A 69,300-nucleotide genomic window follows, 5' to 3' on the forward strand; every position below is an offset into this window, starting at 1 on the left:
CATGAAAGACTGTAGACAGGTAGAGATCGCCACTGCAGGGCCAGACTGATTGTATTGTAAAGGGCAGGCAGGATTATGCGTTATATTTGAGTTATTATGTATTTTATTTTATTGTGATTGTATTATTACTTTTAACATATTATTTATTTATTTCCATCTCTCTACTTGAATAGTTTGTTAAGCTGACTGCCTTTTTACCATAAAGGCTTTTTGCTGTAGTCCTACCAACACCTGAACATATTTTAATATGTCAGACATGTGTTTATGTTCATAATTAATGTTGTGTATTGGAACAATGAAAATGCAATAATCCAGTATTTATTGTATGCCAACGAGTCCAAACTCCAGTATTACTTCCTCCCGGATTTTCCTTACCTGTCAGAGGCTCCCTGGCCTGTCACTCTGCTTATTCCCGCCTTCAATCAGAAGTAAATGACCAATCAGTGACGCGAAGTTAGGACAGCGCCGCTGCGGGGGAGGGGCATAACGTCTCTGATGCGGCTGATTGGTCACTTGCATGTAGGAGGCGGGACACGCATGACACGGAAGGCTCGCAATCGTTGAGATGGCGCCGTAAACTGTTTTACCATTTTCAACTGCGCTGTTCGCGGTGTTGGGTGATTTTATTTATATGGTCGGATGGGAAACGAACACATTCCCTCCAGCGGCCGGTCGACTCGTATTTACAACAAGTGAGAAACCCGGGACTCTGGGTGATAGAGAGTGACGTTAGTGTGTGACGTAGTAACTATGCGCCCTCTCGGGGTTTGTCTGATTTTTATTCGTGTCCTTTCTTGCTTTTTGACAGAAAACAAAACGGCCGTAAAACAGCAGCAACAGAATCATATTTTCTCTGTCTTCTGTCTATTGATTTGATTGATTCATTCACTGATTGGTCGATTGACGTCCATATTTCGCTCCAGTGTGCGCCGTGTCTGGCGGGCTGAAGTCGTGTAGGCCGCCGGGCCTGAGCGCCCCAGCGCGGCGTCGCTGTCTGTCGCGATGTGTGCACAGGGCTCAAACAGGGTGGACCCAGACTGCCTGTTTGTGTCAGCACTGCTCTTTGTTCTGAGTATGACGTATAACTTCCTGGTTTGTTATTGTCCATGACGTGCGGATATTTATATTTTGTATGTGCGTGCGTGTGCGCATGTGCGTGGTGGCGGTTAGGTATTGATGATGAAGATGATGATGATGACAGGGGTAGTAGTGAGGGTGGGGGGTTCGGGGGGCCTGTATCGTCCAACCACGGGTTTCTTCTCTGGAGTGAAGTGAACTGTTGCACACATGACCGTGGCCAATTCCTCTATCAAGTTTGAGCAAGGCCAGTTGATTAATACAATAAGATGGCCACCGTGAGCAAATCAAATTATTACTTTTTACCATGAATTTTAAATGATCATGAAATGAAAATCACTGAACTGAAACTCACCAAAATTGTCATGGTGGCAGATACCTATACAAATGGATGTCAAACCTCATATGGTGTGGTGACAATATTGGATAAAGTGACATTTATTGAGCCCTGAATATGTCAGCCCCGTTTAGGGTTTTTATCTTTGTTTAAACTAATATTACCATATTGTAGAAATTCTGAAGGAGCTGGTAAGAGATCAGGACCATGTAGTGTTGTGGTGAGGTTTCTGCACTGTGGTGTGAAAGACCTGGGTTCAAGTCATGCCATAGCTGAACCCCTGAAGTATATTCAATATGCTATATACCTGCACAGATGCTTGGCCACTTCCGATCTTGCTTGCAGCTATATTTATTGTTAATGTGGTGCCAGAGGATATGCATGGGTTTTGCAATAGCAACACGACTACAGCAAATTATTATTAATAATATTACTATTATATCTAAATTGGAAGTTGTGAAATGTATTATACTTTGCTTTGTATAATGTACATTTGAATTTGTAATTTTTGATGCCTTGTACTGAACTGTATTATTGCACTTTGTATTGCACTTATGTTCTAAGTCACCCTGGATAAGGGCGTCTGCCAAGAAATAAAATAAAATAAAAAAATAATAATAATATAAATGCTGATTAGTCAGGTCAAACCGTTACGGGGTTTCATGTCAGATGTCACCCTCTTATTAGCCTGTATATTTTTGGTAATGGAAAATCAAACCATTTAATCAAACCATCTACGTGCCCTTTGACCTTTCTCTTTGTGGAAACCCATGTATGCAAGTGGGAACAGTGAATGCTATTTGTGATGATGCATAACTGATGCTTTTCCACGACTCCGACACACTTTCACTGACAGCAATTAGACTGTGACTAAAATCAAGCAAATGCAAAGCACAGGAACACTTAATGACACCCCTAGCTTGATTCTAATCCACAAAGAGTTTCCAGTCTTTGTCAGAGGGATCAAGGATAACACAACACTGTCTATCGGGTCTTTGTGTTGGCAGGCTTTGCAGTGTGAGCAGCAGGGCTGTAGGGTGTCACTCCTGAAGCACAAAGCCAACCCCAACCTGATGGACGTCAGTGGGAACTCGCTCCACCATTTTGCTGCCCTCGTACCTTCTGTTTCGCTGGCTGCCCACCTGGGGCTGCAATCGATGCCAAGAATAAGGTACGGCTTTATCCCTCTGTGGCATGTGTGCCTTAATGGCGTGGAACTCCATGTTAATACACAGTAAAACATACACTACTGGTCAAAAGTTTTAGAACAGCCCATTTGTCCAGTTTGTATTGAAATGTAAGCAGTTCAAGTCCAGTGAATAACCTGAAATGGTACAAAGGTAAGCGCTAAACTGCCAGAGGTTAAAAACAAGTTCAGGTTCCCAAAAACTGAACATTAATGTCCATTTCAGAGTTACACACTGTGTTACTACACCCTGTTAAGCATTATTTGGCAGTGTTACACACAGCTTCTGTGCATAGAACTGACACTGTACTTGTAAATACTTCTGTGTTTTCAATAAATCGATCGTGCGTCACGAACAGGATTCGAACCTGTGCAGGGAAACCCCATTGGATTTCGAGGCCAACGCCTTAACCTCTCGGCCACCGTGACTGTTCCTGTTACTGTTCCTGTTCCTACACCCTCTTAAGCATTGTTTGTCAGTGTGACGCAGCTCCTGTGCATTGAAGTGACACTGTGTTCCTACAATGCGCACATCGTTTGAAAGCTCATTCTCTTGGCTACCAGCGCGTCTCATTCTCACTCGGTTTCAACCGGATTTATTTGCAAATAGTCTTGTTTTGTTCAGAACAGCCTAACTATTAATCCAGTGTATATTATTTGATGTTCTGGTTCAGATTCAGTGATGTAAACTCGTTGTGTATTAGTACACTGTTTTCCATCCTGACATGTTGAGCTGTGTTCCTCCGCATGTTGTTCCTCCGCTGTGAGACACAGGGCTGGCATCGATGCCAAGAATAAGGTACGGCTTTATCCCTCTGTGGCATGTGTGCCTTAATGGCGTGGAACTCCATGTTAATACACAGTAAAACATACACTACTGGTCAAAAGTTTTAGAACAGCCCATTTTTCCAGTTTGTATTGAAATGTAAGCAGTTCAAGTCCAGTGAATAACCTGAAATGCTACAAAGGTAAGCGCTAAACTGCCAGAGGTTAAAAACAAGTTCAGGTTCCCAAAAACGGAACAATAATGTCCATTTCAGAGTCATATACTAAGAAAGTGTCCAATGGAGAGCAGGTCATTCGACCCATCCTGCTCGCTTGGTTTTAAGGAGCACTGTGCAGTAGTGGTTAGGGCTCTGCACTCATCACTGGCAGGGTGTGGGTTCAAATCCTGGCTGGGTCAGTGCTGTTGTACTCTTGAGCAAGATATCTCACTGAGGTTACAGCTGTATAAATGCATATACATGTAAGTCACCCTGGATAAGAGCATCTACTAAATGAAAATTAATGTAGAATGTATCTGTTAATAACTAAGTGATCAAGCATCTGATTTGAAGGCTTGGATCAAGTCCCCACGTAGTCTCCTCTGTTCCAGGGTGAAAAGGTTCAGTTCCTCAGTCTCTCAGTAGGACATTCCCTTCAGACCTGGAATAAGTCTGGTTGCTCTCCTCTGAACTGCCTCTAGAGCAGCGATATCTTTCTTGAAGTGTGGAGCCCAGAACTGTCCACAGTATCCAGATGAGCTCTAGTGCATTGTACAGTCTGAACATCACTGCCCTTGTTCTCAATTCTACACTTTTGACAATATACCCTAGCATCGTGTTTGCCTTTTTTATTGCTTCCCCACACTGTTTGGCTGGAGAAAGTGAGGAGTCCACGTAGACTCCTAGGTCTTCTGCAACAGAATTCCTGCTAGTCCTTGACTAAATCTCCTCTCTACAACCTGCTTACTTTCACCACTGAACTGACTTCAACTGAGGCAAACTACAGACAATGCTAACTTCAATTACGGCAAACTTAAAACAACGTGAGCAATGCTAAGTGTTGGGGTAAAATTGCCCCCCATGTATTGTACATACACTTTCCAGTAAGTTACTAGTTCAAACTTGCTCTTATAAGGGTTTCCTTGTTCTTATTAGGATTTCTGTGCTCAGACTGATCTGTGTGGCAGATGGAGATAATTTCTACTGCTGTGGACATTGTTTAGTTAACGATCCAAAACTATATAACACGTTCTTATCAGTATAGTGTGTGCTTTGTCCTTGTTTCCAGTGCTTCCATGTCTGGATGAAATATTGTTTCCCTAATTATAAAGATACCTCATGAATTATTGCTTCCCGTGTCTCAGAACTGCCCCGGGACACGTCAAGAAAATATCATCCAGGTTCGGGACGGCCCCGAACCTCCTTTGAAATATTTCTTGTAGGTGTATAAAAGGCAGTGTGAAACTTTCAATAAACGAACAGACTTCATGTCAGTGACTTTACTTCATGAGCCTGTCTCCTGCTGAGAGTCTCCTCTGTTACTGGAAACGCTCACTGGGGTGCCTGATTCACTGGGATCCGAAGGGTTGCTTCAGCTGAAGCGTTGTACCTTAACACTAAGACTGGTCTGAAACTAGTCAAACAACAAGACAGCTGCCTCTCACCTGTGGCAACCTGTAAGTACTTCTGTGTTTTCAATAGAGTGACCAACCGTCACGAACAGGATTCGAACCTGTGCGGGGAAACCCCATTGGATTTCGAGTCCAACGCCTTAACCTCTCGGCCACCGTGACTGTGAAAACAATGAAAAATAATGTCAAATGTGTCCATTAATATCTAAGTGATCATGGATCCTATCCCGTCTGTTTTTGAATGTTCCCAAATTGCCTCTTCAGCCACATCGCTGGGGAGTTTGTTCAGATTGTGACGCCTCTCTGTGTGAAGAAGTGTCTCCTGTTTTCTGTCTTGAATTCCTTGAAGCCCAATTTCCATTTGTGTCCCCGGGTGCGAGTGTCCCTGCTGATCTGGAAAAGCTCCTCTGGTTTGATGTGGTCGATGCCTTTCATGATTTTGAAGACTTGGATCAAGTCCCCACGTAGTCTCCTCTGTTCCAGGGTGAAAAGGTTCAGGTCCTCAGTCTCTCAGTAGGACTTTCCCTTCAGACCTGGAATAAGTCTGGTTGCTCTCCTCTGAACTGCCTCTAGAGCAGCGATATCTTTCTTGAAGTGTGGAGCCCAGAACTGTGCACAGTATCCAGATGAGCTCTAACTAGTGCATTGTACAGTCTGAACATCACTGCCCTTGTTCTCAATTCTACACTTTTGACAATATACCCTAGCATCGTGTTTGCCTTTTTTATTGCTTCCCCACACTGTTTGGCTGGAGAAAGTGAGGAGTCCACGTAGACTCCTAGGTCTTCTGCAACAGAATTCCTGCTAGTCCTTGACTAAATCTCCTCTCTACAACCTGCTTACTTTCACCAACTCAGCAGCTGGACTGAACTGACTTCAACTGAGGCAAACTACAGACAATGCTAACTTCAATTACGGCAAACTTAAAACAACGTGAGCAATGCTAAGACTGGTCTGAAACTAGTCAGCTGCCTCTCACCTGTACCAAACTATAAATACTTCTGTTTTCTCAGTAGAGTGATCATCCGTCACGAACAGGATTCGAACCTGTGCAGGGAAACCCCATTGGATTTCGAGTCCAACGCCTTAACCTCTCGGCCACCGTGACTGTTCCTGTTCCTGTTCCTACACCCTCTTAAGCATTGTTTGTCAGTGTGACGCAGCTCCTGTGCATTGAAGTGACACTGTGTTCCTACAATGCGCACATCGTTTGAAAGCTCATTCTCTTGGCTACCAGCGCGTCTCATTCTCACTCGGTTTCAACCGGATTTATTTGCAAATAGTCTTGTTTTGTTCAGAACAGCCTAACGATTAATCCAGTGTATATTATTTGATGTTCTGGTTCAGATCCAGTGATGTAAACTCGTTTTCCATCCTGACATGTTGAGCTCTCTACGGGTGTGTGTTGCTTCTACCAAAACGTGGATGGTCTTGTTTTGATCAGTAGACTGTCTTGTTCCAGAATATGTCATAATTGTAAATATTTTCTGAGATTTTGTATTCCAAGTATCCCCCACCCCCCCATTTTAGAATCAGAGGACTGGATGGGGGGAGTTTTTTCTCTGCTGCTTAATAAATTGAATACCTCGGCCTGGACCAAAGTATGAATATGGAGCTCATGACGGTTCAATGTCTTGTCAGTGTCGCAGTGGTACAGAATGAACTGTATTTCTATAATGCATATTGAAGTTGAGTCTTTTCCTGTAATGAGACGATTGTGTTTTTCTCAGGACCCGTCTGATGATCGCAGCCAGCAGTGGACTCCGGCCCATGATCTGCGTTCTTTTAAATTACCGTGCAGACGTATCGATAAAGCACAGCGGGGGACGGGCCGCTGAGATCCACGCTCTGGCCAATGGACTGCATGGGTGAGACTGTTCTGGAAATAAACTCTCATCAAGTTTTTGAAACGTTCATTAGCGTTTGTGAGAAATCGTCCTAATGAGTCGGATGAGTGACGGGGGTCTCCTCTTCAGTGCTGCTGCTCTGTCCCTCTCACAGGAAGACAACGTGTCTGTTTAAGAAAGACCTTCCCCTTTTCTTTTGCTTTCCAGCTGCTCAAATCGAATTGGGACCGAGAGCAGACCTCCGCAGTGTCCGTCACACAGCGAGGGACAGGAGGCCGAGCCGCAGAGCGAGCCCTCGGCTCTGGAGGAGAGCCTGCCGGAGCGACTGGCCCAGCCCAGAGCGAGAAGCTGCTCCTGCGCCAGCAGCTGGAAGCAGCTCAGAACGAGGGCCCGGTCCAGGAGAAGGCCATGGCCGAGGAGCAGGAGCGCCTCAGAGACATCCTGACATCAGCAGCCGGGCCCTCCTGGCCAGGAACAGAAAGCTGCGGGAGATCGCCGAGCGGAAGAGCGAGCAGTCGGACAGAGAGGTGGGCGCCCAGAAGCTCCTCACAATAGAGCTCTTCATACCTGGGGACTGACTGCAAGTACCTGACACAGTTGTAGAGAGGCTTTATTTTCCAGGATCAGTTGTCCTAGACCAGTGGTTCTCAATCCAGCCGAGCTCTCAATTACTTAATTGAACCCTTAATTGAAGTAATCATGTCCTAAATCAGAGCCATTTCATTATTTTTATCAGTAGGAGTTTAAAGTTAAATATAAGATTGTAGAAGGAACTGATCTTATTACGGAACCAAATATTTATGGTTACACAATTTAAAGATTCAAATGTAATCAGATCTCTTCAATTAAGGGTTCAATTTAGTAATTGAGAGCTCATTTGGAACAGAAACCCGTTAGACATTGTTCCTCCGCTGTGAGACACAGGGCTGGCATCGATGCCAAGAATAAGGTACGGCTTTATCCCTCTGTGGCATGTGTGCCTTAATGGCGTGGAACTCCATGTTAATACACAGTAAAACATACACTACTGGTCAAAAGTTTTAGAACAGCCCATTTGTCCAGTTTGTATTGAAATGTAAGCAGTTCAAGTCCAGTGAATAACCTGAAATGGTACAAAGGTAAGCGCTAAACTGCCAGAGGTTAAAAACAAGTTCAGGTTCCCAAAAAACGGAACATTAATGTCCATTTCAGAGTTACACACTGTGTTACTACACCCTCTTAAGCATTATTTGGCAGTGTTACACACAGCTTCTGTGCATAGAACTGACACTGTACTTGTAAATACTTCTGTGTTTTCAATAAATTGATCATGCGTCACGAACAGGATTCGAACCTGTGCAGGGAAACCCCATTGGATTTCGAGTCCAACGCCTTAACCTCTCGGCCACCGTGACTGTTCCTGTTACTGTTCCTGTTCCTACACCCTCTTAAGCATTGTTTGTCAGTGTGACGCAGCTCCTGTGCATTGAAGTGACACTGTGTTCCTACAATGCGCACATCGTTTGAAAGCTCATTCTCTTGGCTACCAGCGCGTCTCATTCTCACTCGGTTTCAACCGGATTTATTTGCAAATAGTCTTGTTTTGTTCAGAACAGCCTAACTATTAATCCAGTGTATATTATTTGATGTTCTGGTTCAGATTCAGTGATGTAAACTCGTTGTGTATTAGTACACTGTTTTCCATCCTGACATGTTGAGCTGTGTTCCTCCGCATGTTGTTCCTCTGCTGTGAGACACAGGGCTGGCATCGATGTCAAGAATAAGGTACGGCTTTATCCCTCTGTGGCATGTGTGCCTTAATGGCGTGGAACTCCATGTTAATACACAGTAAAACATACACTACTGGTCAAAAGTTTTAGAACAGCCCATTTTTCCAGTTTGTATTGAAATGTAAGCAGTTCAAGTCCAGTGAATAACCTGAAATGCTACAAAGGTAAGCGCTAAACTGCCAGAGGTTAAAAACAAGTTCAGGTTCCCAAAAACGGAACAATAATGTCCATTTCAGAGTCATATACTAAGAAAGTGTCCAATGGAGAGCAGGTCATTCGACCCATCCTGCTCGCTTGGTTTTAAGGAGCACTGTGCAGTAGTGGTTAGGGCTCTGCACTCATCACTGGCAGGGTGTGGGTTCAAATCCTGGCTGGGGCAGTGCTGTTGTACTCTTGAGCAAGATATCTCACTGAGGTTACAGCTGTATAAATGCATATACATGTAAGTCACCCTGGATAAGAGCATCTACTAAATGAAAATTAATGTAGAATGTATCTGTTAATAACTAAGTGATCAAGCATCTGATTTGAAGGCTTGGATCAAGTCCCCACGTAGTCTCCTCTGTTCCAGGGTGAAAAGGTTCAGGTCCTCAGTCTCTCAGTAGGACATTCCCTTCAGACCTGGAATAAGTCTGGTTGCTCTCCTCTGAACTGCCTCTAGAGCAGCGATATCTTTCTTGAAGTGTGGAGCCCAGAACTGTCCACAGTATCCAGATGAGCTCTAGTGCATTGTACAGTCTGAACATCACTGCCCTTGTTCTCAATTCTACACTTTTGACAATATACCCTAGCATCGTGTTTGCCTTTTTTATTGCTTCCCCACACTGTTTGGCTGGAGAAAGTGAGGAGTCCACGTAGACTCCTAGGTCTTCTGCAACAGAATTCCTGCTAGTCCTTGACTAAATCTCCTCTCTACAACCTGCTTACTTTCACCACTGAACTGACTTCAACTGAGGCAAACTACAGACAATGCTAACTTCAATTACGGCAAACTTAAAACAACGTGAGCAATGCTAAGTGTTGGGGTAAAATTGCCCCCCATGTATTGTACATACACTTTCCAGTAAGTTACTAGTTCAAACTTGCTCTTATAAGGGTTTCCTTGTTCTTATTAGGATTTCTGTGCTCAGACTGATCTGTGTGGCAGATGGAGATAATTTCTACTGCTGTGGACATTGTTTAGTTAACGATCCAAAACTATATAACACGTTCTTATCAGTATAGTGTGTGCTTTGTCCTTGTTTCCAGTGCTTCCATGTCTGGATGAAATATTGTTTCCCTAATTATAAAGATACCTCATGAATTATTGCTTCCCGTGTCTCAGAACTGCCCCGGGACACGTCAAGAAAATATCATCCAGGTTCGGGACGGCCCCGAACCTCCTTTGAAATATTTCTTGTAGGTGTATAAAAGGCAGTGTGAAACTTTCAATAAACGAACAGACTTCATGTCAGTGACTTTACTTCATGAGCCTGTCTCCTGCTGAGAGTCTCCTCTGTTACTGGAAACGCTCACTGGGGTGCCTGATTCACTGGGATCCGAAGGGTTGCTTCAGCTGAAGCGTTGTACCTTAACACTAAGACTGGTCTGAAACTAGTCAAACAACAAGACAGCTGCCTCTCACCTGTGGCAACCTGTAAGTACTTCTGTGTTTTCAATAGAGTGACCAACCGTCACGAACAGGATTCGAACCTGTGCGGGGAAACCCCATTGGATTTCGAGTCCAACGCCTTAACCTCTCGGCCACCGTGACTGTGAAAACAATGAAAAATAATGTCAAATGTGTCCATTAATATCTAAGTGATCATGGATCCTATCCCGTCTGTTTTTGAATGTTCCCAAATTGCCTCTTCAGCCACATCGCTGGGGAGTTTGTTCAGATTGTGACGCCTCTCTGTGTGAAGAAGTGTCTCCTGTTTTCTGTCTTGAATTCCTTGAAGCCCAATTTCCATTTGTGTCCCCGGGTGCGAGTGTCCCTGCTGATCTGGAAAAGCTCCTCTGGTTTGATGTGGTCGATGCCTTTCATGATTTTGAAGACTTGGATCAAGTCCCCACGTAGTCTCCTCTGTTCCAGGGTGAAAAGGTTCAGGTCCTCAGTCTCTCAGTAGGACTTTCCCTTCAGACCTGGAATAAGTCTGGTCGCTCTCCTCTGAACTGCCTCTAGAGCAGCGATATCTTTCTTGAAGTGTGGAGCCCAGAACTGTACACAGTATCCAGATGAGCTCTAACTAGTGCATTGTACAGTCTGAACATCACTGCCCTTGTTCTCAATTCTACACTTTTGACAATATACCCTAGCATCGTGTTTGCCTTTTTTATTGCTTCCCCACACTGTTTGGCTGGAGAAAGTGAGGAGTCCACGTAGACTCCTAGGTCTTCTGCAACAGAATTCCTGCTAGTCCTTGACTAAATCTCCTTTCTACAACCTGCTTACTTTCACCAACTCAGCAGCTGGACTGAACTGACTTCAACTGAGGCAAACTACAGACAATGCTAACTTCAATTACGGCAAACTTAAAACAACGTGAGCAATGCTAAGACTGGTCTGAAACTAGTCAGCTGCCTCTCACCTGTACCAAACTATAAATACTTCTGTTTTCTCAGTAGAGTGATCATCCGTCACGAACAGGATTCGAACCTGTGCGGGGAAACCCCATTGGATTTCGAGTCCAACGCCTTAACCTCTCGGCCACCGTGACTGTTCCTGTTCCTGTTCCTACACCCTCTTAAGCATTGTTTGTCAGTGTGACGCAGCTCCTGTGCATTGAAGTGACACTGTGTTCCTACAATGCGCACATCGTTTGAAAGCTCATTCTCTTGGCTACCAGCGCGTCTCATTCTCACTCGGTTTCAACCGGATTGATTTGCAAATAGTCTTGTTTTGTTCAGAACAGCCTAACGATTAATCCAGTGTATATTATTTGATGTTCTGGTTCAGATCCAGTGATGTAAACTCGTTTTCCATCCTGACATGTTGAGCTCTCTACGGGTGTGTGTTGCTTCTACCAAAACGTGGATGGTCTTGTTTTGATCAGTAGACTGTCTTGTTCCAGAATATGTCATAATTGTAAATATTTTCTGAGATTTTGTATTCCAAGTATCCCCCACCCCCCCATTTTAGAATCAGAGGACTGGATGGGGGGAGTTTTTTCTCTGCTGCTTAATAAATTGAATACCTCGGCCTGGACCAAAGTATGAATATGGAGCTCATGACGGTTCAATGTCTTGTCAGTGTCGCAGTGGTACAGAATGAACTGTATTTCTATAATGCATATTGAAGTTGAGTCTTTTCCTGTAATGAGACGATTGTGTTTTTCTCAGGACCCGTCTGATGATCGCAGCCAGCAGTGGACTCCGGCCCATGATCTGCGTTCTTTTAAATTACCGTGCAGACGTATCGATAAAGCACAGCGGGGGACGGGCCGCTGAGATCCACGCTCTGGCCAATGGACTGCATGGGTGAGACTGTTCTGGAAATAAACTCTCATCAAGTTTTTGAAACGTTCATTAGCGTTTGTGAGAAATCGTCCTAATGAGTTGGATGAGTGACGGGGGTCTCCTCTTCAGTGCTGCTGCTCTGTCCCTCTCACAGGAAGACAACGTGTCTGTTTAAGAAAGACCTTCCCCTTTTCTTTTGCTTTCCAGCTGCTCAAATCGAATTGGGACCGAGAGCAGACCTCCGCAGTGTCCGTCACACAGCGAGGGACAGGAGGCCGAGCCGCAGAGCGAGCCCTCGGCTCTGGAGGAGAGCCTGCCGGAGCGACTGGCCCAGCCCAGAGCGAGAAGCTGCTCCTGCGCCAGCAGCTGGAAGCAGCTCAGAACGAGGGCCCGGTCCAGGAGAAGGCCATGGCCGAGGAGCAGGAGCGCCTCAGAGACATCCTGACATCAGCAGCCGGGCCCTCCTGGCCAGGAACAGAAAGCTGCGGGAGATCGCTGAGCGGAAGAGCGAGCAGTCGGACAGAGAGGTGGGCGCCCAGAAGCTCCTCACAATAGAGCTCTTCATACCTGGGGACTGACTGCAAGTACCTGACACAGTTGTAGAGAGGCTTTATTTTCCAGGATCAGTTGTCCTAGACCAGTGGTTCTCAATGCAGCCGAGCTCTCAATTACTTAATTGAACCCTTAATTGAAGTAATCATGTCCTAAATCAGAGCCATTTCATTATTTTTATCAGTAGGAGTTTAAAGTTAAATATAAGATTGTAGAAGGAACTGATCTTATTACGGAACCAAATATTTATGGTTACACAATTTAAAGATTCAAATGTAATCAGATCTCTTCAATTAAGGGTTCAATTAAGTAATTGAGAGCTCATTTGGAACAGAAACCCGTTAGACATTGTTCCTCCGCTGTGAGACACAGGGCTGGCATCGATGCCAAGAATAAGGTACGGCTTTATCCCTCTGTGGCATGTGTGCCTTAATGGCGTGGAACTCCATGTTAATACACAGTAAAACATACACTACTGGTCAAAAGTTTTAGAACAGCCCATTTGTCCAGTTTGTATTGAAATGTAAGCAGTTCAAGTCCAGTGAATAACCTGAAATGGTACAAAGGTAAGCGCTAAACTGCCAGAGGTTAAAAACAAGTTCAGGTTCCCAAAAAACGGAACATTAATGTCCATTTCAGAGTTACACACTGTGTTACTACACCCTCTTAAGCATTATTTGGCAGTGTTACACACAGCTTCTGTGCATAGAACTGACACTGTACTTGTAAATACTTCTGTGTTTTCAATAAATTGATCATGCGTCACGAACAGGATTCGAACCTGTGCAGGGAAACCCCATTGGATTTCGAGTCCAACGCCTTAACCTCTCGGCCACCGTGACTGTTCCTGTTACTGTTCCTGTTCCTACACCCTCTTAAGCATTGTTTGTCAGTGTGACGCAGCTCCTGTGCATTGAAGTGACACTGTGTTCCTACAATGCGCACATCGTTTGAAAGCTCATTCTCTTGGCTACCAGCGCGTCTCATTCTCACTCGGTTTCAACCGGATTTATTTGCAAATAGTCTTGTTTTGTTCAGAACAGCCTAACTATTAATCCAGTGTATATTATTTGATGTTCTGGTTCAGATTCAGTGATGTAAACTCGTTGTGTATTAGTACACTGTTTTCCATCCTGACATGTTGAGCTGTGTTCCTCCGCATGTTGTTCCTCTGCTGTGAGACACAGGGCTGGCATCGATGTCAAGAATAAGGTACGGCTTTATCCCTCTGTGGCATGTGTGCCTTAATGGCGTGGAACTCCATGTTAATACACAGTAAAACATACACTACTGGTCAAAAGTTTTAGAACAGCCCATTTTTCCAGTTTGTATTGAAATGTAAGCAGTTCAAGTCCAGTGAATAACCTGAAATGCTACAAAGGTAAGCGCTAAACTGCCAGAGGTTAAAAACAAGTTCAGGTTCCCAAAAACGGAACAATAATGTCCATTTCAGAGTCATATACTAAGAAAGTGTCCAATGGAGAGCAGGTCATTCGACCCATCCTGCTCGCTTGGTTTTAAGGAGCACTGTGCAGTAGTGGTTAGGGCTCTGCACTCATCACTGGCAGGGTGTGGGTTCAAATCCTGGCTGGGGCAGTGCTGTTGTACTCTTGAGCAAGATATCTCACTGAGGTTACAGCTCTATAAATGCATATACATGTAAGTCACCCTGGATAAGAGCATCTACTAAATGAAAATTAATGTAGAATGTATCTGTTAATAACTAAGTGATCAAGCATCTGATTTGAAGGCTTGGATCAAGTCCCCACGTAGTCTCCTCTGTTCCAGGGTGAAAAGGTTCAGGTCCTCAGTCTCTCAGTAGGACATTCCCTTCAGACCTGGAATAAGTCTGGTTGCTCTCCTCTGAACTGCCTCTAGAGCAGCGATATCTTTCTTGAAGTGTGGAGCCCAGAACTGTCCACAGTATCCAGATGAGCTCTAGTGCATTGTACAGTCTGAACATCACTGCCCTTGTTCTCAATTCTACACTTTTGACAATATACCCTAGCATCGTGTTTGCCTTTTTTATTGCTTCCCCACACTGTTTGGCTGGAGAAAGTGAGGAGTCCACGTAGACTCCTAGGTCTTCTGCAACAGAATTCCTGCTAGTCCTTGACTAAATCTCCTCTCTACAACCTGCTTACTTTCACCACTGAACTGACTTCAACTGAGGCAAACTACAGACAATGCTAACTTCAATTACGGCAAACTTAAAACAACGTGAGCAATGCTAAGTGTTGGGGTAAAATTGCCCCCCATGTATTGTACATACACTTTCCAGTAAGTTACTAGTTCAAACTTGCTCTTATAAGGGTTTCCTTGTTCTTATTAGGATTTCTGTGCTCAGACTGATCTGTGTGGCAGATGGAGATAATTTCTACTGCTGTGGACATTGTTTAGTTAACGATCCAAAACTATATAACACGTTCTTATCAGTATAGTGTGTGCTTTGTCCTTGTTTCCAGTGCTTCCATGTCTGGATGAAATATTGTTTCCCTAATTATAAAGATACCTCATGAATTATTGCTTCCCGTGTCTCAGAACTGCCCCGGGACACGTCAAGAAAATATCATCCAGGTTCGGGACGGCCCCGAACCTCCTTTGAAATATTTCTTGTAGGTGTATAAAAGGCAGTGTGAAACTTTCAATAAACGAACAGACTTCATGTCAGTGACTTTACTTCATGAGCCTGTCTCCTGCTGAGAGTCTCCTCTGTTACTGGAAACGCTCACTGGGGTGCCTGATTCACTGGGATCCGAAGGGTTGCTTCAGCTGAAGCGTTGTACCTTAACACTAAGACTGGTCTGAAACTAGTCAAACAACAAGACAGCTGCCTCTCACCTGTGGCAACCTGTAAGTACTTCTGTGTTTTCAATAGAGTGACCAACCGTCACGAACAGGATTCAGAACCTGTGCGGGGAAACCCCATTGGATTTCGAGTCCAACGCCTTAACCTCTCGGCCACCGTGACTGTGAAAACAATGAAAAATAATGTCAAATGTGTCCATTAATATCTAAGTGATCATGGATCCTATCCCGTCTGTTTTTGAATGTTCCCAAATTGCCTCTTCAGCCACATCGCTGGGGAGTTTGTTCAGATTGTGACGCCTCTCTGTGTGAAGAAGTGTCTCCTGTTTTCTGTCTTGAATTCCTTGAAGCCCAATTTCCATTTGTGTCCCCGGGTGCGAGTGTCCCTGCTGATCTGGAAAAGCTCCTCTGGTTTGATGTGGTCGATGCCTTTCATGATTTTGAAGACTTGGATCAAGTCCCCACGTAGTCTCCTCTGTTCCAGGGTGAAAAGGTTCAGGTCCTCAGTCTCTCAGTAGGACTTTCCCTTCAGACCTGGAATAAGTCTGGTCGCTCTCCTCTGAACTGCCTCTAGAGCAGCGATATCTTTCTTGAAGTGTGGAGCCCAGAACTGTACACAGTATCCAGATGAGCTCTAACTAGTGCATTGTACAGTCTGAACATCACTGCCCTTGTTCTCAATTCTACACTTTTGACAATATACCCTAGCATCGTGTTTGCCTTTTTTATTGCTTCCCCACACTGTTTGGCTGGAGAAAGTGAGGAGTCCACGTAGACTCCTAGGTCTTCTGCAACAGAATTCCTGCTAGTCCTTGACTAAATCTCCTTTCTACAACCTGCTTACTTTCACCAACTCAGCAGCTGGACTGAACTGACTTCAACTGAGGCAAACTACAGACAATGCTAACTTCAATTACGGCAAACTTAAAACAACGTGAGCAATGCTAAGACTGGTCTGAAACTAGTCAGCTGCCTCTCACCTGTACCAAACTATAAATACTTCTGTTTTCTCAGTAGAGTGATCATCCGTCACGAACAGGATTCGAACCTGTGCGGGGAAACCCCATTGGATTTCGAGTCCAACGCCTTAACCTCTCGGCCACCGTGACTGTTCCTGTTCCTGTTCCTACACCCTCTTAAGCATTGTTTGTCAGTGTGACGCAGCTCCTGTGCATTGAAGTGACACTGTGTTCCTACAATGCGCACATCGTTTGAAAGCTCATTCTCTTGGCTACCAGCGCGTCTCATTCTCACTCGGTTTCAACCGGATTGATTTGCAAATAGTCTTGTTTTGTTCAGAACAGCCTAACGATTAATCCAGTGTATATTATTTGATGTTCTGGTTCAGATCCAGTGATGTAAACTCGTTTTCCATCCTGACATGTTGAGCTCTCTACGGGTGTGTGTTGCTTCTACCAAAACGTGGATGGTCTTGTTTTGATCAGTAGACTGTCTTGTTCCAGAATATGTCATAATTGTAAATATTTTCTGAGATTTTGTATTCCAAGTATCCCCCACCCCCCCATTTTAGAATCAGAGGACTGGATGGGGGGAGTTTTTTCTCTGCTGCTTAATAAATTGAATACCTCGGCCTGGACCAAAGTATGAATATGGAGCTCATGACGGTTCAATGTCTTGTCAGTGTCGCAGTGGTACAGAATGAACTGTATTTCTATAATGCATATTGAAGTTGAGTCTTTTCCTGTAATGAGACGATTGTGTTTTTCTCAGGACCCGTCTGATGATCGCAGCCAGCAGTGGACTCCGGCCCATGATCTGCGTTCTTTTAAATTACCGTGCAGACGTATCGATAAAGCACAGCGGGGGACGGGCCGCTGAGATCCACGCTCTGGCCAATGGACAGCATGGGTGAGACTGTTCTGGAAATAAACTCTCATCAAGTTTTTGAAACGTTCATTAGCGTTTGTGAGAAATCGTCCTAATGAGTTGGATGAGTGACGGGGGTCTCCTCTTCAGTGCTGCTGCTCTGTCCCTCTCACAGGAAGACAACGTGTCTGTTTAAGAAAGACCTTCCCCTTTTCTTTTGCTTTCCAGCTGCTCAAATCGAATTGGGACCGAGAGCAGACCTCCGCAGTGTCCGTCACACAGCGAGGGACAGGAGGCCGAGCCGCAGAGCGAGCCCTCGGCTCTGGAGGAGAGCCTGCCGGAGCGACTGGCCCAGCCCAGAGCGAGAAGCTGCTCCTGCGCCAGCAGCTGGAAGCAGCTCAGAACGAGGGCCCGGTCCAGGAGAAGGCCATGGCCGAGGAGCAGGAGCGCCTCAGAGACATCCTGACATCAGCAGCCGGGCCCTCCTGGCCAGGAACAGAAAGCTGCGGGAGATCGCTGAGCGGAAGAGCGAGCAGTCGGACAGAGAGGTGGGCGCCCAGAAGCTCCTCACAATAGAGCTCTTCATACCTGGGGACTGACTGCAAGTACCTGACACAGTTGTAGAGAGGCTTTATTTTCCAGGATCAGTTGTCCTAGACCAGTGGTTCTCAATGCAGCCGAGCTCTCAATTACTTAATTGAACCCTTAATTGAAGTAATCATGTCCTAAATCAGAGCCATTTCATTATTTTTATCAGTAGGAGTTTAAAGTTAAATATAAGATTGTAGAAGGAACTGATCTTATTACGGAACCAAATATTTATGGTTACACAATTTAAAGATTCAAATGTAATCAGATCTCTTCAATTAAGGGTTCAATTAAGTAATTGAGAGCTCATTTGGAACAGAAACCCGTTAGACATTGTTCCTCCGCTGTGAGACACAGGGCTGGCATCGATGCCAAGAATAAGGTACGGCTTTATCCCTCTGTGGCATGTGTGCCTTAATGGCGTGGAACTCCATGTTAATACACAGTAAAACATACACTACTGGTCAAAAGTTTTAGAACAGCCCATTTGTCCAGTTTGTATTGAAATGTAAGCAGTTCAAGTCCAGTGAATAACCTGAAATGGTACAAAGGTAAGCGCTAAACTGCCAGAGGTTAAAAACAAGTTCAGGTTCCCAAAAAACGGAACATTAATGTCCATTTCAGAGTTACACACTGTGTTACTACACCCTCTTAAGCATTATTTGGCAGTGTTACACACAGCTTCTGTGCATAGAACTGACACTGTACTTGTAAATACTTCTGTGTTTTCAATAAATTGATCATGCGTCACGAACAGGATTCGAACCTGTGCAGGGAAACCCCATTGGATTTCGAGTCCAACGCCTTAACCTCTCGGCCACCGTGACTGTTCCTGTTACTGTTCCTGTTCCTACACCCTCTTAAGCATTGTTTGTCAGTGTGACGCAGCTCCTGTGCATTGAAGTGACACTGTGTTCCTACAATGCGCACATCGTTTGAAAGCTCATTCTCTTGGCTACCAGCGCGTCTCATTCTCACTCGGTTTCAACCGGATTTATTTGCAAATAGTCTTGTTTTGTTCAGAACAGCCTAACTATTAATCCAGTGTATATTATTTGATGTTCTGGTTCAGATTCAGTGATGTAAACTCGTTGTGTATTAGTACACTGTTTTCCATCCTGACATGTTGAGCTGTGTTCCTCCGCATGTTGTTCCTCTGCTGTGAGACACAGGGCTGGCATCGATGTCAAGAATAAGGTACGGCTTTATCCCTCTGTGGCATGTGTGCCTTAATGGCGTGGAACTCCATGTTAATACACAGTAAAACATACACTACTGGTCAAAAGTTTTAGAACAGCCCATTTTTCCAGTTTGTATTGAAATGTAAGCAGTTCAAGTCCAGTGAATAACCTGAAATGGTACAAAGGTAAGCGCTAAACTGCCAGAGGTTAAAAACAAGTTCAGGTTCCCAAAAACTGAACATTAATGTCCATTTCAGAGTTACACACTGTGTTACTACACCCTCTTAAGCATTATTTGGCAGTGTTACACACAGCTTCTGTGCATAGAACTGACACTGTACTTGTAAATACTTCTGTGTTTTCAATAAATTGATCGTGCGTCACGAACAGGATTTGAACCTGTGCAGGGAAACCCCATTGGAATTCTAGTCCAACGCCTTAACCTCTCGGCCACCGAGACTGAGAAAATAATGAAAAATAATGTCAAATGTGTCAATTAATAACTAAGTGATCAAGGATCCTATCCAGTCTGTTTCTGAATGTTCCCAAATTGCCTCTTCAGCCACATCGCTGGGGAGTTTGTTCAGATTGTGACGCCTCTCTGTGTGTCTCCTGTTTTCTGTCTTGAATGCCTTGAAGCCCAATTTCCATTTGTGTCCCCGGGTGCGTGTGTCCCTGCTGATCTGGAAAAGCTCCTCTGGTTTGATGTGGTCGATGCCTTTCATGATTTTGAAGACTTGGATCAAGTCCCCACATAGTCTCCTCTGTTCCAGGGTGAAAAGGTTCAGGTCCTCAGTCTCTCAGTAGGACATTCCCTTCAGACCTGGAATAAGTCTGGTCGCTCTCCTCTGAACTGCCTCTAGAGCAGCGATATCTTTCTTGAAGTGTGGAGCCCAGAACTGTCCACAGTATCCAGATGAGCTCTAACTAGTGCATTGTACAGTCTGAACATCACTGCCCTTGTTCTCAATTCTACACTTTTGACAATATAGCCTAGCATCGTGTTTGCCTTTTTTATTGCTTCCCCACACTGTTTGGCTGGAGAAAGCGAGGAGTCCACGTAGACTCCTAGGTCTTCTGCAACAGAATTCCTGCTAGTCCTTGACTAAATCTCCTTTCTACAACCTGCTTACTTTCACCAACTCAGCAGCTGGACTGAACTGACTTCAACTGAGGCAAACTACAGACAATGCTAACTTCAATTACGGCAAACTTAAAACAACGTGAGCAATGCTAAGTGTTGGGGTAAAATTGCCCCCCATGTATTGTACATACACTTTCCAGTAAGTTACTAGTTCAAACTTGCTCTTATAAGGGTTTCCTTGTTCTTATTAGGATTTCTGTGCTCAGACTGATCTGTGTGGCAGATGGAGATAATTTCTACTGCTGTGGACATTGTTTAGTTAACGATCCAAAACTATATAACACGTTCTTATCAGTATAGTGTGTGCTTTGTCCTTGTTTCCAGTGCTTCCATGTCTGGATGAAATATTGTTTCCCTAATTATAAAGATACCTCATGAATTATTGCTTCCCGTGTCTCAGAACTGCCCCGGGACACGTCAAGAAAATATCATCCAGGTTCGGGACCAAACCTCCTTTGAAATATTTCTTGTAGGTGTGAAACTTTCAATAAACGAACAGACTTCATGTCAGTGACTTTACTTCCCGAACCTGTCTCCTGCTGAGAGTCTCCTCTGTTACTGGAAACGCTCACTGGGTTGCCTGATTCACTGGGATCCGAAGGGTTGCTTCAGCTGAAGTGTTGTACCTTAACACTAAGACTGGTCTGAAACTAGTCAAACAAAAAGACACCTGCCTCTCACCTGTGGCAACCTGTAAATACTTCTGTGTTTTCAATAGAGTGACCAACCGTCACGAACAGGATTCGAACCTGTGCGGGGAAACCCCATTGGATTTCGAGTCCAACGCCTTAACCTCTCGGCCACCGTGACTGTGAAAATAATGAAAAATAATGTCAAATGTGTCCATTAATAACTAAGTGATCATGGATCCTATCCCGTCTGTTTTTGAATGTTCCCAAATTGCCTCTTCAGCCACATCGCTGGGGAGTTTGTTCAGATTGTGACGCCTCTCTGTGTGAAGAAGTGTCTCCTGTTTTCTGTCTTGAATGCCTTGAAGCCCAATTTCCATTTGTGTTCCCGGTGCGTGTGTCCCTGCTGATCTGGAAAAGCTCCTCTGGTTTGATGTGGTCGATGCCTTTCATGATTTTGAAGACTTGGATCAAGTCCCCACGTAGTCTCCTCTGTTCCAGGGTGAAAAGGTTCAGTTCCTCAGTCTCTCAGTAGGACTTTCCCTTCAGACCTGGAATAAGTCTGGTCGCTCTCCTCTGAACTGCCTCTAGAGCAGCGATATCTTTCTTGAAGTGTGGAGCCCAGAACTGTCCACAGTATCCAGATGAGCTCTAGTGCATTGTACAGTCTGAACATCACTGCCCTTGTTCTCAATTCTACAATTTTGACAATATACCCTAGCATCGTGTTTGCCTTTTTTATTGCTTCCCCACACTGTTTGGCTGGAGAAAGTGAGGAGTCCACGTAGACTCCTAGGTCTTCTGCAACAGAATTCCTGCTAGTCCTTGACTAAATCTCCTTACTTTCACCAACTCAGCAGCTGGACTGAACTGACTTCAACTGAGGCAAACTACAGACAATGCTAACTTCAATTACGGCAAACTTAAAACAACGTGAGCAATGCTAAGACTGGTCTGAAACTAGTCAAACAACAAGACAGCTGCCTCTCACCTGTACCAAACTATAAATACTTCTGTTTTCTCAGTAGAGTGATGATCCGTCACGAACAGGATTCGAACCTGTGCAGGGAAACCCCATTGGATTTCGAGTCCAACGCCTTAACCTCTCGGCCACCGTGACTGTTCCTGTTCCTGTTCCTACACCCTCTTAAGCATTGTTTGTCAGTGTGACGCAGCTCCTGTGCATTGAAGTGACACTGTGTTCCTACAATGCACACATCGTTTGAAAGCTCATTCTCTTGGCTACCAGCGCGTCTCATTCTCACTCGGTTTCAACCGGATTGATTTGCAAATAGTCTTGTTTTGTTCAGAGCAGCCTAACGATTAATCCAGTGTATATTATTTGATGTTCTGGTTCAGATCCAGTGATGTAAACTCGTTTTCCATCCTGACATGTTGAGCTCTCTACGGGTGTGTGTTGCTTCTACCAAAACGTGGATGGTCTTGTTTTGATCAGTAGACTGTCTTGTTCCAGAATATGTCATAATTGTAAATATTTTCTGAGATTTTGTATTCCAAGTATCCCCCACCCCCCCATTTTAGAATCAGAGGACTGGATGGGGGGAGTTTTTTCTCTGCTGCTTAATAAATTGAATACCTCGGCCTGTACCAAAGTATGAATATGGAGCTCATGACGGTTCAATGTCTTGTCAGTGTCGCAGTGGTACAGAATGAACTGTATTTCTATAATGCATATTGAAGTTGAGTCTTTTCCTGTAATGAGACGATTGTGTTTTTCTCAGGACCCGTCTGATGATCGCAGCCAGCAGTGGACTCCGGCCCATGATCTGCGTTCTTTTAAATTACCGTGCAGACGTATCGATAAAGCACAGCGGGGGACGGGCCGCTGAGATCCACGCTCTGGCCAATGGACTGCATGGGTGAGACTGTTCTGGAAATAAACTCTCATCAAGTTTTTGAAACGTTCATTAGCGTTTGTGAGAAATCGTCCTAATGAGTCGGATGAGTGACGGGGGTCTCCTCTTCAGTGCTGCTGCTCTGTCCCTCTCACAGGAAGACAACGTGTCTGTTTAAGAAAGACCTTCCCCTTTTCTTTTGCTTTCCAGCTGCTCAAATCGAATTGGGACCGAGAGCAGACCTCCGCAGTGTCCGTCACACAGCGAGGGACAGGAGGCCGAGCCGCAGAGCGAGCCCTCGGCTCTGGAGGAGAGCCTGCCGGAGCGACTGGCCCAGCCCAGAGCGAGAAGCTGCTCCTGCGCCAGCAGCTGGAAGCAGCTCAGAACGAGGGCCCGGTCCAGGAGAAGGCCATGGCCGAGGAGCAGGAGCGCCTCAGAGACATCCTGACATCAGCAGCCGGGCCCTCCTGGCCAGGAACAGAAAGCTGCGGGAGATCGCCGAGCGGAAGAGCGAGCAGTCGGACAGAGAGGTGGGCGCCCAGAAGCTCCTCACAATAGAGCTCTTCATACCTGGGGACTGACTGCAAGTACCTGACACAGTTGTAGAGAGGCTTTATTTTCCAGGATCAGTTGTCCTAGACCAGTGGTTCTCAATCCAGCCGAGCTCTCAATTACTTAATTGAACCCTTAATTGAAGTAATCATGTCCTAAATCAGAGCCATTTCATTATTTTTATCAGTAGGAGTTTAAAGTTAAATATAAGATTGTAGACGGCCCGAACCTCCTTTGAAATATTTCTTGTAGGTGTGAAACTTTCAATAAACGAACAGAGTTCATGTCAGTGACTTTACTTCCCGAGCCTGTCTCCTGCTGAGAGTCTCCTCTGTTACTGGAAACGCTCACTGGGGTGCCTGATTCACTGGGATCCGAAGGGTTGCTTCAGCTGAAGCGTTGTACCTTAACACTAAGACTGGTCTGAAACTAGTCAAACAACAAGACGGCTGCCTCTCACCTGTGGCAACCTGTAAATACTTCTGTGTTTTCAATAGAGTGACCAACCGTCACGAAAAGGATTCGAACCTGTGCGGGGAAACCCCATTGGATTTCGAGTCCAACACCTTAACCTCTCGGCCACCGTGACTGTGAAAACAATGAAAAATAATGTCAAATGTGTCCATTAATATCTAAGTGATCAAGGATCCTATCCAGTCTGTTTTTGAATGTTCCCAAATTGCCTCTTCAGCCACATCGCTGGGGAGTTTGTTCAGATTGTGACGCCTCTCTATGTGAAGAAGTGTCTCCTGTTTTCGGTCTTGAATGCCTTGAAGCCCAATTTCCATTTGTGTCCCCGGGTGCGTGTGTCCCTGCTGATCTGGAAAAGCTCCTCTGGTTTGATGTGGTCGCTGCTGCCTTTCATGATTTTGAACACTTGGATCAAGTCCCCACGTAGTCTCCTCTGTTCCAGGGTGAAAAGGTTCAGGTCCTCAGTCTCTCAGTAGGACATTCCCTTCAGACCTGGAATAAGTCTGGTTGCTCTCCTCTGAACTGCCTCTAGAGCAGCGATATCTTTCTTGAAGTGTGGAGCCCAGAACTGTGCACAGTATCCAGATGAGCTCTAACTAGTGCATTGTACAGTCTGAACATCACTGCCCTTGTTCTCAATTCTACACTTTTGACAATATACCCTAGCATCGTGTTTGCCTTTTTTATTGCTTCCCCACACTGTTTGGCTGGAGAAAGTGAGGAGTCCACGTAGACTCCTAGGTCTTCTGCAACAGAATTCCTGCTAGTCCTTGACTAAATCTCCTTTCTACAACCTGCTTACTTTCACCAACTCAGCAGCTGGACTGAACTGACTTCAACTGAGGCAAACTACAGACAATGCTAACTTCAATTACGGCAAACTTAAAACAACGTGAGCAATGCTAAGACTGGTCTGAAACTAGTCAGCTGCCTCTCACCTGTACCAAACTATAAATACTTCTGTTTTCTCAGTAGAGTGATCATCCGTCACGAACAGGATTCGAACCTGTGCGGGGAAACCCCATTGGATTTCGAGTCCAACGCCTTAACCTCTCGGCCACCGTGACTGTTCCTGTTCCTGTTCCTACACCCTCTTAAGCATTGTTTGTCAGTGTGACGCAGCTCCTGTGCATTGAAGTGACACTGTGTTCCTACAATGCGCACATCGTTTGAAAGCTCATTCTCTTGGCTACCAGCGCGTCTCATTCTCACTCGGTTTCAACCGGATTTATTTGCAAATAGTCTTGTTTTGTTCAGAACAGCCTAACGATTAATCCAGTGTATATTATTTGATGTTCTGGTTCAGATCCAGTGATGTAAACTCGTTTTCCATCCTGACATGTTGAGCTCTCTACGGGTGTGTGTTGCTTCTACCAAAACGTGGATGGTCTTGTTTTGATCAGTAGACTGTCTTGTTCCAGAATATGTCATAATTGTAAATATTTTCTGAGATTTTGTATTCCAAGTATCCCCCACCCCCCCATTTTAGAATCAGAGGACTGGATGGGGGGAGTTTTTTCTCTGCTGCTTAATAAATTGAATACCTCGGCCTGGACCAAAGTATGAATATGGAGCTCATGACGGTTCAATGTCTTGTCAGTGTCGCAGTGGTACAGAATGAACTGTATTTCTATAATGCATATTGAAGTTGAGTCTTTTCCTGTAATGAGACGATTGTGTTTTTCTCAGGACCCGTCTGATGATCGCAGCCAGCAGTGGACTCCGGCCCATGATCTGCGTTCTTTTAAATTACCGTGCAGACGTATCGATAAAGCACAGCGGGGGACGGGCCGCTGAGATCCACGCTCTGGCCAATGGACTGCATGGGTGAGACTGTTCTGGAAATAAACTCTCATCAAGTTTTTGAAACGTTCATTAGCGTTTGTGAGAAATCGTCCTAATGAGTCGGATGAGTGACGGGGGTCTCCTCTTCAGTGCTGCTGCTCTGTCCCTCTCACAGGAAGACAACGTGTCTGTTTAAGAAAGACCTTCCCCTTTTCTTTTGCTTTCCAGCTGCTCAAATCGAATTGGGACCGAGAGCAGACCTCCGCAGTGTCCGTCACACAGCGAGGGACAGGAGGCCGAGCCGCAGAGCGAGCCCTCGGCTCTGGAGGAGAGCCTGCCGGAGCGACTGGCCCAGCCCAGAGCGAGAAGCTGCTCCTGCGCCAGCAGCTGGAAGCAGCTCAGAACGAGGGCCCGGTCCAGGAGAAGGCCATGGCCGAGGAGCAGGAGCGCCTCAGAGACATCCTGACATCAGCAGCCGGGCCCTCCTGGCCAGGAACAGAAAGCTGCGGGAGATCGCCGAGCGGAAGAGCGAGCAGTCGGACAGAGAGGTGGGCGCCCAGAAGCTCCTCACAATAGAGCTCTTCATACCTGGGGACTGACTGCAAGTACCTGACACAGTTGTAGAGAGGCTTTATTTTCCAGGATCAGTTGTCCTAGACCAGTGGTTCTCAATCCAGCCGAGCTCTCAATTACTTAATTGAACCCTTAATTGAAGTAATCATGTCCTAAATCAGAGCCATTTCATTATTTTTATCAGTAGGAGTTTAAAGTTAAATATAAGATTGTAGAAGGAACTGATCTTATTACGGAACCAAATATTTATGGTTACACAATTTAAAGATTCAAATGTAATCAGATCTCTTCAATTAAGGGTTCAATTAAGTAATTGAGAGCTCATTTGGAACAGAAACCCGTTAGACATTGTTCCTCCGCTGTGAGACACAGGGCTGGCATCGATGCCAAGAATAAGGTACGGCTTTATCCCTCTGTGGCATGTGTGCCTTAATGGCGTGGAACTCCATGTTAATACACAGTAAAACATACACTACTGGTCAAAAGTTTTAGAACAGCCCATTTGTCCAGTTTGTATTGAAATGTAAGCAGTTCAAGTCCAGTGAATAACCTGAAATGGTACAAAGGTAAGCGCTAAACTGCCAGAGGTTAAAAACAAGTTCAGGTTCCCAAAAAACGGAACATTAATGTCCATTTCAGAGTTACACACTGTGTTACTACACCCTCTTAAGCATTATTTGGCAGTGTTACACACAGCTTCTGTGCATAGAACTGACACTGTACTTGTAAATACTTCTGTGTTTTCAATAAATTGATCGTGCGTCACGAACAGGATTCGAACCTGTGCAGGGAAACCCCATTGGATTTCGAGTCCAACGCCTTAACCTCTCGGCCACCGTGACTGTTCCTGTTACTGTTCCTGTTCCTACACCCTCTTAAGCATTGTTTGTCAGTGTGACGCAGCTCCTGTGCATTGAAGTGACACTGTGTTCCTACAATGCGCACATCGTTTGAAAGCTCATTCTCTTGGCTACCAGCGCGTCTCATTCTCACTCGGTTTCAACCGGATTTATTTGCAAATAGTCTTGTTTTGTTCAGAACAGCCTAACGATTAATCCAGTGTATATTATTTGATGTTCTGGTTCAGATTCAGTGATGTAAACTCGTTGTGTATTAGTACACTGTTTTCCATCCTGACATGTTGAGCTGTGTTCCTCCGCATGTTGTTCCTCTGCTGTGAGACACAGGGCTGGCATCGATGTCAAGAATAAGGTACGGCTTTATCCCTCTGTGGCATGTGTGCCTTAATGGCGTGGAACTCCATGTTAATACACAGTAAAACATACACTACTGGTCAAAAGTTTTAGAACAGCCCATTTTTCCAGTTTGTATTGAAATGTAAGCAGTTCAAGTCCAGTGAATAACCTGAAATGGTACAAAGGTAAGCGCTAAACTGCCAGAGGTTAAAAACAAGTTCAGGTTCCCAAAAACTGAACAATAATGTCCATTTCAGAGTCATATACTAAGAAAGTGTCCAATGGAGAGCAGGTCATTCGACCCATCCTGCTCGCTTGGTTTTAAGGAGCACTGTGCAGTAGTGGTTAGGGCTCTGCACTCATCACTGGCAGGGTGTGGGTTCAAATCCTGGCTGGGTCAGTGCTGTTGTACTCTTGAGCAAGATATCTCACTGAGGTTACAGCTGTATAAATGCATATACATGTAAGTATATACATGGATAAGAGCATCTACTAAATGAAAATTAATGTAGAATGTATCTGTTAATAACTAAGTGATCAAGCATCTGATTTGAAGACTTGGATCAAGTCCCAACGTAGTCTCCTCTGTTCCAGGGTGAAAAGGTTCAGTTCCTCAGTCTCTCAGTAGGACATTCCCTTCAGACCTGGAATAAGTCTGGTTGCTCTCCTCTGAACTGCCTCTAGAGCAGCGATATCTTTCTTGAAGTGTGTCCTGTGTCCACAGTATCCAGATGAGCTCTAACTAGTACAGTCTGAACATCACTGCCCTTGTTCTCAATTCTACACTTTTGACAATATACCCTAGCATCGTGTTTGCCTTTTTTATTGCTTCCCCACACTGTTTGGCTGGAGAAAGTGAGGAGTCCACGTAGACTCCTAGGTCTTCTGCAACAGAATTCCTGCTAGTCCTTGACTAAATCTCCTCTCTACAACCTGCTTACTTTCACCAACTCAGCAGCTGGACTGAACTGACTTCAACTGAGGCAAACTACAGACAATGCTAACTTCAATTACGGCAAACTTAAAACAACGTGAGCAATGCTAAGTGTTGGGGTAAAATTGCCCCCCATGTATTGTACATACACTTTCCAGTAAGTTACTAGTTCAAACTTGCTCTTATAAGGGTTTCCTTGTTCTTATTAGGATTTCTGTGCTCAGACTGATCTGTGTGGCAGATGGAGATAATTTCTACTGCTGTGGACATTGTTTAGTTAACGATCCAAAACTATATAACACGTTCTTATCAGTATAGTGTGTGCTTTGTCCTTGTTTCCAGTGCTTCCATGTCTGGATGAAATATTGTTTCCCTAATTATAAAGATACCTCATGAATTATTGCTTCCCGTGTCTCAGAACTGCCCCGGGACACGTCAAGAAAATATCATCCAGGTTCGGGACGGCCCCGAACCTCCTTTGAAATATTTCTTGTAGGTGTATAAAAGGCAGTGTGAAACTTTCAATAAACGAACAGACTTCATGTCAGTGACTTTACTTCCCGAGCCTGTCTCCTGCTGAGAGTCTCCTCTGTTACTGGAAACGCTCACTGGGGTGCCTGATTCACTGGGATCCGAAGGGTTGCTTCAGCTGAAGCGTTGTACCTTAACACTAAGACTGGTCTGAAACTAGTCAAACAAAAAGACACCTGCCTCTCACCTGTGGCAACCTGTAAATACTTCTGTGTTTTCAATAGAGTGACCAACCGTCACGAACAGGATTCGAACCTGTGCGGGGAAACCCCATTGGATTTCGAGTCCAACGCCTTAACCTCTCGGCCACCGTGACTGTGAAAACAATGAAAAATAATGTCAAATGTGTCCATTAATAACTAAGTGATCAAGGATCCTATCCAGTCTGTTTTTGAATGTTCCCAAATTGTCTCTTCAGCCACATCGCTGGGGAGTTTGTTCAGATTGTGACGCCTCTCTGTGTGTCTCCTGTTTTCTGTCTTGAATGCCTTGAAGCCCAATTTCCATTTGTGTCCCCGGGTGCGTGTGTCCCTGCTGATCTGGAAAAGCTCCTCTGGTTTGATGTGGTCGATGCCTTTCATGATGTTGAAGACTTGGATCAAGTCCCCACGTAGTCTCCTCTGTTCCAGGGTGAAAAGGTTCAGGTCCTCAGTCTCTCAGTAGGACATTCGCTTCAGACCTGGAATAAGTCTGGTTGCTCTCCTCTGAACTGCCTCTAGAGCAGTGATATCTTTCTTGAAGTGTGGAGCCCAGAACTGTGCACAGTATCCAGATGAGCTCTAACTAGTGCATTGTACAGTCTGAACATCACTGCCCTTGTTCTCAATTCTACACTTTTGACAATATACCCTAGCATCGTGTTTGCCTTTTTTATTGCTTCCCCACACTGTTTGGCTGGAGAAAGCGAGGAGTCCACGTAGACTCCTAGGTCTTCTGCAACAGAATTCCTGCTAGTCCTTGACTAAATCTCCTTTCTACAACCTGCTTACTTTCACCAACTCAGCAGCTGGACTGAACTGACTTCAACTGAGGCAAACTACAGACAATGCTAACTTCAATTACGGCAAACTTAAAACAACGTGAGCAATGCTAAGTGTTGGGGTAAAATTGCCCCCCATGTATTGTACATACACTTTCCAGTAAGTTACTAGTTCAAACTTGCTCTTATAAGGGTTTCCTTGTTCTTATTAGGATTTCTGTGCTCAGACTGATCTGTGTGGCAGATGGAGATAATTTCTACTGCTGTGGACATTGTTTAGTTAACGATCCAAAACTATATAACACGTTCTTATCAGTATAGTGTGTGCTTTGTCCTTGGTTCCAGTGCTTCCATGTCTGGATGAAATGTTGTTTCCCTAATTATAAAGATACCTCATGAATTATTGCTTCCCGTGTCTCAGAACTGCCCCGGGACACGTCAAGAAAATATCATCCAGGTTCGGGACGGCCCCGAACCTCCTTTGAAATATTTCTTGTAGGTGTATAAAAGGCTGTGTGAAACTTTCAATAAACGAACAGACTTCATGTCAGTGACTTTACTTCCCGAGCCTGTCTCCTGCTGAGAGTCTCCTCTGTTACTGGAAACGCTCACTGGGGTGCCTGATTCACTGGGATCCAAAGGGTTGCTTCAGCTGAAGCGTTGTACCTTAACACTAAGACTGGTCTGAAACTAGTCAAACAACAAGACGGCTGCCTCTCACCTGTGGCAACCTGTAAGTACTTCTGTGTTTTCAATAGAGTGACCAACCGTCACGAACAGGATTCGAACCTGTGCGGGGAAACCCCATTGGATTTCGAGTCCAACACCTTAACCTCTCGGCCACCGTGACTGTGAAAATAATGAAAAATAATGTCAAATGTGTCCATTAATAACTAAGTGATCAAGGATCCTATCCAGTCTGTTTTTGAATGTTCCCAAATTGTCTCTTCAGCCACATCGCTGGGGAGTTTGTTCAGATTGTGACGCCTCTCTGTGTGTCTCCTGTTTTCTGTCTTGAATGCCTTGAAGCCCAATTTCCATTTGTGTCCCCGGGTGCGTGTGTCCCTGCTGATCTGGAAAAGCTCCTCTGGTTTGATGTGGTCGATGCCTTTCATGATTTTGAAGACTTGGATCAAGTCCCCACGTAGTCTCCTCTGTTCCAGGGTGAAAAGGTTTAGGTCCTCAGTCTCTCAGTAGGACATTCGCTTCAGACCTGGAATAAGTCTGGTTGCTCTCCTCTGAACTGCCTCTAGAGCAGTGATATCTTTCTTGAAGTGTGGAGCCCAGAACTGTGCACAGTATCCAGATGAGCTCTAACTAGTGCATTGTACAGTCTGAACATCACTGCCCTTGTTCTCAATTCTACACTTTTGACAATATACCCTAGCATCGTGTTTGCCTTTTTTATTGCTTCCCCACACTGTTTGGCTGGAGAAAGTGAGGAGTCCACGTAGACTCCTAGGTCTTCTGCAACAGAATTCCTGCTAGTCCTTGACTAAATCTCCTTTCTACAACCTGCTTACTTTCACCAACTCAGCAGCTGGACTGAACTGACTTCAACTGAGGCAAACTACAGACAATGCTAACTTCAATTACGGCAAACTTAAAACAACGTGAGCAATGCTAAGTGTTGGGGTAAAATTGCCCCCCATGTATTGTACATACACTTTCCAGTAAGTTACTAGTTCAAACTTGCTCTTATAAGGGTTTCCTTGTTCTTATTAGGATTTCTGTGCTCAGACTGATCTGTGTGGCAGATGGAGATAATTTCTACTGCTGTGGACATTGTTTAGTTAAGGATCCAAAACTATATAACACGTTCTTATCAGTATAGTGTGTGCTTTGTCCTTGTTTCCAGTGCTTCCATGTCTGGATGAAATATTGTTTCCCTAATTATAAAGATACCTCATGAATTATTGCTTCCCGTGTCTCAGAACTGCCCCGGGACACGTCAAGAAAATATCATCCAGGTTCGGGACGGCCCCGAACCTCCTTTGAAATATTTCTTGTAGGTGTATAAAAGGCTGTGTGAAACTTTCAATAAACGAACAGACTTCATGTCAGTGACTTTACTTCCCGAGCCTGTCTCCTGCTGAGAGTCTCCTCTGTTACTGGAAACGCTCACTGGGGTGCCTGATTCACTGGGATCCGAAGGGTTGCTTCAGCTGAAGCGTTGTACCTTAACACTAAGACTGGTCTGAAACTAGTCAAACAACAAGACGGCTGCCTCTCACCTGTGGCAACCTGTAAGTACTTCTGTGTTTTCAATAGAGTGACCAACCGTCACGAACAGGATTCGAACCTGTGCGGGGAAACCCCATTGGATTTCGAGTCCAACGCCTTAACCTCTCGGCCACCGTGACTGTGAAAATAATGAAAAATAATGTCAAATGTGTCCATTAATAACTAAGTGATCAAGGATCCTATCCCGTCTGTTTTTGAATGTTCCCAAATTGCCTCTTCAGCCACATCGCTGGGGAGTTTGTTCAGATTGTGACGCCTCTCTGTGTGTCTCCTGTTTTCTGTCTTGAATGCCTTGAAGCCCAATTTCCATTTGTGTCCCCGGGTGCGTGTGTCCCTGCTGATCTGGAAAAGCTCCTCTGGTTTGATGTGGTCGATGCCTTTCATGATGTTGAAGACTTGGATCAAGTCCCCATGTAGTCTCCTCTGTTCCAGGGTGAAAAGGTTCAGGTCCTCAGTCTCTCAGTAGGACTTTCCCTTCAGACCTGGAATAAGTCTGGTTGCTCTCCTCTGAACTGCCTCTAGAGCAGTGATATCTTTCTTGAAGTGTGGAGCCCAGAACTGTGCACAGTATCCAGATGAGCTCTAACTAGTGCATTGTACAGTCTGAACATCACTGCCCTTGTTCTCAATTCTACACTTTTGACAATATACCCTAGCATCGTGTTTGCCTTTTTTATTGCTTCCCCACACTGTTTGGCTGGAGAAAGCGAGGAGTCCACGTAGACTCCTAGGTCTTCTGCAACAGAATTCCTGATAGTCCTTGACTAAATCTCCTCTCTACAACCTGCTTACTTTCACCAACTCAGCAGCTGGACTGAACTGACTTCAACTGAGGCAAACTACAGACAATGCTAACTTCAATTACGGCAAACTTAAAACAACGTGAGCAATGCTAAGTGTTGGGGTAAAATTGCCCCCCATGTATTGTACATACACTTTCCAGTAAGTTACTAGTTCAAACTTGCTCTTATAAGGGTTTCCTTGTTCTTATTAGGATTTCTGTGCTCAGACTGATCTGTGTGGCAGATGGAGATAATTTCTACTGCTGTGGACATTGTTTAGTTAACGATCCAAAACTATATAACACGTTCTTATCAGTATAGTGTGTGCTTTGTCCTTGTTTCCAGTGCTTCCATGTCTGGATGAAATATTGTTTCCCTAATTATAAAGATACCTCATGAATTATTGCTTCCCGTGTCTCAGAACTGCCCCGGGACACGTCAAGAAAATATCATCCAGGTTCGGGACGGCCCCGAACCTCCTTTGAAATATTTCTTGTAGGTGTATAAAAGGCAGTGTGAAACTTTCAATAAACGAACAGACTTCATGTCAGTGACTTTACTTCCCGAGCCTGTCTCCTGCTGAGAGTCTCCTCTGTTACTGGAAACGCTCACTGGGGTGCCTGATTCACTGGGATCCGAAGGGTTGCTTCAGCTGAAGCGTTGTACCTTAACACTAAGACTGGTCTGAAACTAGTCAAACAACAAGACGGCTGCCTCTCACCTGTGGCAACCTGTAAGTACTTCTGTGTTTTCAATAGAGTGACCAACCGTCACGAACAGGATTCGAACCTGTGCGGGGAAACCCCATTGGATTTCGAGCCCAACGCCTTAACCTCTCGGCCACCGTGACTGTTCCTGTTCCTACACCCTCTTAAGCATTGTTTGTCAGTGTGACGCAGCTCCTGTGCATTGAAGTGACACTGTGTTCCTACAATGCGCACATCGTTTGAAAGCTCATTCTCTTGGCTACCAGCGCGTCTCATTCTCACTCGGTTTCAACCGGATTGATTTGCAAATAGTCTTGTTTTGTTCAGAGCAGCCTAACGATTAATCCAGTGTATATTATTTGATGTTCTGGTTCAGATCCAGTGATGTAAACTCGTTTTCCATCCTGACATGTTGAGCTCTCTACGGGTGTGTGTTGCTTCTACCAAAACGTGGATGGTCTTGTTTTGATCAGTAGACTGTCTTGTTCCAGAATATGTCATAATTGTAAATATTTTCTGAGATTTTGTATTCCAAGTATCCCCCACCCCCCCATTTTAGAATCAGAGGACTGGATGGGGGGAGTTTTTTCTCTGCTGCTTAATAAATTGAATACCTCGGCCTGGACCAAAGTATGAATATGGAGCTCATGACGGTTCAATGTCTTGTCAGTGTCGCAGTGGTACAGAATGAACTGTATTTCTATAATGCATATTGAAGTTGAGTCTTTTCCTGTAATGAGACGATTGTGTTTTTCTCAGGACCCGTCTGATGATCGCAGCCAGCAGTGGACTCCGGCCCATGATCTGCGTTCTTTTAAATTACCGTGCAGACGTATCGATAAAGCACAGCGGGGGACGGGCCGCTGAGATCCACGCTCTGGCCAATGGACTGCATGGGTGAGACTGTTCTGGAAATAAACTCTCATCAAGTTTTTGAAACGTTCATTAGCGTTTGTGAGAAATCGTCCTAATGAGTCGGATGAGTGACGGGGGTCTCCTCTTCAGTGCTGCTGCTCTGTCCCTCTCACAGGAAGACAACGTGTCTGTTTAAGAAAGACCTTCCCCTTTTCTTTTGCTTTCCAGCTGCTCAAATCGAATTGGGACCGAGAGCAGACCTCCGCAGTGTCCGTCACACAGCGAGGGACAGGAGGCCGAGCCGCAGAGCGAGCCCTCGGCTCTGGAGGAGAGCCTGCCGGAGCGACTGGCCCAGCCCAGAGCGAGAAGCTGCTCCTGCGCCAGCAGCTGGAAGCAGCTCAGAACGAGGGCCCGGTCCAGGAGAAGGCCATGGCCGAGGAGCAGGAGCGCCTCAGAGACATCCTGACATCAGCAGCCGGGCCCTCCTGGCCAGGAACAGAAAGCTGCGGGAGATCGCCGAGCGGAAGAGCGAGCAGTCGGACAGAGAGGTGGGCGCCCAGAAGCTCCTCACAATAGAGCTCTTCATACCTGGGGACTGACTGCAAGTACCTGACACAGTTGTAGAGAGGCTTTATTTTCCAGGATCAGTTGTCCTAGACCAGTGGTTCTCAATCCAGCCGAGCTCTCAATTACTTAATTGAACCCTTAATTGAAGTAATCATGTCCTAAATCAGAGCCATTTCATTATTTTTATCAGTAGGAGTTTAAAGTTAAATATAAGATTGTAGAAGGAACTGATCTTATTACGGAACCAAATATTTATGGTTACACAATTTAAAGATTCAAATGTAATCAGATCTCTTCAATTAAGGGTTCAATTTAGTAATTGAGAGCTCATTTGGAACAGAAACCCGTTAGACATTGTTCCTCCACTGAGCTGACTGTCCACGCTGTGATTGTCAGGTTGTGGGGCGTGTCTAGGGGTCAGAATTATATTGAATCGAGTCTTATTTGTCCAAGTAGCCGATATACATGTGTGTTACAGTTCAGTTGCCTCTGGGGCAGGCGTTGGCGGAGGAGCAGAGCTTGTGCGCTGAGGTTAAGTCGACAACTGACTGACAAAGTTACACCTCTTGTTGGACAGGCAACGATCGAGACAATAAAGCTCGAAAAAGTTCTGCAAGACCCCAGCGTCGACTCCGACCACGAGACAAACCCGACGGGCAGAGCGTGCTCTGGGGGCGGGTCTGTGCGGGTCTGTGCGAGAGACACAGAGACACAGTGAGAGACACAGTGAGAGACCGCTAGAGACACAGAGACACAGTGAGAGACAGAGAGACACAGTGTGAGAGACCGTGAGAGACACAGAGACACAGCGAGAGACACAGTGTGAGACAGAGACTGAGTGAGAGACACAGATCCACAGTCAGAGACACAGTGAGAGACACCGCGAGAGACACAGAGACACAGCGAGAGACACAGTGAGAGACTCAGACAGCGAGAGACACAGTGAGAGACAGATAGACAGCGAGAGACACAGTGTGAGACAGCGAGAGACACAGTGTGAGACAGCGAGAGACACAGTGTGAGACAGATACACAGTGAGAGACCGCGAGAGATACAGAGACACAGTGAGAGACACAGACAGTGAGAGGCCGCGAGAGACACAGAGACACAGTGAGAGACAGAGAGAGCGAGACAGCGAGAGACACAGTGAGAGACAGATACACAGTGAGAGACACAGACAGCGAGAGACACAGTGAGAGACACAGACAGCGAGAGACACAGTGTGAGACACAGATACACAGTGTGAGAGACCGTGAGAGACACAGAGACACAGCGAGAGACACAGTGTGAGACAGAGACTGAGTGAGAGACACAGATCCACAGTCAGAGACACAGTGAGAGACACCGCGAGAGACACAGAGACACAGCGAGAGACACAGTGAGAGACTCAGACAGCGAGAGACACAGTGAGAGACAGATAGACAGCGAGAGAGACACAGAGACACAGTGTGAGACAGCGAGAGACACAGTGAGAGACTCAGACAGCGAGAGACACAGTGAGAGACAGATAGACAGCGAGAGAGACAGCGAGAGACACAGTGAGAGACACAGAGACACAGTGTGAGACAGCGAGAGACACAGTGTGAGACAGATACACAGCGAGAGACTGAGAGACACAGACAGCGAGAGACACAGTGAGAGACCGCAAGAGACACAGAGACACAGTGAGAGACAGCGAGAGACACAGTGAGGGACAGATACACAGCGAGAGACACAGAGACACAGTGAGAGACACAGACAGCGAGAGACACAGTGAGAGACCGCGAGAGACACAGAGACACAGTGAGAGACACAGAGACACAGTGAGAGACACAGAGACACAGTGAGAGACCGCAAGAGACACAGAGACACAGTGAGAGACACAGAGACAGAGACACAGTGAGAGACACAGACAGCGAGAGACACAGTGAGAGATAGCGAGAGACACAGTGAGAGACAGAGACACAGTGAGAGACACAGCCAGCGAGAGACACAGTGAGAGACCGCGAGAGACACAGTGAGAGACCGCGAGAGACACAGTGAGAGACCGCGAGAGACACAGAGACACAGTGAGAGATAGCGAGAGACACAGTGAGAGACAGAGACACAGACAGCGAGAGACACAGTGAGAGACCGCAAGAGACACAGAGACACAGTGAGAGACACAGACAGCGAGAGACACAGAGACACAGTGAGAGATAGCGAGAGACACAGTGAGAGACAGAGACACAGTGAGAGACGCAGACAGCGAGAGACACAGTGAGAGACCGCAAGAGACACAGAGACACAGTGAGAGACAGCGAGAGACACAGTGAGGGACAGAGACACAGTGAGACACAGAGACACAGTGAGAGACACAGACAGGGAGAGAGACACAGTGAGAGAAACAGAGAGACACAGACAGCGAGAGACAAGAAAACATGGGATCAAACAGAACTGGACAACATTAAAGTGTGACAGTCAACAGCCGTGTTCATTCTCAGATCAGCTCACACTGGTGCCTGTGCCAGTTTGTGTTATTTATTAAACGTACAATATGGTCTGGGATTTAACGGGGGCAAGGCAGCTCTGGTGGTTTTTCCAGACGATACTGAATGTCCAGAAGAACTGTGTTCAGACCATTTTAAGACCAAAGACTAGATCTTTGCTGGAGCCAACTGAGGATCCCAGGTGAAACGGCAACCAGCTCCTGTGTGCGTCATCGTGTATTCAAACAGGACACAGGACGGGCTGTGAGCGACACACATGGGGGTCTATAGGCAGCTGGACAGACAGGTGTCGTTGAGGAAATTCATGGAATCATCTTAAAATCTTCCCTTTGAGAGATAACATGATTTAATAAAGACCCACTACGAAGTGTCCACACCAGCCCCATCATCGGCACTGGGACAGAAGGACCAGGATGAAGGTGGAGATGACAGAGAGGCGCTTTTGTAAGAGCCCCCCCACCCAGGCCAGCGGCTCTTCACTGAGTCTCCGCAGGCGGCGGGTGCTGGTTGATTACCGAGCACAAAACGCGTTTCTGCCGCTGGGACGGTAGAGGGCGCTGCTGGCTTTATTTTCGTGTGAACCCGAGCTGCTGTCTGGGGCTCCTATCTTTCATATCAGCTTGTTTGTAATGGCAGTAGTAATAGAATCATTTATGTTAGGAGTAGTAAACTCTCAGCGATAGTATGCAAAGTGAATTAGGTTGGTAGCTGTACTGTGATGGCAGACTATGTTCATGGTGGCGTGTAAATTATTATAAATCCATGTGTTAGTGCTGACACCACACCCTTTGACTTGTAGTGCATGTATATGAAGCGCTATGCACTGCGTACATGTATGTATTTGTGGACCTTGACCACTATAGTTTATGAGCTAGACAGTTTGTGTGCATTTCAGTAATATTAAGTATATTCTTGCACATTCAGTGACCATTCTGACATGCTCAGCCTGAAGGAAGAGTCCGGCGAATTGCGTCTGTGCGTTGTGTCCTCTAGAGGGCAGCACTGAACTACAGATTGTCAGACGCCTAAGGTCCCAGGTGAGGCGATTATCATGCATTGATACATTATTGAATACATTAGTGTTAGAGTGACTACTACCAGAACCAGTGCCTGTTGATGCTATAACTAATATTTGTGCCAGCTCGTCTATTCGCAGCATACGATTGAGTATGCAAATGCACTGTTATCTCGACCTGTAACTAGTACTGCAGCTGCCACTAATATTAATATTATCACTACGACTATCAGAGCACATCACTGCGGCCGGGCAGAAAAGCCACGAACTCATCTTCCACACTTTCTAACTGTTATCATTGCTATTAATACTTCAGCAAACTCTAGTAGTCCTCAATGACAACTGCTCTTAACATCGTTCCCCCCTATTAATAATAACTTGTGCCCGACTATCAACCCCCTAATCGTCCCGCTTTCGCAGGTGGACAGACAGCATTGCAGGTCCTGGGGTGGTGGTGGTCTTAATGGACCTTTTTATGATACTCTTGAACTACACCGGACCCGGAAAAAAACATGAATTAGACAATACGAATAGCAACCTCGGAGCAGAGCACAAACACAGGTGGCAGGTACAGTTAGCAGCGATGTACCACCCCCCCGTGCGTGTGTTGAAAGGATGCTCCAATAATCGAATACATTTTCATATTCGTATAGTGGAAGCGTGTCTCCGTGTTGTATAGAGGAGAAAAGCTGCAAGACTGAAGGGAAGAAATGGAGGAGCTGAGCCAGTCGAGTGGGTATAGGCCGCACCCCATACCCAGAAATCATAGGGGGGCACGGATCCGCAGGGACTTCATGAGAGGAGCTTCAATATCCTGAAACACGCCGGTGCTTATAGCGCCTGGTCCTGAGTGGCCCCTGTGTGTCTGCTGTGGGACTGATCCAGTGCCCCCTGTGTGTCTGCTGTGGGACTGATCCAGTGGCCCCTGTGTGTCTGCTGTGGGACTGATCCAGTGGCCCCTGTGTGTCTGCTGTGGGACTGATCCAGTGGCCCCTGTGTGTCTGCTGTGGGACTGATCCAGTGGCCCCTGTGTGTCTGCTGTGGGACTGATCCAGTGGCCCCTGTGTGTCTGCTGTGGGACTGATCCAGTGGCCCCTGTGTGTCTGCTGTGGGACTGATCCAGTGGCCCCTGTGTGTCTGCTGTGGGACTGATCCAGTGGCCCCTGTGTGTCTGCTGTGGGACTGATCCAGTGGCCCCTGTGTGTCTGCTGTGGGACTGATCCAGTGGCCCCTGTGTGTCTGCTGTGGGACTGATCCAGTGGCCCCTGTGTGTCTGCTGTGGGACTGATCCAGTGGCCCCTGTGTGTCTGCTGTGGGACTGATCCAGTGGCCCCTGTGTGTCTGCTGTGGGACTGATCCAGTGGCCCCTGTGTGTCTGCTGTGGGACGATCTTCTCCAGTCGCATCTGGTCGCGGTGTTGCTCGGCGCCAGATGGAGTTTGTGCTCCGTGGAAATACAGTCACGGCGAGCGCAGCCGGCACCCACGCATCCCCCCCGGGGGTCGCGATTCGGCGCGTTTAGCCCGCAGCGGCGCGGAGGGGCAGCCCAGCCCAGCCTCTACCTGCCCAGGTGTGCGAGAGCCGCCGGCTCGTTTGCGGGTCGTGCTTGCTGCGCATGCCTGATGCTCGCGGGTGTTGATTGGCATCAGTCTGGGCTCGCGCACACCCGGGGGTCCCGGGGGTCTCCCGCCTCGCCTCGCGCCTCGAGGACCCGCCTTCGAGCCCCCCCGCAGAGGGACCACGTGACTCGGCATCTGCCGGGAGGCAGCAAAGCTCGCAGAAACCAAGCAACACGAGCCGCCGAGGAGCAGGAGAGGAAGAGAGAGAGGGAGGGGGGGAGAGAGAGAAGCGCACTGCACAGCCCAGTGAGGAGATCGAGAAGAAAGAGGAGGAGAGGAGGAGAGGAGGAGAGAGCCCGAGCCCGAGCGCAGAGCGGACACCCGACCCCGGGCCGCCCCCGCCGGCCAGCTGGACTCGCTCTCGGTCAACTTCGCTTTTCCGCTGACTTGGCTTTGCCTGCCTTTGCCCCCCTTACAGGGGTCCCCCGCGCTGCCATGCCCGCTTCCCCGTGAAGGACAGGGTCCCACCCCCGCCGGGAAAGTGGAGCAGCGGGTGTCCCGCATCGGCGCGCTCCTGCAGGGGCTGGGGTGCGCGCCCGGTACCTCCCGCTTCCTGCCCGGTTTCGGGTCCGAGGAGCGAGAGGCCGCAGCCCCGGGGCGCCGGCCGCGGAGAGCCCCCTCCACCCGCTCCAGGATGCCCGTGATGAAGGGTCTGCTGGCCCCGCAGAACACCTTCCTGGACACCATCGCCACCCGCTTCGATGGCACCCGTGAGTACCCCACCCCTACCCCGGTCCCGCTGCTGTCTCGGGGCGGTGCGGTGCAGCAGGTCCGGCTCCTGCCCGCGATGTCGCTGATTAAGTGATTGGATTTGTGCGCTGCGATCCTCGGGGCAGACCCCTCTGGGCCTGTAATGAGTTTAACATGGTGACGATTAACCGTATTATTAGGATGAGTAGCACTAGCGCACCTAGCAGTAGTAGTCCTATTATATGAGCTGTAATAGTAGCACAACCAAATTGCAATTATATAGCGCCTTTCAGTGCCAGACTCTCAGATCTAGTAAACGAGTATCCGCACTCTGTAGTCGTGGAGACTGATAATCCCCATGTTCACCCCCGCCCCCGGGTCGCTCTTTTGCCAGGTTGTTTTCTCATGGGTCTTGTTGTCCAAGAGACTGCAGAGTTGTTGTCGTGTGACTCTGGGCTGCGGTATCCTCCTCCAGCACAACAACATGCATGTCTGCTCCTCATTATATTCAGAGAGGGATGTATATTATTCCTGGGAAGATGTTTAATTCGGGGTCTGTGCTGTGAACTGCAGATGAGAAATCACCCCGTGCTGTGTCTTGGGGGCGCTGGGAGTCACACAGGGCAGTGCCGCCGGGGCTGTGATGTGCCCAGGATGGGGGAGGTCGTGCCCCTGCCTCCCGCAGACAGGAAGGTGGAGGGGCAGGTGCATGTGTGTCGCTGGGACTCTGGCATGTCCTGTGCACAGCGACTCGACACTGATGCAAGGCCGACCCGGGTCGCTGTTTCGTCTGTTGTTTCAGTTTGCTGATCTGAGGTCCAGGCTCCACTGCGCACACGGTGCTGGACAGCTCCTGCACGCCGAGCTGCGGGGGGGATGCACAGAGCTGGTGCTTTTCCCATTGATGATTAGTATTAATCGTGTGTTTTAACCCGGCTCTGCCTGAGTGGCTGCTATAAAGAGGGGTTTGAAGGGTCGGTGATGAGAGATGTGTGGCAGTGTGATAATTAAGCACATAATTGGTCCAATTAACTCTCCTCTGTCGGAGCTCCTGAAGACCCCGGAGTAGAGTCGCGATGTTTCCCGCTGTAGGGTTTGTTTGTGTATGTGTGTGTGAGATAACGTCTCTCTTTCTCTCTCCCTCTCCCTCCATTTCTATGTTCCCTCATGATCGCAGGGACGAGTGTAAACCAAGCAGAGAGGAATTGCCCTATCTGTGGCCGGCACTGTTGTGTAGCTCGGCTCTGTTTGACCTGCCCTGACTGCGGGGCTCAACAAAGGGAGAGATGGGGGTCTGTGCTCCCTGCCCGCTGCACGGTCACACGGATAACACGCTGATCAAAATACAGACGCATTTAAAAGACCCCACAGACCCCGACTCTTTGTCTGGGGCGGGGGCTCGTCACGCTGTTGCGGTGGGATGATAAGCCCCACTAACCCCATCACACCTCACCGCCTCGCAGCCGCAATTAAAGCCATTTATCTCTGATGCGCAATTAAGAGTCGCCCGTATCTGCAGTGGCAATTTAAAACCGTTATGAACAACGCACAGATCGTTGGCTGTTCATTATTATTATAAAAGCCGACTTCTTGCTTTAATAATTTTCTACATCCATGTATGTTACTTAAGATATTGTATTATTAAAACACAATGATCGGTTTCTTTGTTTAGGATCAGTATTGCTTTTTATTATTATTGTACAGTCCCGAAAGTTCATTGACGAAATATGATTTCTGTATCTGTGTATTTGTTCTGACTCTGTCACGCTGCAGCTTTGATTACAGGACCTTAGTAAAAGGGTAAAAAATAAAAATGAATCCCCCTGGGACCCCGAAGACAACCCTGATCCCCGAGGGGCTGAAGGGACTGACTGACGCCTGTCAGCTGGTTTAGTGTGGAGCGCTATGGATGGATGGATGGATGGATGGATGGATTAATTAATGGACATGCAATGTGGGCGGGTTCGGGTTCATTGTATTTATTTTTTTATCCGTGTCTCTTGCCATTGTCACCGAACGCATCCCAGAATTCCACAGCAGCCGTGACTAAGTGTGGCACCCGGAGCCACGACAGCGCCGTCACTATGATTAACACGCGTGGATGTGTGGATTCATCAGAGCTCCTCGCCCTGCCAGGCTGAGCACAGAGCACAGAGGCGTACAGCCCGCCCCTCCTGCCCCGACGCTGCTCACACGCTGCACACGCTGCTCACACGCTGCACACGCTGCTCACACGCTGCACACACGCTGCACACATGCTGCTCACACATGCTGCTCCCACGTTTCACACACACTGCTTACACATGCCTCTCACACACTACTCCTACACTGCTCACACGCTGCTCCTGTACCCCGGATACGTACCTACAAGGTTGTGAAGGGCGAAGTACTGCGATCACCCAGTTCATTTTCCAAATATATATTTCTGTCTGACCCGCGCCTTGTTTTTTTGATGATTACTTTTAGAAATTATTTTATTGGGCTCAGTTTCTTGTGCTAGACCGGCCCTGAGCGGCCCCTAGCTGGGGGAGAGGGCCCCGGGGTCGAGGGATGGGGAAGCAGTGCATTCATCTGCAGAGGGAGTGTTTCGATGTGTGAACACGGCGAGGCTGAGAGCGCAGGGCAACTCAACTGCGGCTCAGAACATCAAGCTGTCAGGCTTTAGCTTTTAATTATCTGTAAATAACCCAGGGCATCTCAGCGCGTGTTTCTCCTTCTTTTCTTTTATTAGTCTCTCTGGTACGAAACGGTTCAGCGCAGTCACACACTGACCACTCCTGCACTCTCTCATCCATGCATTTATTCACTCATTCGCTCGATCCATCGATTATTTTCTTCTGCTTCTCCCTGGCGCTGGGTGTTGGGGGGTGCGAGGAGAGTACAGCTTGTTCTCAGGCAGCAGTACTTGTCAGTAAAGGCAGAGTGTGAGAGAGTGAGTGCGTGTGTGTGAGTGCGTGCGTCCGGTTTGTCGTGCAGGGCGCAGTCCTCCCGGCAGCAGCGAGTCGAGGCCCATTGCTCCTGTCATGTTAACTGCCCGTTGCCTCCCGCTTTGTTCTGCTTAATAAGAATATCAACAGGAAACAAACCGGTCAGGAGGCAGACAGGCGGGCAGCGTGCCAGGCAGGCGCTGACTTAACTGACATACTCACACACACACACACACACACACACACACACACACACACACACACAGTCCAGACACACTGACACACAAACACACACACACACACACACACACGGGTCAGGCTGTCTCGTGCACTGTGCCCGTGAGCAGGTATATCGATGTGAGTGTTTGTTGTGTATTGATTTATCCGAGTGTCGTTCTTCAGGGGACTGTATGGTCTTTGCGGCTGAAGCAAGAGCAGTTGATGATTAAAGGAGAGAGCAAGAGAGGGGGAGAGTGAAAGAGAGAGAGAGAGGGAGATTTGTGAAACAGATTTCACAGAGAGTGATGATAATAATAATAGTGGTAGTGATGATGGTAAAAGTGCACAATAACTCTCGGGAGCGGCAGTGGCTTTGGGAAGGGGGTGCCGTCGTATAATCTGCTGTCGAGGAGGGTGGGAGCATCGGTGGGGGGGGGCAGCTCACACTGGAGTCTCGCCTGAGAACGAGGTCAGCAGTGGAAACGGACTCCGAGCGAATCCCGGGAGAGAAACGACAACAACAGAGGCCGAGCGAGCGAGTGGCCAGCCAGCGACATCTTTATCACATTACACGTCTGGCAAGCGATTTGAGTACGCCGAACTGATCTCCCGCTCTAATGGGCTGCTGGCTGGAGAGAGAGAGAGAGAGAGAGAGAGAGAGCGAGCGCCTGCGTCTCTGCTGAGGACCCCCCCGGGCCCCTCTGAGTGACAGGACCCCCCAATGCATCTGGGGATCGAGAGAGACAACTGTAAACCTGACTGGACTGGGCTGGACTGTCTTAACAGGACTAGTGGCCTGGACTGGACTGGACTGCAGTAAGGGCCCCCAGTGATGCCCCCCCACGCTGTAGAGAGACTGAGACAGGCATGGGATTAGGACGAGCGTGCATCTCTCTCCGATTTATTTATCTGTCTGTTTACATATTTGGTAATCTATTTCGGTACATTGTGAGCCGGTGCCAGTGGTTAATTGTAACGAGGTTTGGCTCGGCGTGCCTGACTGAGGGATTGGTGGTCTGGCAGCCGGATCCCCCTCATTACTAGGAATGAGCCAAGGAGAGGCGGGGCAGAGGCGGGGACCGGGGAAGGGGTGTGATGTGAAGACACGGACGCTGGGGGGCGCCAACGTGGACGGGGTGTTTATACTTTACGGGGCGGAAGTGATTGACCCGAATCGAATTGTCTACTCCTGAAAACGTGATTATAGATTTGAACCGTGTTCCTTTTCCAAGTGCGTCGTTTTGCAGCGTGTTGTGCCCGCCATGCTGTAGATCGCAAGCTGGAAACCGGGCGCAGTGAAATCAAGTGCGGTTTCATTTTTAGTTTTTCCTCCATAGCACATTCTGAAAGTGTATGTTAATACGATATTTGCATTTTTAATTGCTCTGCTCCATTTCTTGCTCCGGGAGTGTGTGGGAGGGCTTTTTTTTTGCTTTGTTTTCATTCCATTTTATGTTTTTTTGCGTTTTATTTTATTTCAAGATCCCCCTAATCCTTCTGTACAGACCCTGTTGTGATGAGTCACTGACACACACAACGATCCAAGCGGCTCCAGGGGCCCGGGCGCACTGTAGCCATATTGCCTGCGGGACACCAGAGTGGGGGACAATAGTTCCCAGCATGCAACCCTTCCTAGGTTGGACTTCCTGTTCTATTTTTGCTATTAAAAGAAACCATTATGGGGTTTTATTTGTCCTCTAAGGAGTTGCCCACATTGTAGTTATGGTATAAAATCATTTATTGTCACTTTTATTCTAGAGAGAGACGTGATCAATGGTCGCTTTGTTGTGAATGGCGCTATGCCCAATAAAAATTGATTTATTGATAGACTGGATAAACACGGACCACACGGGACTGCGTGTGTGTGTGTGTGTGTGTGTGTGTGTGTGTGTGCACCTGCACCTGCGTCTGTCGGTGAGAGTGTGAGTCTGTCTGTCTCTGCCAGTGAGAGAGTGTCAGTGTTTAGTGACACAGGGTCTGTGTGTGTGTTGTGTTCAGTGAGCGAGGGTGTGTGTGCTGATGTGTTGTGTGTGTTGATTGAAAGTGTGAGTGTGCTGTGTTCAATTAGTAGTTACGTGTGTGTGAGAGTGCATGTGTGTCTGTGTCTGTGTGGTGTGTGTGTGTATATCTGCGTCTGTCAGTGAGAGTGTGAGTCTGTCAGAGAGAGTGTGTCAGTGTGTTTAGTGACATGGTATGTGTGTGAATGTGTCAGTGTGTCAAGGTACACGGTGTGTGTGTCAGTGTGTTAAGAGCCACAGGGTCTGTGTGGTGTGTGTGAGTGTATGTGTTTGTGTGTGTGTACATGTGTGTGTGTGAGAGTTGGTGTTTGAAGAGCCAGTGGGAGAAAGCTGATCCATGGTGGCTGGAGGCAGACAGGCTGGGGGCGAAACCATTCAAAGCAGACATTAAATATTTAGTGGCAGTAAATCAAGAGCAGACTCTGGGGCTGCAGCCTCGCTAACCAGCCCGGCCGCCGGCATCCACATCCATAAACAAGCGCGTCGGGCTGCTGTGTCCGGGCCATCCTTCAACACGCAGCCGGGGAGAAGACACGGTACAAACTCACAGCCCTGAGAATGAATCACCTTCATAGGGAGGTGGCGGGAGTGACATTTATTCTCTGCTCTCCTCTTTTCCTTATTTTTAATGTATGTATTTATTTATTTATCCACCTAGTTATTTATTTATTTCCCTGTTAGTGATGACACTTTTTCTAAAGAGCAGCGGAAAGTTCTGGCTTACGGCAACAAAGAAAACGCCACCCCAGAGAGAGAAGGATAGAATGAGAAAGAGACTGATGAATAGAGGAAGCGTGAGAGAGAGGGAAGACGAGATGAAGCGAGAGAGAGAGAGAGAGAGAGGCTGTAGTGGGACAGGTGTGTTTACGGTGTGCTGAGCTGGGAATCGACCCCCCATAGGTGCGCTGTTGACCCCGACCTTGGCTCCGAACATGAATCTCACAGGGGCTGCTGAGCTCTTCCTCTCTCCATCTCTCCCTCGCTCCCTCGCTCCCTCTCAGTGGACCGCTGTTCTCTCAGTGCTGAACAGTTCGCATCACATTCTTTCAGAGCCTCTCCCGTTTCATCAACCCACCAATAAATCACCATCTCACTTTCTCTCGCTCTGCGTCTCTCTCTCTCGCTCGCTGTGTCTCTCTCTCCATGGATGAGAAAGTGGAGACCGACCAGTGAGACCCGTGTCGGGGGACACCGCACCTGTCGTTCTGTGCAGATCAGAGTCATGTCTGCAGCAGCTGTGTGCGCTGAAATGCCAGCACTCTCTCCGTTTTCATATCGCATTTAATCCCCGGTGGTGCCTGGAGTGTGCGTATGTGTGTATAATACACCGTATGCTTGTGTGATAAGTGTGTGTGTGTGTGTGTGTGTGTGTGTGTGTGTGTGTGTGTGTTGGGTAGGGGGGAATGGGGGTGCCGTTCTTGGGCTGTCAGGGAGAGGTGATTGACAGGCTGTGGGCAGAGCCGAGTTCAGGGCCTGCTTGGAGGTTACCCTGCAGGAATCACTCAGACACATAGGGACACTGCCACAGAGAGGGACAGGAACAGGGACAGAGACGCACACGGACGGGGACAGAGACACACACAGATGGAGACGGAGCAGAGCAGCCTTTCCGTTGCATTGCAAGTCTTTCCAGCTCAGACAGATTCTCCGCTCCAGTGAACGTCAGCAACAGAGTCAATTAAGCCCCAGTTATTATTATCATAATTATAATTAACAATAACAATAATCGTTTTTTTCTATATTCATTCTGGTCCTAAACCAGATGTGGATGTTTACATGATCTCTCCTCTCTGTACTCCCTCTCTCGCTCCCTCTTCCACCTCTCTCCTGACTCTCCCGTCTCTCCCTTCCTCCACTTAATTCGCACCACTCCAATTAAACCCCGGTTAATGAGCAAGGGTTGTGAAGAAAGTCCGGAGAAAGGTGAGAGACGAGAAGCTCGTTAATTTCCCTAATGAGCTTGGGGCCCAATATTGCAGACTGCGCCCTCCATCCCTCTCTCTCTCCCTCTCTCTCTCTCTCTCTCTCTCTCCATAGAGGGGTTATCTTAAAACAAATAAACTAATCAAACAAGACACAAACGAAAAGGGGAGCAGGCGATGTCTGACTCTCGCTGGGGTGGAAGGCGAAATGAAAGACGGATCTTTCGCTGAATGGAGGGAGGGATGACTGGGGGCACCGAGCCTGTGACCCTGAATCTCTAATATTAATATTCATATCAACACTAACCCCGATCACAGGAAGTGATAAGAACCGAAGCCACACCCCACTCTGCAACTCCTCGCAGTTAAGGAAACCAAGTAGAAACACAATCCCTGAGCTCATTGTTTCCCGCTGTAAATAAGCAACCCTCACCCCCACCCCGCAGAGAGACACTCAGATCCTCAGATAATTACTTAACGAGCCCGTCTCAGCCCGTCGGTTCAGAGCAGGAGGTGAAGGGAAGGTGGCGGTGTGTGTCAGCCTGGCTGGAGAGGAGCAGAGCTCGTCCGGGGAATTCCCCCATTTATCAAACGCATCGCTGAACGAAGGGGCAGTTAAGTCTAATGAAATGTGGTTGTAACGCAGGGAGCTCCGCTGGGAGCAGTCTGTGTCCCACCGGGAGGGAGGGAGAGGGAGAGGCATGCAATGTTGCTTTAGCAGCCGGCACAGTCGCGGTGTGTGTTATCTGTCGCTCTCAGCTCTGCCTTCAGAGGGGCATTAAACAGTCATTGGCTTTAGTGTCTTTGATGCAGTGAGCTCTGTGGCCCCCTCTCTCCTTGGGCAGCGCGGTATCTCTCTCCCCGGCCTGTCGCTGCCTGATCTTATCTTGTCCTGGGCTTCTCTTTTGACGCTATTCAGTGAGCCGGGGTCAGGGGTCTTCTGAACCCTTTTGTAGACCAACTCTCTTTCTCCATCTCTTTCTCTATCTCTGAACTCCTGAAACAGGGTGAGGCCAGTGCGGTTAATTGATCCATTCAATCAATTAGCTAACCGTTGGCCCGGAGTGCTCAGGGTCTACAGGACCAGGTGCGATGACCACAGACCCCCGCAGGTCTGGGCCTCTCTCTCTCTCTCTCTCCGCTGCTCTGCGGTGACTGAAATATCCCCTCTGCGACTGTTTTCTTTCATTCTTGTTTTAATCAATTTTCAACACCAGCTCCCGATGAATTTGGCCGTTGTGTGAACAAAGGGGATTCTGCCAGCGAAGGGTCTGTGTGTCTGATCCCAGTTTTGATCCCATGTGCTGTGTGGTGCCGCTGTGGTCGTATCTTCTACCCTCTCTGCACCCGCCGACTCTCCACGCTGAACTGTACTCCGGGCTCTGTGGCCCTCTGAAGCCTGCGTGGTCCCGGTGCCACTTCAAGAGGCAGACAGGTGGGCAGACGGACAGATGGACAGAGAGACAGACGGACAGGCAGACAAGCTGTAATGAAGATGCGTCCGTTTCATCCTCGACCCGTGGGCAGATGAAAGTGTCTGTCTGCCTCTGTGAAATAGCAAGTGTCTGGAGATGCAAGCTGAGCCAGTCTGAGATTATTCATGTTGGTATTTACAGTTTATTTTTTTATCCATTTGATTTGAATCTATTCTGGAATGCGTTTATTGAATGAACAATTCAGTTCACTCAATTCAGAGTTAGCGTTGAGGATGAGGGTCTGGGGACACTGTCTCGGGGGCACAGTTTAAATTAAACTCATATTATCCCCTCAATGAGATTCTTCTCTGAGGGTCACAGTAATGCAGTAATCGTGTATTTGTGATGGAATTCAACTAATATCATTTGATTATAGTCCTAAAACATGTACGATTAAGCTTCTGCAGAGTTACAGGAAAGATCCACATGGTACCCGATGTCTCTCACAGCTCCTCACAGACCGGTGCAGTCAGTCTGGTCAGCATTAGGAAGCCTGGTGTCATCTCTCATCTTCCTCCCATTCCTCTCCTCCTCCTCCTCCTCTGTTAATTTTTCAGCTTTATAATGTCCCTCTCAAGCTGGATCAGACTGCTATTATTTCATTATTGATATGCTATTTCTGTTATTTATTGTGGAGGAAGAGAAACGGTTTCCTGCAGGTCACGGTGCTATGAAAGAAAGTTTTTATTTCTCTTTCTCTTCCTCTCCCTCTGTCGGCGGCAGCTGTTCAATTATTTAGGCCACCTTTGTGTCCTTTGTGGCAGAGCCTCCCTGGCAGTGACCCAGCCCGGGGTCCATGTGCGGTGAATACGGCCCCTTTGTTCAGCGCTGGAACACTGCATTGTGTTGAACTCCGTCCGGCATCACCTGGGGGTGGCAGTCCTGTCCAGCGCTGTCCTGTATACCCCCCACCCTGCTCTGTACAGACACACAACACTGAAAAGAGGTGACGATCTGAAAGAGGTGTTTGTTCTTTGCAAATATAAAATAATAAGTTTAAAAAGGAATCCTGCTGTCCGTATCTGCGTGGCTGGGGTGTGTCCTCTCCCACAGAGGAGGGCGCTCAGGACGGTGTGTCCTGGGTTTGCCGGTTCCTCTCGTCCGTTAATAACGAGTGTGTGCCGATGGTGCTGACATGACGAGGAACTGAAACGGGTCGGTGATTAATTAACGCTAATCACCCTGTGTTTCAGCTGGACTCCTTCTGGGCTTCACTGCCCTTGAATGGGAACCCTGCCTAGCCCAGGCACGGTGCGTGTGCTGTAAAGCCTGTCCTTGTTCATCACACACACACACACAGAGTTGTCGTCTGTGCAGTGTGTGTGTGTTCTCCGCCCGGCGTTCCTGTGCTCCTGTCATCGGGAAGGTCACTGGAAACATCCCGGGTGTCTAGACGCTGGCATGGAGTTTTGCAATTCAGATACAGAGACTTATTTATTCTGCGTGCACAGCGAGAGCCAGCTGGGAGCCCCCAGTGCGGAGGGCCCGAGAGCCACATCAGTGCCAGCAGAGCGCTGACGTCCGGCCAAGGGCGAGGACGGCTGTGACACCCCAAGAACGAGGTCGCCCCTCTCTGAGCCGGGCATGGCACCTGGGCCGTTCTGGGACCCTGTGGTGTGACAATAATATCCCCCTACCCCCCGTCTGAGTAGCACACTGTGCTGGCCAGGAAAATTATCATCTCTCCTCTTCTGTCACCTCTCTCCGTCTCTCCCTCCCTCTCTGTTACTTTCTCCGTGCCTCTCGTGCTCTCTCCTCTCATACTCTCAGTTCCTCTCATACTATGCTTCTCGCTCTCTTCCCCTCACACTGACTCTCTCTCCCTCCCTCTCTGTCGTTCCCCTCATTTGAAAGGTAATGGAGTTTTCTCCAGCAGTGGCAGCCCGTCGGTTTGAGAACCGATTGGGGTCGGCGAGGGGTCAACTGCCTCTAACGAGAGACTGAGAGAGACGGGCTGCCTGTCAACCCGGCCCGAAACATTTGCTCTTCCTCTCTCTCTCTCTCTCTCTCTCTCTCTCTCTCTCTCTCTCTCCCTCTCTCTCCCTCTCAGGAACTTGTGGTGGTGGTGCTCTTTCTCTTTCTCTTTTTCTTTCTCTCTGTCCTTCTCCATTTTTACCCTTTCTCCATCTCTGTCTCTCTCATTCGTTCCTCCTCCTGCCCCTTGAGCGTCTATACCCCCCACTCCCTCTCTCCTCCCTCAGATCTCTGTAAGCACGTATTTGTACTCTCCTCTCTGACCCCCTCCACCCGGGCTCTGTGTGTGTTCCTGGAGAGTGCCTGTATTGATCCCGCCAATCGACGAGGTCACCGTGTCCACACATCGGTGTTCGGCAGCCAATCAGAGCCCGGCAGCCGGGGCCCTCCAGTCGCGACGCCGGGTGGGGTATCCCGGGGCAATGCTGAAACCGAGACACCTGTGCGCTCGACGCGCTGGCGGCTGCGGCGCTGGCAGGTGCGTCGTGTGTATCAGTTGCTCAGTGAACGGGGAGACAGGCAGCAGGTTCATTTATACTAATTAGGCCAATAATCTATCCAATTTGGGCTGAGCTGTAACACAGACTGAAGAGCCTGTCATGTTACGGTGACTGTCAGGGAGCTGCGGAGCTCTGGACCAGAGGAGGAAGAGGGGAGAGGAGGGAGGAAGAGGAGGGCGATCAGGGACACACACACACACACTCTCACTGGTGTGAGGGCGTGCGAGTGACAGATCTGAGCTCCAGTGTCTCTCTCTCCCATTCTCAGCTAAGCTTGCACTCTGCCATTCTTCTCTTTTTCCCCTCCCTCTCCATCTTTCTCTCCCTCCCCTCCCCTCCACTCGTTGCCGGCCGCGTCTCTATTAAGTGTCCTGAGAGTCCGATCGCCGGTGCGTCTCCTCCCCCCTGATCTCATTAATCCGGTTGGATTTGTTTCTCCTGCTGCAAATTGAATTACTGAGCTGAAAGAAACCGCAAACAGACACCCGCTGAGTGGACCATAACTCGCGCCTCCCTCCCCCTCCCTCTATCCCTCGGCACCGTTCTTTCCCGCTCGCGCTCGCTCACTCTCTCCCTCCTTCCCTCCCTCTCTCCATCTCCCTCAGGCTAAATCTGACATTTTTTCTGTTCTGTTCTCTCCCTCTTTCTTTCTCTCTCACAGACTCTCCATCTCTCCCTCCACCCCAGAAAATGCCCCTGTTCTTTTCCATTCCTCTCTCTCTCTACCTGTCTTTCTCTCCCTCCTTCCCTCTGTCCCTCCCTCAGTCTTGTATCTCAGTCACATGATGCTTGAAGCTCCAGTCAGCTGAAACGGGGCCAGAGCTTAATAATACTGCTGGTCAGGACCCCCCCCGCGCGCACACATGCACACACGCACACATTCACACACACACACACGCACACACGCGCACACACGCACACACGCACACACGCACACACTCCTAATGCCAGCCAGTGTTTACTTAACCAACAGAGCGCCCTTGGCAGCCACTCGTCTCCGAGCATCGCTGTGTGAGGGGGCGTTGGGTCCCTGCTGGGCACTAGGGGCCAGGTGGTCCTTGTGGACTCTCTCCTCGGTGTACCACATGGCGTCACCACACAGAGATGTGTTGCGGAGCGTGACATTACACCACTGCAGACCCCGACTGGTTGACCCTGGTGAATCCACTGGGAAAAACGGCGTTGTCTTTTATTCTTCAGTGTTTTTCTCGGAGACCAGGCACAGTGCCCTCTCTCTTTCCAAGGCCTGAGGGCAGGGGTGAGAGGCAGAGAGCTCTGTGCCCAGTCTAGCCCTGCACAGTCAGGGGCGCCGAGCTCAGTCAGACGCGGCCCAGACGCGGCCCAGCCAAAGCGCAGGGTAACGCAGTGTGCCAGCACTCTGCAGCTATAAGCACACCTTGTCAAGGGAGATGGTGGGCAAGAAAGACGAGCCATTCTGTACCAGGAAGCAGCTGAGGGTACAGCTCAGCAGTGCAAATCTCGGACAGCGTGCCAACCGGGCCAGGCAGAGCCAGCGACAGCTCAGTGTGTGTGTGTGAGAGAGAGAGACAGAGCTGTGCGTGTGAGAGAGAGAGAGAGAGAGAGAGAGCGCAAAGTGCCAGTGTGTGTGTGTGTGTGTGTGTGAAAGAGATAGAGCTCAGTGCTATATTGTATAGTGTAGTGTAGTATCATACAGTTAGTGCAGTATAGTCAAATGCAAGTGTAGTATGTTGTAGTATAATGCAGTATAGAGTACAGTACTGTAAAGTGTAGATTAGTACAATGCAGTACAGTTTGGGGTTTGTTTGTCAGTGCGCTGTGCTGTATCAGTGTGCTGTGTCAGTGTGCTGTGCTATGTCAGTGTTTCAGTGCGCAGTGCTGTGTCAGTGTGCTGTGCTGTGTCAGTGTGCTGTGTCAAGGGTGTCAGCAGCAGCACAGCAGTGCTTGGCGTCCATCTGCACACACCAGACCCTGTGTGTGGCTCCATCTTTACATATCTATGCATATTTAAACACATCAGTATGAATATATACACTTGAAAGGCATCATGGTGTCTTAGATAGTGTGAGAGAGAGAGGCGGCAGTGATGAAAGAGCGGGGAGACCTGGGCTCAGGGCCGCGAACACACGACTGCGGAGACATCAGCGAGAGCGAGGGGCTCTCAATCACGCACACGTACACATCTCTCCAGTCAAACGCACACATGCACAAACACACGCTCGCAGACGCGCACACACGTCCACACACCGTTGCCCCGCTAACGAGGCGTGCTCTCGTACTTCGCAGGTTAATGATCAACCTCGTTTACTGCCCGCCCATCAAACGGCACTTCCTAACGAGCTATTAATCGATGGATACCATGTGGCGCTAGTGTGTGTGAGTGTGAGTGAGTGAGTGTGAGTGAAGCAGCAATTTCTATTTTTTGTTTTTATGTATGCATGTATTTATATTTTCTTTCATAATGCCTGTGTTGCCGTGTTACATAATTAGAGGAGAGGAACAGGAGAGAGTCCCCCCCGAGGCTGATGTGAGAGAGAGAGAGAGAGAGAGAGAGGGAAAAGAGTGAGAGAAAGTGTAAGTTAGGGAACCACTTGCAGTGCTGAGCTCAGGGTTGTGGCTGTGCTGGTGAGATGGGTGGGGGCGTGGGAGTCTCTGGGTCCATAACGCACTGCTGGAGGCGCGAGTGTCCACCACAGTACCCCTCCTGAGGCACCGCCACGGGCAGCAGCGTAACTGGAGCCCCACACTCCTCTGTTGACTCCACCGGGGGGGGTGGGGGGGGACTCTTCTAATTGACTCCTGTCAGTCTCTAATTAGTTAACGAGGCCGGGGTGGTGGGGGTGGGCAGCAGGCGCGTTCCTCGGAGGCAGCCGTGATTAAAGAGAGAGACTCACTGCAGGTGGTGGGGGTCTAATGGAGCCAGGAGGACAGGGCTGCTGGGGGGGGAGGCCAGGAAATAGTCTAAAGAGCTGCCCTGACACTCTGACACACTCGCACAGACTGACACACTGCTTGAACGGCGCTGGTTTGTGGAAGGATGAGTAATACTAATAAAAGGAACAAGTGCTTTCAGAACAGCACAGCGTGTGTACAGAAGGTCATGGTGTCGGTTTGGTTTGGTTTGGTTTGGTTTGGTTTGTACCATTGCTCTGCTGTGTGCAGTGAGGGTCTCAGTCGCGGCGGTGCCGGCTCTTGGGGGGGGGGGGCGTTTGGCAATCGGCAGCAGTGTTCCCTCGTCTCCCTGGAAACAGAAGGGAACACAATGGGTACCAGTCGCCAGGCAACCCGGGCTGGAATATATAAGGAAGCCAGGAACTGTTCTCTGTCAACACAGGAGCTGAGGACACACACGGATATATCAACCTCGCGTGCGTTTCTGTCTCCGCGCGTTTGTGTACATTTGTGTATGTTTGTGTGTGTGTGTGTGTGCCACCCTGTCAGTCTGATCCTAACTGCTGCGGTTTCCTCTCTTACGCTGCTTTCACACTAGACTGTCGAACCTCGAGTCGAGAATCAAGCGCTTTCATGTAGTCGTTGTCTCTGACGCCGGGTGCACTCGCCCAGTAGAGAGCAGGGATGAGATTTCCCACCGGGGATGAAGCCTCACTTCGGGCTGAGACACAACAGGGTACGCTGGCGTCAGGTTGAAAACAAAAACAGATGTCAGGTGACAGGACGGCAAGGGTGACACATCTGTGTACATTTGTAAATAAAAATGAGACGAGCGCTGTGGTGTGAGAGTGAAGTCGGGGAGCTGGTCATGCTCTGGGCAAATGAAAATATCCAGCGACAGATGGAGGGAACAAAACACAATTTAACGCAAGTGTGCACACAATCGTTGGCTGCCGTGCAGAGAGCCGGGTATAACAGAAGTGTGTCTCAGCGCCGCTAGAAAATAAAACCCATAGAAAAAGATTATAATAAAGTTAAAGATTTCAAATGTATTCAATCGGTCGCTGAGTGTCCAGCCCCGGGGCAAATCGTAATCCATGTGTCGCAGCGCAGGGCCAGTGTGAACATAAGCAGGGCTGAACTCGGGAGCAGGTCACCCCGGGTTTAGATGGTGTCATGTGAAAACGGCTCTAGACCTGACTTCTCAAACCACCCAGCATCTCCAGACCCAGTGTCCAATTTCTAGTGTCCACTCCTCAGTCCCCGAGTATCCAGACTGTGTCTAGCCCTCACTGCTGTAGGATCCAGCCCCCTAGAGTAAAACCCCGTGTAGCCATCCCCTCCCAGTCCCCCAGTGTCCAGTCTCCAGGCGTCCAGCGCCCCAGGGTCCATCCCCAAGTGTCCATCCCCTCCCAGTTCCGTAGTGTTCAGTGCCCCTGTCTCCGGTCCGTATACTTTCCTCACTGTGCTAGTGTCCAGTCCTCAGTGCCATGGCATGGGGTGTGCTGTGCTGTGCTGTGTTGTGTTGTAGTTGTGTTGTAGTGCTGTAGTGTTGTGCTGTGCTGTGCTGTGCTATAGTGTAGTGTAGTGTGCTGTAGTGCTGTGCTGTAGTGTACGTAGTGTGTTGTGCTTTGCTGTAGTGCTGTGCTGTGCTGTAGTGTAGTGTGCTGTGTTGTGCTGTGCTGCTGTGCTGTACTGTGCCGGGCTGTGCTGTGTGCGGTGGCGGCAGTGGGCCTGGCAGATCCACAGTTAACGGGCTCAGTGTGCTGTTTCATGCTTCAGTTCTCTCTGCGGGGGAGGTGTGGCACGCTGTCTGGGTGTCAACTCTGCCTAACTGAGCCTGGCATGGGGGGGAGGGAGTCGGGTGTCTATTAGCAATGGGAAGAAGAAGGGGGCGTGCGTGTGTGCGTGTGTGTGTGTGTGTGTGACTGGAGGTCGGGGACAGGCCTGTGCGATGGGAGCACCCAGAGCCCTGCCACTCAGGAGGGGGGTGTTCATGCCAGAAGTCATTCAGATTTGTTGTTCTCGTCTTACTGTTTCCCGGTGTGAACCCACAGCAGCGGCCCCAGCTCTCGGTCTGCAGTTGTTAAGCTGTAGTTTTGTAGCTGCGGTTTGTGGAGTAGTGCTGTGCAGACAGCATGTGGCGGGTTTTGTTGCGTTTTGTTTGTGTGGGAGTGTGGCTGTGGGTGAGTGTGTGTCTTTGTGGGTGTGTTGAGGTGTGAGTGAGTGTGTGGGTGTGTGTTGGGGTGTTAGTGTGTGGGTGTGTCGGTGTTGGGGGGTGCGAGTGTGTGTTGGGGTGAGGTGTGGGTGGGTGTGTGTTGAGGTGTGAGTGCGTGTTGAGGTATGGGGATGACCCTCACCAGACCATTCTACAATGACAACACCAGGCTTTATTGATTGATTGATTGATTGATTTGTTGGTGTTCTTCCAGCAGCAGCCGGTTCAGGACAGGATCAATTGTGACTGAGGTTAATGTGCAGCACTAATGTGGCTTTTAGAAACTGGAATGAGCCAGGGAGGGTCAGAGGAAGAGAGAGAGATGTACACTACAGGTCAAAGGTTTTAGAACACCTTCGTTTTTCCCGATTTTATTGAAATGTATGCAGTTTAATGTCTCAGTGTACTCCGAAATTAAAGCATAGAACAAATAAAGAATTGGAGATAAAATTTAAAAATTGAATCGTTTTGTTTAATAAAATGTAACCCCTTATGCTGACAAACCCCTCTGGGACCCTTAAAACAGCACCAAATCCGTGTTCTTCTCTTTAATCCCATGCGTGCTCTTCGCTGTGTTGTTTGCCAAGTGTTTGGTATCCAATGAACGCTGAGACTCTCAGCTTTCTAACGATGTGAAGCACCCCCACCCTCGCATTTACCCCCCACCTCCGCATTCTGAAATGGGGGGGCGGGGGATACTTAGTCTGAGTAGGAATACAAAATCTCAGAAAATATTCACAATTATGACATATTCTGGAACAAGACAGTCTACTGATCAAAACAAGACCATCCACGTTTTGGTAGAAGCAACACACACCCGTAGAGAGCTCAACATGTCAGGATGGAAAACGAGTTTACATCACTGGATCTGAACCAGAACATCAAATAATATACACTGGATTAATCGTTAGGCTGTTCTGAACAAAACAAGACTATTTGCAAAGAAATCCGATCAAAACGGAGTGAGTGAGACTGGACGTTTCCCCCCCGGGCTCTGAATGACAGGGCGACACGGACACTGTGAATCGGATGTGTTAGAGAATGAGACGCGCTGGTAGCCAAGAGAATGAGCTTTCAAACGATGTGCGCATTGTAGGAACACAGTGTCACTTCAATGCACAGGAGCTGCGTCACACTGACAAACAATGCTTAAGAGGGAGTAGGAACACAGTATAAAACTCTTAACTTGTTTTTTAACCTCTGGAAGTTTACCGATTACCTTTTCAGGTTATTCACTGGACTTGAACTGCTTACATTTCAATACAAACTGGACACATTTTTGACCGGTAGTGTATGTATGTGTCTGTGTATGTATGTGTCAGACACATACATACACTACCGGTCAAAAATGTGTCCAGTTTGTATTGAAATGTAAGCAGTTCAAGTCCAGTGAATAACCTGAAAAGGTAATCTGTAACAAGAATAACAGCAAATAAATACATAATATATAGATATTATGTATTTATTTGCTGTTATTCTTGTTATACAGTTTTATTGTATGTTCTGAAAAGTGCTTTGGCAATACGGCTCCTGTTGGTCACGCCAATACAGACACATTTAATTGAATTGAGGGGGAGGGGGGTTCCTGTCCAGGTCGTAGATTGTCTCAAAGTTTAGTGTAGAGCAGAATTGAATACTGAACATTGCCTTGGGCTGACTGAACACAGAGGTGCATGGAGACAGCAGGACAGTGAGACGGCAAGACGGGGGACAGGGAGACGGGGACAGGGAGACAGTGGGACAGCAAGATGGAGACAGCGAGACGAGGAGACAGGGGGACAGGGAGACGGGGAGACAGGGGGACAGGGGGACAGGGTCACAGTGAATAAACACAGAGAGCAATGAATTGAGTTGAATTACAGAGAGAGCTCTGTGCTCCGGGGCCTGGCTGTGCTGTGGATTCACTGACAGTTAAAAAGTGCAGTTAAAAACGCAGACCTCCGTTACTTCACACACACACACACACACACACACACACACACACACACACACAACCCGCTCACTGAGGCATTTAAAACACAACTAAGCACCACACACACACCCTGAACACAAACACACTGAGGGCAGAGCCAGGTTTGCTTCCCTACAGTCCAGTCCAGTCCGGCCCGGCAGTGTAGTTCAGTGTGAGCAGCTCATCTCCCTCTCCCTCCCTCTCCCTCCTTCTCTCCCTCTCTCTCTCTCCCTTTCCCTCCTTCTCTCCCTCTCTCTCTCCCTCCCCCAGTGCTGCTCAGTACTGTACACAGCCAGTAGGGGATTTTCAATCAGCTCCTGAATGATTGATGTCCCACTTAACAAGCTAATGAATTCTACAAGCCCTGGGCTGTGCTATGTTCAACGCACACACGCACACACACGCACACACACACAAACACACGCACACGCACACACACACACACACACACACACACACACACAACTAGTCTTATCCTGGTCTAATTAGTTCATTTCACCTGAAAAGGAAAACAACGCTGAACTCCCGTGAACTATTTTATAGAACACCGCTAATATACATGCGTGTGTGCGGGGCTGCCGGCAGCTCCAGCTGTGACGGGCAAGGGGTCGAGAGGTGCCGGTAGGGGCAGGGTGACCTCTCGACCCAGAGTCAGCACCGGGCTCCCGGTGGCCATGGTTACCCCAGCGCTGTGGTGGACATGTGGAGATTAATATTGATATGACATTAATACAGCTAACACTGAGCACGCAGGGCAGACACACACGCACGCACACACGCACACACACACACACTCATACACTCACACACACACTCTCACACGCAGAGCACAGTCAGGTAACGCTGCGGCATCTAAACACCAGGAAAGAAGCGCCTCCTTCCACTACATTGCGTCTGTTCTGGAGGGGGGGCTCTCTCTCACTCTCTCTTTCAGCTGTCCTCGCTTGAACCCCCCCGGTGCCGAGTTTATGTATCTGGTGGGGCCCTGTGCTCTGCTGCGTAGTAACCCCTCGGCCGGCCCCCCCGTGGCCGCCCCTGCGCGGCTCCTCGTTATTCCTGTTGCTGAGCTGACGACCCTTCATCACTCCTCACTGTGCAGAGCCCCCCCTCCGCTCCCCCTCCACTAACTTCCGCAGCCAACAGTCAGAAGCCAACGTTAAACATGCTGTCATCTCTCCCGCGTTCACTCTCTCTCACCCCCCCATCTCTGTGCCGTTCTCTCCTCTTGTTTTTTCTTCTTCGACTGAGTTACAAAGGCAGTTACATCACACGCACACGCACAATCTCACAGGGACAGAAAGGAGAGAGAAAAACCCACAAAACAACAGTAACACAAAGTCAAAATGAACCTGCTGCTGCGGGGGTCCTTGACGGTCCTCTGGCGCTCTGCTGTCACTCAGGCAGAGACTCCGACTGGCAGTGTGTAGTGGCTTGTGCTGTGGCCCAGGTGTGTGTGTGTGTGTGTGTGTATGAGCATTATTTTGTGTGTGAGAGAGAGTTTTATTTGTTAGCTGTGTGTGTATATGAGTGTTAGTGAGAGTGTTCTTTGTGTGTGTGTTTGTGTGTGTGTGTGTGTGTGTGTATATATGAGTTTTAGTGAGAGTGTTGTCCTGTGTGTGTGTGTGTATGTGCGAGTGTGTGTGTGTTAGTGTAGTCCTGTGTGGGTGTGTGATTGTGTGTCTGTGTGTGTGTGTGGGAATGAGTTTGATTGTTAGGTGTGTGTGTGTGTGTGTGTGTGTGTGTGTGTGTGTATGAGCATTATTTTGTGTGTGAGAGAGAGTTTTATTTGTTAGCTGTGTGTGTATATGAGTGTTAGTGAGAGTGTTCTTTGTGTGTGTGTTTGTGTGTGTGTGTGTGTGTATATGAGTTTTAGTGAGAGTGTTGTCCTGTGTGTGTGTGTGTGTGTGTGTGTGTATGTGCGAGTGTGTGTGTGTTAGTGTAGTCCTGTGTGGGTGTGTGATTGTGTGTCTGTGTGTGTGTGTGGGAATGAGTTTGATTGTTAGGTGTGTGTGTGTGTGTGTGTGAGAGGGATGGGAGTCGGGCCTGCTCTAGCTCCCACCAGGACCTGGTCTATCAGCCCTGACAGCAGGAGCTGGAGACGGAGTCGGTGGGATCAGTGACCGTGGAATCGGCTGTCCTCCTGCGCTGGGTGTGTTTGTTTTTATTCACGTGGAGGACGTCTGTGTCAGGGCGGCTGTGTCGCTGTGCGGTTGCGCTGCAGTGTGCGTCCGTGCCGCGCTCTGGGGTTGTGCTGCTGTTGCATCACTTTTCAAACTTTTCGGAGTCGGTGTTGCTAGTGTGTCTCTCTCTCTCTTTTCCTCTTTCTCTCTCTGTCTCTCTCACTCCCACTCTCTCTCTTCCAAAATCTCAACTCAATTTACATCACAATACAGCTCCACTTCCAGGGCAGCACTAATGGTCTTGCCAGACGTGCAGACAATGGCAGCCCGACGCATTCGTCTCCCTCCCTCTCGCTCCCTCGCTCCATCGCTGATATGATTGCCGGCCAACCAAGTTTAACCCCAACTCCCCCACCCCACACTCCTCCGTTCTCCCACACACTCACTCCCTCTCTCTCTCACACACACACACACACACACACTCCCTCACTCCGCCTCCCCAACCCTGCTAAAAAAAAAAGCAGGATGAAACTCCCTTAATCTATCATTCATGCGCAGGTGCTGTCGAGGCCCCGGCTGCTTTATACGTCGCTGCTGCGTCCGAACATCGCCTGAGGCCGCATCCCTGCAACCCCCCCACCCCAGCCGGCAGCCTTTAATCTCTTCTGGCTTTTATCTCAGAATCATAAGCACACAACCCTACAGCACACAACACCGTACAGCAACACACAGCACAGCACAACACACTGCACTACAGCACAGCACACTGCAGCACAACACAACACACTGTTCTACAGCACAGCACACTGCAGCACTGCACACCACACTACAGCATGACACACTACAGCACAGCACACTGCAGCACAACACAACACACTGTTCTACAGCACAGCACACTGCAGCACTGCACACCACACTACAGCATGACACACTACAGCACAGCATACTGCAGCACAACACACTGCAGCACAGCACACTGCAGCACAGCACACTGCAGCACAGCACAGCACACTGTACTACAGCACAGCACACTGCAGCACAGCACAACACACTGCAGCACAGCACACTGCCGCACAGCACAACACACTACACTACACTACAGCACAACACACCACACAGCACACTGCACTACAGCACAACACACTGCAGTAGTGGAGCCCAGGGACAAGAGCAGGGCTGTTATTTCCACTGTGATATAGTAACACAGATAAACAGATGAATAAAAAAACACCTGTGGGGCGATCAGCGGTGCAAGAGAGAGAGAGAGAGAGAGAGAGAGAGAGAGAGAGAGAGAGAGAGAGAGAGAGAGAGAGAGAGAGAGCAACACCAGGGTAATAAACACATTTAATTTTTAGGGACCAGCTGCACGCTCCCTAATGCCTGTGTCTCTTTGTCTCTTTGTCTCTCATGGGTATTGGCCAAGCATGTACCTTACAAGTAATACACAAAAACAACAACAAAAAAAAAAAATATATATATATATGTATATATATATAAGTAAATAAAAATAAAATATATAAACATCATTATGAAAATAAAAAGATAATAATAATCATTAATAATACACATGCATACTAGTTCATTAGTAGTGTGATCTCTCTCTCTGGCTCGTGCTGCTGGAGGCAGTGTTAGTATTCAGACCGCAGTCGGCCGCAGCGGTGTTAGTGTATCAGCAGTGCTCAGCACCTGGATCTGCTGCCCAAGGATTCAATTACAGCCTCCTCTCTCTCTCTCCCTCTCTCTCCCTCTCTCTCGGTGAGCAGGTCCAGCCAGAGCACCGCCATGCTACACGCTCTGCATACTGGCAGCCAGCGCTCTGGTTAATTATTTACCAGGCCGGCTTTAATGATGTTCTCTGCGAACCGGGGTCGATGCCGCCGATCAATTTCGATGTTCGGATGCGTCTTTCATATCTTCCCCCGCGGCGCAATCTTTTCTATTTTTTTTTTCCCTTCTTAAATCTTTTATTGGTATTTTTTTTATTGTACCGCTTTATTGATCGTGGCGTACACTCCTCCCGTCTCGTATTGTGTCTGTCGCTCCCTTGCTCACTCTCTCACTCTGTCTCCGCCTCTCCGTCTTGCAGAAAATGACACCTGTTTGTCTTTTATCTCAATAAAGCGAACAGCTGAAACTGTTGCTGCTTCACAAAATTAAATACCAAATTTTCTCTCTCCCTCTTCTCTCCCACCCTGCTCCTCTTTCTCCCTCCTCTCTCCCCACTCCTTCCCTTTCTCCCTCTTCTCTCCTCTCCCCTCTTTCCTCTCCTCTCCCTACTTTCTCCCCTCCCCTCCCCTCTCTCCTTTACCCCCACTCTCTGTCTCTCTCCTTTCTCCCCTCTCTTCTCCTCTCCCTTCTCTCCCCTTTCTCCCTCTCCTCTCTTCCCTCTCTCTCGCTCTCTCAGACAGTAACTTCGTGCTGGGCAATGCGCAGGTGCAGTCCCTGTACCCCATCGTTTACTGCTCCGATGGCTTCTGCGAACTGTCCGGCTTCGCCAGGGCGGAGCTCATGCAGAGGAGCTGCGCGTGTCACTTCCTGTACGGCACCGAGACCAGCGCCCAGCTGATCGGCGAGATCCAGGTGGCGCTGGATGAGCGGCGCGAGTTCAAGACTGAGGTCGTCTTCTACAAGAAAGGAGGTGAGAGAGCGAGGGAGAGAGATGGAGAAAGGGTGAGGGAGAGGGAGGGATGGGAATGGATTGCAGAGGGGTAGGAGAAGGGAGAAGGGAGGAGGAAGAGGGGGAAGGGTGGGAGAGGGAGAGGTAGGGATGGGGGGAGGAGGGATGGGAATGGGGAAGGAAGAGAGGCGAAAGGGGTAAAGAGAGGGATGGGAATTGATAGAGAGAGGGGTCGGAGAATGGGGAATGGGTGAGGGAAGGGGGGGAAGAAGAGAAAGTGAGGGAGGGAGGCAGAGTGATGGAGGGTGGGACTGAGAAAGGGAGGGACGGAGGCTTGGAGAGAGGGAGGGAAAGAAAGAGGGACGGAGGCTTGGAGAGAGGGAGGGAAAAAAAGAGGTAGGGAGGGAGGCAGTGAACCTCCACACACACCTCATCTCTAAAGAGCAGCACAGGGCAGAGCTTCTGTTCATGTCCATTGTTTTCTGTCTGTCTGGATATATAGTTTCTCTCTCCTTCTGTCTCTCAGGTACTCAGTTCTGGTGTCTGCTGGACATCGTGCCCATTAAGAACGAGAAGGGGGAGGTGGTGCTGTTCCTGGTGTCACACAAAGACATCACTGACAACAAAAACAACCAGGACCCCGAGCAGGGCCCCGAGACCGGTGAGAGACAGACAGAGAGAGAGGGAGAAGTGTGAACACACACACGCTCACACACTGTCCCCCTCTCAGCGTCTCTCTTCGTCTTTGTCGTGTTCAAATTCACAAATCTCTTTCCTGGGCGCACACAGAGTTGTTGTATTGCCAAAACCCTTAGAACTGACAGACAACAACAAAACACAATAATACACACAGGTAAACATCCCCTGCCTCCCTCTCTCTCCCTCTCTTTCCCCCTCTCTATCCTTTTTCTCAGATCTTTTTATTTTTATCCCGCCGTCTTTTTGGCACTCTAATCTCTCCCACGCTCAGCCATTGTTCTCCCTCCCCTCCCTTCACTCTCTCTCTCATTCTCTCTGCTTCTCTTTCTCTCTCCCTCCCTGTCTTGCTCCTCTCCTTCCCCTCCTCTCTGTCTGTGCTGTGGGGCAGTCTGGGCGGACAGTCGCTGCCACTAATGATGGTCTTGGAGGCAGGCTGTGCTGTGAGAGACAGTGGCAGTGTGAGTGGAGGTGTGGTCAGTGTGTGACTGTGTCGCTCTGCCCCCAGATGAGGAGACAGGGCTGCAGGTGCACCGGGTCACCCGGCCCCCCGGCTTCACCACCAGCCGACGCCGCAGCCGAGCTGTGCTGTACCACCTGTCCGGACACCTGCAGAGGCAGGACAAGAGCAAGCTCAAGATCAACAACGTGAGGGACTGCACACTCACACTGCACTACTGCACACACCCACACTGTACTACTGTACTACTGCACACACTCACACTGTACTACTGCACACACTCACACTGTACTACTGTACACACTCACACTGTACTACTGTACTACTGCACACACTCACACTGCACTACTGTACTACTGCACACACTCACACTGCACTACTACACACACCCACACTGTACTACTGTACTACTGCACACACTCACACTGCACTACTGTACTACTGCACACACTCACACTGCACTACTGTACTACTGCACACACTCACACTGCACTACTACACACACCCACACTGTACTACTGTACTACTGCACACACTCACACTGTACTACTGTACTACTGCACACACTCACACTGCACTACTGTACTACTGCACACACTCACACTGCACTACTGTACTACTGCACACACTCACACTGCACTACTACACACACCCACACTGTACTACTGTACTACTGCACACACTCACACTGTACTACTGTACTACTGCACACACTCACACTGTACTACTGCACACACCCACACTGTACTACTGCACACATTCACACTGCACTACTGCACACTCACACTGTACTAATGTACTACTGCACACACTCACACTGCACTACTGCACACACTCACACTGTACTACTGTACTACTGCACACACTCACACTGTACTACTGTACTACTGCACACACTCACACTGCACTACTGCACACACTCACACTGTACTACTGCACACACTCAAACTGTACTACTGCACACACTCACACTGTACTACTGTACTACTGCACACACTCACACTGCACTACTGCACACTCTCACACTGCACTACTGCACACACCCACACTGCACTGCACTACTGCACACTCTCATACTGCACTACTGCACACACCCACACTGCACTGCATTGCACTACTGCACACACTTATACTGCACACACTCACACTGCACTACTGCACACATTCACACTGCACTACTGCACACACTCACACTGTACTACTGTACTACTGCACACACTCACACTGCACTACTGCACACTCTCACACTGCACTACTGCACACACCCACACTGCACTGCACTACTGCACACTCTCATACTGCACTACTGCACACACCCACACTGCACTGCATTGCACTACTGCACACACTTATACTGCACACACTCACACTGCACTACTGCACACATTCACACTGCACTACTGCACACACTCACACTGTACTACTGCACACTCTCACACTGCACTACTGCACACACCCACACTGCACTGCATTGCACTGCATTGCACTACTGCACACACTTATACTGCACACACTCACACTGTACTACTAGTTATTTAATTACCACTGCTTCACTGTGCAATGCTTTGCCCCCCTCCCTCCCTCTCTCCAGAACGTGTTTGGGGAGAAGCCACCCATCCCAGAATACAAGGTCGCTGCCATCCAGAAGTCACGCTTCATCCTGCTGCACTACGGGACATTCAAGGCGGGCTGGGATTGGCTGATCCTGCTGGCCACCTTCTACGTGGCAGTGACCGTGCCCTATAACGTGTGCTTCACAGTGGCGGGGGGGCGGGACGAAGGAGGCTCCGCCTCCCGCAGCCCCCCCAGTGTCAGTGACATCCTGGTGGAGATCCTCTTCATGCTGGGTGAGACTCCCCTCACAGCGCCCCCTGCAGGCCGCCTTCCTAACCTTATCGCTCCTTGGCTATCATAATATTAATAATAATTAAGGAGAGTTTAAATAAATAAACATGAATAATAACTTGAAAAATAATAACAGTAATATTAACTATATATTACATAATCCTGCTTAAACTCCTTTTTGTGTGGGTGTGTGTGTCTGTGTGTGTGTGTGTGTGTCTGTGTGTGTGTGTGTGTGTGTCTGTGTCTGTGTGTGTGTATCTGTGTGTCTGTGTGTGTGTCTGTGTGTGTGTCTGTGTGTGTGTGTGTGTGTGTCTGTGTCTGTGTGTGTGTATCTGTGTGTCTGTGTGTGTGTGTGTGTCTGTGTGTGTGTGTGTGTGTGTGTGTGTGTCTGTGCATGTGTGTGTGTATCACTCTGTGTGTCTGTCTGTCTGTCTCTGTGTGTCTGTGTGTGTGTGTGTCTGTGTGTGTCTGTGTGTGTGTGTCTGTGTGTGTCTGTGTGTGTCTGTGTGTGTGTGTGTGTGTGTGTGTGTGTGTGTGTGTCTGTGTCTGTGTGTGTGTATCTGTGTGTCTGTGTGTGTGTGTGTGTCTGTGTGTGTGTGTGTCTGTGCATGTGTGTGTGTATCACTCTGTGTGTCTGTCTGTCTGTCTCTGTGTGTCTGTGTGCGTGTGTGTCTGTGTGTGTCTGTGTGTGTGTGTCTGTGTGTGTCTGTGTGTGTGTGTGTGTGTGTGTGTGTCTGTGTGTGTCTGTGTGTGTGTGTCTGTGTGTGTCTGTGTGTGTGTGTGTGTGTGTGTGTCTGTGTGTGTGTTGCAGACATTGTGCTGAACTTCCGCACCACCTACGTCAGTAAGTCGGGGCAGGTGGTCTACGACGCGCGCTCCATCTGTGTGCACTACACCACCACCTGGCTGTTCGTGGACCTCATCGCCGCGCTGCCCTTTGACCTCCTGTATGCCTTCAACGTCAGCGTGGTGAGCAGGGCGGGACAGGGCTGTCTGTCTGAGTCCCGCTCTCCCTCTCTTTGTCCCTCTATTGTCTTTCTCTGGCCAGTGTAGTCTCTGTCTTTTAGTAATAACAATAATAATAACTGCTTGTCTGTTGCTCTCTGTATTGTCTTTGTCTTCTTCCCTCTCTCTGTGCCTACTTGTATCTGTGTGTGCGTGTATCTGTCTGTGTCTGTTTTTGTGTATGTCTCTGCATCTGTGATGTATCTGTGTGTCTCTCTCTCTGTATGTCTCTCTCTCTCTCCTGCTGTCTCCCCGTATGTGCGTCTCTCTCTCTGTCTCTCCGTGTGCGTGTCTCTCTCTCTCTCTCTGATTGCATGTCTCTCTCTCTCTCTTTCTGAGTGCAGTACTTCGGAGTGCACCTGCTGAAGACCGTGCGCTTGCTGCGTTTGCTGCGGCTGCTGCAGAAGCTGGAGCGCTACTCGCAGTACAGCGCCGTGGTGCTCACCCTGCTCATGTCCATGTTCGCCCTGCTGGCGCACTGGATGGCCTGCGTGTGGTACTTCATCGGCCGCAGGGAGATTGAGAGCAACAACCCCGGGACCTGGGACATCGGTCAGTGTGACCGTGTGTGCGTGAGTCAGTGTGTGTGAGTCAGTATTCACATTTACACCGCCATTTCTGATCCAGATCAAATGTGTCGGTAGCATTTGATCTGGCAGTGCGGACACTTGACCGGCTCAAGTCCCAGCATGCACTGCGGTGGCGTTTATTTTTAAGGCAGGCGGTACACAAACACCATTCACAAGAGAGCCTTCCCTACTTCCTAATATTGTTACAACTAACACTAAATGGCTTGTTATTTTATGTTAGCAAAAATATATAATTGTATTCTTATTTTCAATGCTTCAGTTGTGAAAAAATATACAAGTGCTTTGGTTTTACTTTTATTAGTAATTCGTAATGAGATAAAACGATTTTTATTTGTATAGTGTCCGTCGTAGGGGAGCCAAAGAGCGCTTTACAGACTGGTAAACATACAACCTGGCACAGCCTCTCTTACACACAAATACACACACACACACACAGGACACTTGGTGTAGATGTTGTCTGTGTGTGTCGGTGCTCGGCGCTGCTGGAGCAGCTATAATAACCTCTGCAGCTCATTGGCTCTGGCTGGGGCTCCTGCTCTTCAGTCTCGAGGGTTAAATGCTCTTCAAGAGTCTGTAGGCCGCAGCGGAGGCTGTAATTCAAAGTCTTTAATCTGTGGCCATGTCTCATTTAAATCTCACATATCTGCTATCGAATTGATGGATTTGTTCAGGGGTTACTTCCCACCCCTTTAAAAAGCGTTCGGTGCTCTTTGATCTGTAATTGGGCCCCTCAGAGCCGCACGATGCTGTAGGGTAAGCCAGAGCGAAACACAGGATTTGAGTTTGAATACGGTGGCTTTTAAAAACAGCTCAACTGTGCAGATTCTCCATCAGTCTTTTTACACGACTGACTGACTGACTGGCACACTGTCTGACTGGCACACTGACTGACTGACTGGCACACTGACTGACTGACTGGCACACTGACAGACAGATGATGTGTGAGTGCGTGTGTGTCTGTTCACTGTTCCACCTTCACTGTGGCCACAGCGTCGCTCTCCAGTCTGCCTCCCTTCAGCACCTGGGACAGCAGCACCCCCTACAGGCAGCCCGGTACTACAGGGGGCTGCTTCAGCACCCGGGTCAGTGCCAGAGTCTGAGGCTGTTGTCAGCCTGTGAGGCCCAGGGAGACGGCTACACCGAGGGTGTTGACTTGGCCCGCTGCACTCAGGCTAAATCAATAGGCAGTCAGTGTTTATGAATGTTTGTTTTGCTTGTGTGCTTTTTAAAACCCAGCCTCGGGCTCCAGTCTCACTCACACAGCTGAGCGAGGAGTTCAGCACTGATTAAT

The 69,300-nt window shown here is 48.4% G+C and overlaps 1 protein-coding gene and 20 non-coding genes across 21 annotated transcripts in view; 1 reads left to right on the forward strand and 20 right to left on the reverse strand.

The window, feature by feature from the left end:
• Window positions 1-2,947: 2,947 nt before the first annotated feature.
• Window positions 2,948-3,029, reverse strand: trnas-cga (transfer RNA serine (anticodon CGA)). The gene has a single exon. It is a non-coding gene; the product is annotated as a tRNA-Ser (tRNA).
• Window positions 3,030-5,075: 2,046 nt separating this feature from the next.
• Window positions 5,076-5,157, reverse strand: trnas-cga (transfer RNA serine (anticodon CGA)). Its single transcript has one exon. It is a non-coding gene; the product is annotated as a tRNA-Ser (tRNA).
• An 864-nt stretch (window positions 5,158-6,021) lies between these two features.
• Window positions 6,022-6,103, reverse strand: trnas-cga (transfer RNA serine (anticodon CGA)). Its single transcript has one exon. It is a non-coding gene; the product is annotated as a tRNA-Ser (tRNA).
• A 2,051-nt stretch (window positions 6,104-8,154) lies between these two features.
• trnas-cga (transfer RNA serine (anticodon CGA)) lies at window positions 8,155-8,236 on the reverse strand. The gene has a single exon. It is a non-coding gene; the product is annotated as a tRNA-Ser (tRNA).
• Window positions 8,237-10,282: 2,046 nt separating this feature from the next.
• Window positions 10,283-10,364, reverse strand: trnas-cga (transfer RNA serine (anticodon CGA)). The gene has a single exon. It is a non-coding gene; the product is annotated as a tRNA-Ser (tRNA).
• Window positions 10,365-11,228: 864 nt separating this feature from the next.
• On the reverse strand, window positions 11,229-11,310 carry trnas-cga (transfer RNA serine (anticodon CGA)). Its single transcript has one exon. It is a non-coding gene; the product is annotated as a tRNA-Ser (tRNA).
• A 2,051-nt stretch (window positions 11,311-13,361) lies between these two features.
• trnas-cga (transfer RNA serine (anticodon CGA)) lies at window positions 13,362-13,443 on the reverse strand. Its single transcript has one exon. It is a non-coding gene; the product is annotated as a tRNA-Ser (tRNA).
• A 2,046-nt stretch (window positions 13,444-15,489) lies between these two features.
• trnas-cga (transfer RNA serine (anticodon CGA)) lies at window positions 15,490-15,572 on the reverse strand. Its single transcript has one exon. It is a non-coding gene; the product is annotated as a tRNA-Ser (tRNA).
• An 864-nt stretch (window positions 15,573-16,436) lies between these two features.
• Window positions 16,437-16,518, reverse strand: trnas-cga (transfer RNA serine (anticodon CGA)). Its single transcript has one exon. It is a non-coding gene; the product is annotated as a tRNA-Ser (tRNA).
• Window positions 16,519-18,569: 2,051 nt separating this feature from the next.
• On the reverse strand, window positions 18,570-18,651 carry trnas-cga (transfer RNA serine (anticodon CGA)). The gene has a single exon. It is a non-coding gene; the product is annotated as a tRNA-Ser (tRNA).
• A 732-nt stretch (window positions 18,652-19,383) lies between these two features.
• On the reverse strand, window positions 19,384-19,465 carry trnas-aga (transfer RNA serine (anticodon AGA)). The gene has a single exon. It is a non-coding gene; the product is annotated as a tRNA-Ser (tRNA).
• Window positions 19,466-20,877: 1,412 nt separating this feature from the next.
• trnas-cga (transfer RNA serine (anticodon CGA)) lies at window positions 20,878-20,959 on the reverse strand. Its single transcript has one exon. It is a non-coding gene; the product is annotated as a tRNA-Ser (tRNA).
• An 857-nt stretch (window positions 20,960-21,816) lies between these two features.
• Window positions 21,817-21,898, reverse strand: trnas-cga (transfer RNA serine (anticodon CGA)). The gene has a single exon. It is a non-coding gene; the product is annotated as a tRNA-Ser (tRNA).
• Window positions 21,899-23,693: 1,795 nt separating this feature from the next.
• Window positions 23,694-23,775, reverse strand: trnas-cga (transfer RNA serine (anticodon CGA)). Its single transcript has one exon. It is a non-coding gene; the product is annotated as a tRNA-Ser (tRNA).
• An 867-nt stretch (window positions 23,776-24,642) lies between these two features.
• Window positions 24,643-24,724, reverse strand: trnas-cga (transfer RNA serine (anticodon CGA)). The gene has a single exon. It is a non-coding gene; the product is annotated as a tRNA-Ser (tRNA).
• Window positions 24,725-26,775: 2,051 nt separating this feature from the next.
• On the reverse strand, window positions 26,776-26,857 carry trnas-cga (transfer RNA serine (anticodon CGA)). The gene has a single exon. It is a non-coding gene; the product is annotated as a tRNA-Ser (tRNA).
• A 2,053-nt stretch (window positions 26,858-28,910) lies between these two features.
• On the reverse strand, window positions 28,911-28,992 carry trnas-cga (transfer RNA serine (anticodon CGA)). The gene has a single exon. It is a non-coding gene; the product is annotated as a tRNA-Ser (tRNA).
• Window positions 28,993-30,423: 1,431 nt separating this feature from the next.
• On the reverse strand, window positions 30,424-30,505 carry trnas-cga (transfer RNA serine (anticodon CGA)). Its single transcript has one exon. It is a non-coding gene; the product is annotated as a tRNA-Ser (tRNA).
• Window positions 30,506-31,936: 1,431 nt separating this feature from the next.
• On the reverse strand, window positions 31,937-32,018 carry trnas-cga (transfer RNA serine (anticodon CGA)). The gene has a single exon. It is a non-coding gene; the product is annotated as a tRNA-Ser (tRNA).
• A 1,431-nt stretch (window positions 32,019-33,449) lies between these two features.
• Window positions 33,450-33,531, reverse strand: trnas-cga (transfer RNA serine (anticodon CGA)). Its single transcript has one exon. It is a non-coding gene; the product is annotated as a tRNA-Ser (tRNA).
• Window positions 33,532-63,225: 29,694 nt separating this feature from the next.
• The window catches only part of kcnh3 (potassium voltage-gated channel, subfamily H (eag-related), member 3), a 20,269-nt gene continuing 14,194 nt past the window's right edge, over window positions 63,226-69,300 (forward strand). Inside the window, exons 1-6 of the mRNA XM_066688497.1 lie at window positions 63,226-63,434; window positions 63,940-64,074; window positions 64,618-64,757; window positions 66,161-66,416; window positions 67,226-67,383; window positions 67,764-67,971. Of these exons, the coding sequence (XP_066544594.1) occupies window positions 63,305-63,434; window positions 63,940-64,074; window positions 64,618-64,757; window positions 66,161-66,416; window positions 67,226-67,383; window positions 67,764-67,971 (1,027 nt within the window). The 5' untranslated portion in view covers window positions 63,226-63,304. The remainder of the gene's footprint in view (window positions 63,435-63,939; window positions 64,075-64,617; window positions 64,758-66,160; window positions 66,417-67,225; window positions 67,384-67,763; window positions 67,972-69,300) is intronic.

Source organism: Amia ocellicauda, chromosome 16 (genome assembly GCF_036373705.1).
Source record: "Amia ocellicauda isolate fAmiCal2 chromosome 16, fAmiCal2.hap1, whole genome shotgun sequence".
In the NCBI taxonomy this organism is placed as follows: Eukaryota; Metazoa; Chordata; class Actinopteri; order Amiiformes; family Amiidae; genus Amia; species Amia ocellicauda.